General features: G+C 39.0%; 2 long non-coding RNA genes across 4 annotated transcripts; one reads left to right on the top strand and one right to left on the bottom strand.

The window, feature by feature from the left end:
- Positions 1-12,643: 12,643 nt before the first annotated feature.
- Positions 12,644-30,363, top strand: LOC113607398 (uncharacterized). The gene is made up of 4 exons (XR_003427929.1): positions 12,644-12,753; positions 27,988-28,183; positions 28,791-28,986; positions 29,602-30,363. It is a non-coding gene; the product is annotated as an uncharacterized LOC113607398 (long non-coding RNA).
- Positions 15,669-38,129, bottom strand: LOC113607385 (uncharacterized). 3 transcript variants are annotated; one of them, XR_003427925.1, is made up of 4 exons: positions 37,818-38,129; positions 28,751-28,971; positions 17,664-17,889; positions 15,669-16,191 (listed from the first exon to the last, which is right to left on the bottom strand). It is a non-coding gene; the product is annotated as an uncharacterized LOC113607385 (long non-coding RNA). The 3 variants fall into 3 exon arrangements; XR_003427928.1 differs by lacking the exon at positions 28,751-28,971 and having other exon boundaries at positions 37,818-38,122; XR_003427924.1 differs by lacking the exons at positions 28,751-28,971; positions 37,818-38,129 and having other exon boundaries at positions 17,664-19,038.
- Between the last annotated feature and the right edge of the window lie 33,960 nt (positions 38,130-72,089).

Below are 72,089 nucleotides of genomic sequence, written 5' to 3'. Positions count from 1 at the left end.
CTCTTAGCATTTTGAAAATCCCAGGAAAGGTAGAACTGCACCAGAAAGAAGCTGAAGGAAAAAAAAAAAAATCCCTACGAGCAAAGGCCAGCTCAGCTCAAACCCTAGATAGCTTCCCCCCTCCTAAGTGCATGTTATAGAAAATAAACAATATTTTCATTTAACAACAGATGGTTCAACACTCATTGCTATGCCAGGACCTAGCACTGCATAAGTGGCTTCTCCTTCTTGGAAACAGCATCTTCTCTTCCCAATTGGACTCTAAGCCCCCAGAAAGGGCTTACAAAATTCTGTGTCTTTATGTTGCCAGTACCCAGCTTAATAGCCTTGAGGAATAAGGGCTAACATGATATTGTGGGTGGTGAAAAATAACCCAGGGACAGAAGGAAGGGGGCAAGGAAGAGACTGTCAAGCTGCTAGCTTCTTTCATTTATGTTTATTATAACAACAGGCAGATTTAGTACCTACTATAAAATTAAGATATTAATAAAAACTATCATTTGCTCATTTTATACACTTATTTATTATCTCTCATGGTTCTGTGGGTTGACTGGGCTCAGCTGGGTACTCTTTGCTTCAGGTCTTTCATGCAATTACAGTGAGAAAGCAGCTGGGGCTGAAGTCGTCAGAGGGTTCAACAGGACTGGACTTCCAAGATGGCTAATTCACTTGGCGGGCAGTTGATGTTATCTGTTGTCTGGGAACTCATTGCTGGGAGCAATTCCATGTTATCAAGCTGAGCACTACAGGTGACCTGGCCTCCACATGCTTCTTGAATACAACTGGGTTCTGAGAGAGTGTCCCAGGAAGGAGCATTCCAAGAGACCCAGGTATAGAAGCAGCAAGATTCTTATGATCTAGCCTTGGAAGTCATAGAGTGTCACTCCAGCTCAGAGACTACACAAGAGTTTGAATAAAGGAGGCATGGCTCCTGGGTGGGGGTATCTTTGGAGAAGGAAAACATTTATATAAATATGTATATAAATATCTCACAGCGTGCTTTACATATATTATTTCATTCACAAAAGCCCTGATGGGTAGATACAAGCATCCCTCATCTTACAGATGAAGAACTGGAAGCTCAGAGAAGCTAAGTGACTTGTCTGGACTTAACCCAGCAATAATCTTCCTTTTTAATGGATTTCAGAGCGTGATCAGTGTGTGATCTGCTACTATTAAGTCTCACTCAGCTCTCTCCTGGTTCCTAGGTGCGAGGTTTTGTTCTCAGGGACGCTGTTGGGAATATGAATGAGAAAGGAGATAAACCCTCTTCCTCAGATGATTTTATAATCTCGTGGAGCTAGAAATCATTGAGGTAAGAGGAGCTGTTGCTGAACAAAGAAGTCTCAATTTTGACAGATCCTGCTCTATCCAAACTGCTGCAATTAAATATTGGGAATACCCGAGGGAAATTGCCCTGAAAACCCTCCTTGCTCCTTTTTATGTTCTTTAGAGAGACTAAAAGAAAAGGTGAGAACAAGGAAGACAGGGGAAAGGGGCAAAGACTGGAATGCCCAGCCGGTTGAGGAGCCTTCAAGAGACCATGGAAAGGAAGGGTCCACTGCCAGCTAAATTCCCTCACAATAATGAAGGAACTTTGCGTGTTAAATGTGTCTACATTTAAACGCTATTGGTTCCTCTCCAAGACGCCATGCAGACAGGGTGTATACTTGTGTTTTTTGTGTTAAAGAGTGGGTTTAAAAGGCCTTTCTCCCTTTCCCACTGTAGTAGGTAAATAGCCATATAACCCTCAACCGTTTTTATCACATTGTTGATCACTTTCTCTACCTACAGGGCAATAATTTTCCACTCTGCAACCCAATCAATATGCTATCTACCACTGTTCACTCCCCACTCTACCCTTCTCTTCACATTCACAGATATCAGAAATTTTTTATATTACAACTTTTTTTAAAGTTTCAGACAATTTAAGTCCGTGGTAACTTCCAAAGCTATTTAGTTTCAGCTGAAGAAAGAAAAAAAAAAGTGTATATGCTCTAGCTCTCAACTGTTAAAAGCCCAAGAGTTTAGTTTTAAGAACTTGAGTCACAGCACACCTTATTTGTCCCCTTGTGTCTCGCTACTGCAGCCCTAGGTGTTTTGTATAATGCATGAGTGAACCCCGCTTAGAAATAGAAATGCATTTTCAGTAAGCATTTATTATGTTGTTCTGCGCATACAGCTTTAAATTTGCCTGCTGCAGCTTGAAGCATTACACAAACTGTTGGTCCGCTGACTGCCTCTCTGGCAGCCTCACACACAGAAAATAGATTGCTAAGGGTTTTTCCCCTCCTCCCCCTCTCCTCTCTCTCTCTCTTCCTCTTTCTCTCTTTTTTTAAACCAGTCGTGAACATTTTTTAATCTTGTGGCATTTTTAATCAACACGTATTTCCTTCCAGGACCTATGATCCTCTATTGATTCCCATTAAAATGCTTTTCTTTTCTGTGCCCCCTCTGCTGATCGAATTTCAGATCAGCCACAGGATATGCAACTAACCTTCCGGCACTACTGAACCCAACCAAGCGAGGGTGATCAAAAGGCTTGATGCATTCATTAAACATTCCCTTCGCCCGGGCTGGAGCTCTAATGGAAGCTATCTCTTTGCCTTGCAATTTTTTCTCCTTTTTGTCTCTCCCCCCACCTCCAAAAAATGTTTTTTGCCTTTGATCGCAGGGGAGGGGGGGAGAACATGAGAACAAAAGAGACCTATCTTTTTCCCCGGGGCTGACGTCAGTTCGATTTTACTGACAACTATTCGAGCGTGTGTAGCAGTTGGAAGCGGCCCCTTGCCCGCCCCTGCCCCCCACACCTTCCACTTTGGGGAGAAAACAAGACTTTCAGCGGCTCCGGAGACGCGCCCTGAAAATGGCCCGCTCGGGCCCAGCGCTCGATGCCCTCCCGCCCGCTCGGCAAAGGGCATTCGAGGCTTATTTGTGTGGCACGATCTTTACTGGGGCGGAAAACACGCGGCGGGGGAGGAGCGGGAACGGGCGCGGGCCGGGCGGGGAGAGCAGGAATGTTCCCTCCCAGCCGCGGCAGGAGGATTCGTGCGGGGAACTGCGTCCCCGCCGGCGCGGCCACGCGGGCTCAGGTTATCGGGCGGCTCCCGGCGGCTGCGTGTGGGGGGGCGGCCCGAGGGCCCCGGGCGTGCGGAGCCAGGGCGCAGGGACCCGCCACCCCCGCGTGCGCGCGTGCGCGGCGCTGCCCCCACGCCCGGGCCGCCGCGGCCTCGGCGGCGCCAGCTCCCCGCTCGGCTAGCGCGGCGGTGGCGGCGGCCGCGGCGGCGGGCGGCCGGCAAGACCCGGGCCGGAGCCGGCGCGGACGGGATCGGGCGGCGCGGCCGCCGCTGAGGTGGGGGCGGCGCGGGGTGGCAGGAAGAGCCGGAGAAGAGGCGCCGGCTCCCAGGCGCGCGGCGCGAGGAGTCTCTTCTCCGGGATAGCGCACGTGGCCTGCGGGCCGAGGTGCGGAGCGAGCGGGGTCCCGGAGAAATTCCCGGTCGGGTCTCGGAGCAAACACACCCAGCGAGGGCGCAGCCCGTCCTTACAGTTGCCAGGAGCCAAAGATCTATAACCGACCCAAACCATTTCTGGAAAAATCATATTTTCCAGGCTTTCGTGGAAGAGCCATTACTTCTAATTCTAAATCCGGAGGGGAATGTGGAGAAAAAAAGATGTGAAAAGTACACTGATTCCGGGGAGTATGGGTAATGGGCTTGGACCTGCGCCCGGTGACCACCTACACTGGCCCCTTCGCCTGAGCACACCTGTGACACTGGTTCATTAAGGTCACGCACCTCAGGCTCTTACTATCAACAAATTTGGCCGGACCAAAGGCGAATTTGAAAATGGGTCCCTTTCCTCAGGATCTTGACTTTTATTAAGGCAGAACATGCAGCAAATAAAAGTCCACCAGTGCCGGCAGGGCCCTGTTATTCCCGTGGCGCCTCGCACCTACCCCCACTTTTGCATTCACCGCAAGGGGCTGAGACGATGTGTTTACCCATCCACCTCCCCAGGGGCGGAAGACTCCTAGAGTGGATGCCAAGGCTAGTTCTGTGTATCAGCCCCAGCACTCCAGAGCATACCACCGCCGCTGAGTAAATGTTTTCCTGAATAAGTGCATAGTGGAGGTAACGGTAAAGCGCTACGACGCACAGAGGAAAGAACAACTAATTTTGACTCAGGACAGGGGCCAGAGAAGGCTTCCTGAAAGAGAGGCGTTTGAGCTGGACTCTGAAGACCAACCACAGATGACAGTAGAGACCATTCCAGGACGAGAGAGCTCCACCAGCACAGGAGGGCCGTGCAGTGGGTGGGGATGTGGTGGATCTGAACGGGGGAACTTGGAGGCATAGAAAAGGGAGCACCACGGCTAGAGCTGGAAAGTGTGGAATGCCTCACTGTAGAGGGAACAGCGGGCACAGACATTTTATTTAAGGGATCTAGACTAGGGACATGCAAATGTAAAATAAAATAAGAGTATGGATATACAGGAAGGAGGGAGGGAGGGAGAGAGGGAGAAAAAGAAGGAAGGAGGGGGGAGGGTGGGAGGAAGATAGGGAAAGCAGTTTATGTGGGCATTTCAGAAAAATTATATGAAAACAAAAAGAAATGCCAAGGAAAACCCCTGGCTTGAGACTCTAGGGGGAAAAAAATTTTTTTTTTAAATAGCATTTGAGGGGAGTCCCTATGGAAGAGGGAGAGAAAGGTTTTGATTAATGATCTTTGACCATTACAGTGTTTCTCATCGGTGAAGGCATGAATTGGTTAAGAAAAAAAGGAAAAGCTATTAGACATCACTATTCAGAAAGAAATGGAACTGAAAACAAGATAAATGTTGTTTATCATTTGTATTGTAAATCATTAGGGAATTTTAACTAAATTGTGGTACAGTCAATAGAATATTATGCAGCCATTAAAAATGAAGTATATTTATTGGAAAGATGTTCGCAATACATTGTTATGTGAAGAAGCAAATTATAAGTCAGCACCTCTGGAAGGGCATATCTAAAATGTTAGCAGGGTTCCTTCTAATGATTGATTATTAGTCATTTTTCACTTTCTTCAAAACTGTAAGCATTGTCTGAATCTTAACAATGAGCAATTATTACCTTTTTAATTAGAAAATAAACACATGATTAACTAAAGTTTTAATCTTTTAAAAATGTATATGGCTTTTTTCTTGTGAAACTAAAGTGACATCCATGGTATTGGGAATCCTCATGGATGTCTTTGGAGTCAGGCTGACCTGAATGCTGCACAAGGCGCCTTTTTTTCCCTGTGCCATCTGACTCAAGCTATTTCAAGACTTTTTTGGGCCTTGAACTATGAAGTGAAGCTAATATCTCCCTAATAGTGTTGTGGTGAGGACTGAAAATAATATCTGTAATGCCTGGCCCCCAGGAGGTGCTCAGTGAGTGGAAGCGTTCATGAAAGGGTAAAGGGCACAGGCTTAAGAAAATATTTTTCTTCTCAGGTGCTCCCTCTGCCCACAAATATTCCTCCTTTCCCTCCCAGATGGTAAGACTGTACTTCCTCGTCTATTTGCAGTTAGGAGTGGCCATGTGACAGACTCTGGCCAACAAAGTGAACAGAAGGAACATGTGTCACCAGTGAGCACTTTGCCATGTTCTCTTCTTCTATCTGCCATGATAACCAGCAACTCCCACGGAGGGGCTTCTCTGTCTGCCCCGATTCCAGAGTGAGGAGAAGCAGAGCCTCCCGCCCCTCCGTAGACTTGGAGCATGAGTGAGGATAAACCTTTGTTGTTGTCAGCCACTAAGATTTGGGGGCTGTTTGTCACAAAGCCTAGTTTAACTCATGCTGACTGACACAGCCACTGACTTGTTTTGTGATCTTGGGAAAGTTAGTTAACCTCTCCAGGTTTCCATTTCTTCCTCTGTAAAATGTGGATGTTAATATTCCCACATCATAGGTTGATGGAGAGAACGAGTTAATGTGTAAAGCACTTGGCCCCTGTACCTGGCACCTGGGAAGTACACATGAAATGACAGGGGCTCTTGTAATCTCACCAGGAGGGCTTATCATCCCCATCTATGAAATGGGAGCAGGCGTCTATGCCGAGGGGATCAGTTGACGCTTGCATGTTGTCTTTCTACCATTGGATATGCTCTTACTGAAGCCATTCAAATAAAGATACGCATAAATAAGAGATAGAGCCGATGTAGGTAAGAAAACTCACTCAAATATTATTGATAATCTCCTTTCCACCCTTGGAAGAAATGCCAAATGGTAAGTCCTAGTAGAGTCAGCAGCCACATGGCCACTAAGTCATGTCTCTCCCATGATAGCCAAGAGAGTCCTCTGGGGGTTAAGAACATCGAAAGTTTCCAGTGACTCTGGGTCACAGATAGAGTCACTCATTTGAATGTGATTTAGAGAAATGACTATAAAGATAGTGACGAGCCCCCCACTCCCACCCCCCACCCCCAGTTTCTTATCGTCTCAGAGTCTTAAAAACACAATGGTCTCCAATGCAAGAGAGAAAAAGAGAAAGTTGTGTGTCTGGATTGTTCTGATGCCCTGCGTGCTTCCCAGCTTAGACCAGGGAGTGAGGAGAGCATGTGGCCATAAAAAATACTTGCTTTTCAGAGCATAGAAAAGCTTTGTTTCCATTGCTACACAATCAGGAAGCCTCACGATTCTGACAGAAAATGAACAGTCCTCTGAGGGTTTTTGGGCACGAGGCCAGACACCTCAGAGGATCCAGAAGGAATGTGAAGAGTGGCTCTTCTCCCTGGGGGAGCTCAGCAGGGGGTCTTGTAGCACCTTCCCAGTTTGGAAAGGGATGTAAGCCCAGTGAAATTCTCAGGCAACATACAATGGAGCTTTTATTACCTGGATTTCAGTTACTCAAGGCTAACGTTGAATGAGGCACTCAGAAAACCTCTTCACTTGCTCTAAGAAAGAGTAGTGTGCCACAGTAGAGTAATGAGTAATGAAGAGTCCTGTCTTTCCGTTTGCAGAGTGCTTTATATTAAACCAAGTGGTTCCCCATACATTTACTCATTCCATCCTTACAATGAAAGGATCAGCCCAACAATAGGGAAATGTTGCCCCTATTGTACCTCTACTTGACCAGCTTGAAAAGCACGGTGTCTTTCTGGACTTTAAGTATTCCACCAACATAGAAGGCATGGCAGGAGTGGAGCCAAGGCAGGGAGTTAGTTCTGGGACTGGGCGGCCTACCTGAAAAGATCATCGAGCAGATGGCACAGGTTTAACTATAATACAGGCCTGTGATTTCTGTGTCCATCACAACCAGCAAACAGCCGCCTCTCCATTTCCAAAGCCGTTACACTGATCCACTCATTATTGACCACACCCTTGGATTGCTTCCTACCTCCTAGTTCTGCAGACATCCTCCCATCCTCCGTATTGATGCCCAACTAATCTTCCTAAGCATCACTTTCATCATGTCACTCGCTCACGCAAAAGTCTCCAGTGCCTAAGTACAAGCTCCTAGAGCCATAAGTGCAGGTCCTCTGTAGGCCCACCCTACTGAGTCGTTAGTTTAGTCAGAAGTCCATTCCCAAGTTGCTTCCACTCTGGCTAGTATGCCTTCCTTCTCCTTGCCACAAACCAAAATCCTACACACAAGGCCAGCAGATGTCATAACCTCCATGAAAATGTCATCAGCACCTCCAGCTGACAAAAGTTTTTCCACATCCCTGAATTTCAGTAAGCTTTCTACAGTTCAGCACAGTCATCTTCAAAGTAGGTACCCTTACTCCTCTGGGGCTGAGTAAGGCTTTCCAAAGGAGCATGTGGACAAGAATATTTTGAAGGAAAGCAACATACAGATCTTGAATTCAGTATCCGCTCTTTATTAAATATCCCTGCCCCCCTTTTGCAATGGCCCTCCCCTCACTTTACAAAAGAAAGGTGCCCCTCTCACTCTTCCCAATCTTTCTAGGGTTCATTGCTCTGGAGTTTAACACAGCCCACCCCCTGCCCTGGCACCAAATAAAGGAAAAAATGAAAATGTTGGTGTTAGAGTAAGTGTGGGGGAGGTGAATGGCTCTAGGAACTGTGTACCAGTTTGTTAGCATTGCTGTAACTACCACAAACCGGTGGCATGAACCGCAGAAATGTATTGTCTCGCAGTTCTGGACACTAGAAGTCCAAAATCTAGGTGTGGGCAGGGTTCCTTCCTTCTGAGGGTTGTGAGGGAAGGTTCTGTTCCAGGTCTCTCTACTTGGCTGGTGGATGGCCGGCTTCTCCCAGTGCCTTTATATCCTCCTGCCTCTGTGAGTGTCTGTCTCTCTGTCCAAATTTCCCCTTTTTATAAGGACACCAGTCATAGTGGATTAGGGTCCACTCTAATGACCTCTTCTTAACTAATTATATCTGCAACAACATTATTTCCAAACACGACCACATTTGGAGGTACCAGTGGTTAGGATTTCATATGAACTTTGGTGGGCACACAACTCGACCCATAAGAGACTGGATAACAAATCCCTTGCATGTCAGTCAGTTTTGCTTTCAAAACTGAGGGAAAAAATGGTGAAGTCGTCAGGTCATTAGAACTATCATTTGATAATGGATTACCATGTGATTGGGGGCAGATAAGTCAGGAGTTTCAAAAATTGAAGGACACTTTTATAACAAAACTCCATTCCCATGTCTTTATTTTTAAGAACATGGGCTTCCCTGGTGGCTCAGTGGTTGAGAGTCCACCTGCCGATGCAGGGGACACGGGTTCGTGCCCCGGTCCGGGAAGATCCCACATGCCGCGGAGCGGCTGGGCCCGTGAGTCATGGCCGCTGAGCCTGCGCGTCCGGAACCTGTGCTCCTCAACGGGACAGGCCACAGCAGTGAGAGGCCCGCGTACTGCAAAAAAAAAAAAAAAAAAAAAACAAGGATTCTTCATCTCTAAAAAATGAAAAATAGAATGGTTGCTAAACACTTTGTTATTCTAACAATAAGTAAAATTTATCCATACTACATAGAATGTTTGAAAAAAGGACAGCATCACCTATCTTATTAAGAAGTGCAAACTTCCAGTAAAACTCTACTTTTCATGTTAGCATTTATCAGAATGTTCTATTCATTTAGGTTGTTTTGATCAATTGTGTAATACTAGTAATTGTAATGATAACTCAATCCAGAAATCACGTAGACCCTATGGTTACAGGAATTTTAAAGTGCATAAATTTTAACTTTTATACAAATGTTTGATAGATAAAAGTATGATAGGATACTCAGTAAAAGATGTTCAATCATAAACATATTAGCATAAAATTTTGAAGGGGAAGTAGAATGGAAATAAAATTTCAAACATAGAAGGCATGGCAGAAGTGGAGGCAAGGCAGGGAGTTATATTTAATTTTTGCTTGCTAAAGACGAGCTTACTTGTGTATTTCTTAAATGGATGATGGTGGATAACAAACTATTACAGGATTTAGATTCCATTTGGATACATTTAAAACAATGATGTAACCATTTTATTCTAAAATGTCAATATTTATGGTATGCTACAAATTATATTCTTTGCACCTGTTTAAATTTATGATAAAATTATAAATATCAATTTTTAAATATGTAAAGAAGAGCATAGTTTTCTAAACTATTTTAGGGTCCTTGAGCAAAACCTTTAAAGATTAACTCTTATACAGTGCCAAATTTTGTATCGTTCTTTAGGTGTCTTAGGGGATATTCAGAATGTGGTCTGCTGTAGCTCACTGTTAATCCAGGGAAATTAACTGAGTTTGAGTCTTAACCTAGTGTTGCCACCATTTCCACCCACAGATGGAATGGTGGGATTGGATGCATGCTGACAATCTTGGATTCCTTTCTGAGAGACAGCATGATGGCATGCAAAGTGCATGGTCTTCAACCACAATGAGATACCACTTTACACCCATTAGGATGGCTATTATCAGAGAGAAAGAAAGAGAGGGAGGGAGGGAGGGAGGAAAAGGAAAGGGAAAGAAAGGAAAGAAAAAAACGAAAGGAAAGTGTTGACGAGGATGTGGAGAAATTAGAAGTCTTGCGCAGTGCTGTTGGGAGTGTAAAATGGTGCAATCGCTGTGGAAAACAGTATGGCAATTCCTCAGAAAATTAAAAATAGGACTACCGTATGATCTAGCAATTCCACCTCTGGGTATATACCCAAAAGATTTGAAAGCAGGGATTCAAACAGATATTTGTATACAAATGTTCCTAGCATTCTTCACAATAGCCAGGAAGTGGAAGCAACACATATGCCTATCAACAGAAGAACAGATAGACAAAATGTAGTAGATACATAGAAAGGAGTGCTTTCAGACCGAAAGAAAAATAAGGAAATTCTGACACATTACAACATGGATGAACTTTGAAGTCATTATGCTATGTAAAATAAGCCAGCCACAAAATGACAAATACTGTGTGATTCCACTTATATGAAGTACTTAGAACAGTCAAATTCACAGAGACAGAAAGTATAAGGATGGTTTCCAGGGGCTGGAGAGTGAGAAAAATGGGGAGTAATTGTTTAATATTAGTATTTTTATAGTATGTTATTGTTTAATGGGTACAGAGGTTCAGTTTTGCAAGATGGAAAGAGTTCTAGAGTTGGATGGTGGTGATGGTTATGTAATATTAATGTACTTAATGCCACTGAACTGTACACTTAAAAATGGCTGAAATGATCAGTTTTATGTCATGTATATTTTACCACATTTTTTAAAATTATGTTCTTTAGACTCAGAGTTCAAATCCAGCATCTTCTAGGTGTGTGACCTTGAACAAGTTTCTTAAACTCCCTGAGTCTCAGAAAGGATATAAAAATGCCTAAGTTGGAGGATTGTTACGAGAATTAAAACATAAACAGATCTGTAGTGACCCTGAGGTGTGCCACCGAGATCCCCTCTTCAGGACTGAGGTGTCATTGCCCCAGATGCTGGGGTGGTGACTGCTGTGGCCCACAGATGCAAACGTCTTCAAGCATCACCCCCAAAGGGAGCTGCCTCACCCAAAGTTTGTAACCCTTCTCGGGAGACAGCAACTGATGCCCGCTTACAAGGTCTAGCCCTTCACCTCAATCTGGGAACACTCTGGAGGGTCATCCCAACCCCACAGCTTCCAGCAGGATCCAGTGAGGTTTCTGCTGAGTGAACACACGTTCTGCCTCTACCCAGTCCTGCTTCTGTCACCTTCTTACAGTCGTGGGACAGTAAGTCTCCTGCCTGCAGAGCTCCATCTCAGAGTCTGTTTCCAGGTAGCACTCCTCTGCCCAAAATTTCCTGAGAGCTTCCCATGTCCTCAGAATGAAACCTGAAATATGTATCATTTGCCTGTCTCTCCTGCTGCTTCTCCCTCAGCCCATCCCAGCCACGCTGGGCCTCAAGTGTACATGCCACGCTCATCTCTCCCAGGCGCCTGTACACTTGCTGTCTCTCTGCCTGGGACACCTGTCCTCCTGGCTGGCATAGCTCAGTCCACCCCTCCAGGTGATATCCTCAGAGAGGCCTGCCCTACAATATCCCCTGCATACACCTGAATCCCTCTCTGTTCCTTACCCTGATTTGCTGTTCTTCATAGCATTTACCGTAATGTGAAATGATATTATATACTCACTTGCTTATAAGCACTAGAAAGTAGGTTCCCCAAAGGCAGAGCCCTCCTCCTCCTTCAGGCCTGAGGTGTTCCCAGCAACCAGAATGCCTGGCACATAACAGGCACTTTGTGGAAAGCATTCATGGATTAGAGATAATGCACACTGAACGTATCACTCGGCATAGCGCAAGTCAGGGGCTCAATAGATGGTGCCTATTATTTTATTATATTTCTTGTCTGTCCAACTCAGACAGTGAATGTCAGATAGGGTCCTTCTTTTGTATACCTTTTTATAGTGCTAGGCACAAAAATCACTCAATAAATAAATTCTTTTTAACGGGACTTGACTTGTTCTAAAGCCAATAGTGAGGGGAAACTGAGATGATTTTTGTCCAAGCTGGCTGGCTGGCTGGCTCTACTTCATTTGAATGGCCAGGATTCTAGCATGTCATGTCAGGTCTTTATTAAAATTAATTATAATCAGACTCCATCGGTCTCTTCCAAGGGAGAGAAGAAAGCAGCTTCCCACAAAAGTCGTCCTGGCCACTCTCGGAGGCAGAGGGTTACTATGAGGCCCTATGTGACATCTCTTCACTCTAATCACCAAATGTCGTAAATATCCAATAATCTTCTAGAAACTACCAAAAAACGAGGTAATAGATATGATCTCTGCCCCCAAATCACTTAAAATCTAAACTTGTCAGAGCAGAAGAGAGAGGCCCTGTTATTTTTCCCAGGTTCCCTATCCAGTCTCAGCAATGTCCCCTCCCCCCTGCTCTCCGCTTACCTCAAGGTCTGACAGGAACGTACTGCCTGGCATTCCTACCTGTTTGACATCCCATGTTCTCGGCCGCATAATGAGAGTGCATTTTATGGATTATATGACACACAGTGTCTCCTGCTTTACCATATTCAGGGAGCAGCAAATACATATGTACAGTTTAAGTGCCCTGTTTCCTTACTATACAGTTATCATATATCTCTGTACAGTGAAACCAGCCTTCAGAATGCTGTGTAGAAGGTGGTGATAATTCTTGGCTCTTCTCCTTTTTGCAGATGCAAAAAAATCTAAGAAAGGGAAGCCATTCCTCACCACCAGGAGTGCATGTAAAGGAGGGCTGCCTGCCAGCCACGGTATTCGGGAAATTCAATTCACTTGTAATTGAATCCCCAGCGCAACACTCCAAGGTAGGTGGTGTTATCCTCCATTTACAGATGAAGAAAGAGGCTAGACAGATTAAGTAATGTATATTAGGTCACCCAGATGTTAAGTAATAAACCAGGATTTGAACTAAGCTTTCTCTGATTCCAAAGTCTCTTCTAAGACTATGCTATGCACCCTTGGGCTGTTTACTTACTTCTTTGGGCCCAAGCTTGGTTATCCTCCTTAATAGCTCCCACTCTACCCTGGATACTATTTTTAAAAAACTATAAAAAGTTGCCCAACCGAATTAAAAATATTACAAAGCTACAACAATTATAAAGTTAAAACAGAATAGTAAGCAGAGAAACAGTAGAGTTCAGAAATAAACTTAGGTATATGATAAAGGAAACATTTCAAGTCATTTCAAATGGAAGAAAAATGGATTATTCTACAAATGGTATTGGGAAACCTGGTTAGCAAAACAATTAGTAGGTGCCCGATAAGTGACTGTAATTTGTACATGGTGCAACTATGATATAACATGTTGTCCAGCTCCCGCATGACTGCTGAGACAAGAGATTAGGGATAACTTTTTGAGTTCTGGACTTTTTAAGTCTCTGGTCTATACAGTACTCTGATCTTCTGAATGCCTCACACAATCTCCCACGACACTTTCAATTTACAGAGTGTTTTCACTACCCTATTAGTGCAGGGCAGGTGCTATTATTCCCACTTTCTATATAAAAGCACTGAGGCTCGGAGAGGTTAAGTTCACAGCTGGCATGGCATGTGAAACTTAAACACCCGCTTACTGATTCTTTGTGTTACTGTCTTACTATCAGACTCAATACACAAGCTCTCCATCACATTCACACCCACACAATTTAAACAATGAAAAACAATGTCACTATATTAATGCAATAACTATGTTAATTTCTCTGGATTCCTGATCAGTCTTTGTCCATAATACACATATTTAACATAAGTGCAATCATAGTTTAATTACAAGTTAGTGGCCCATTTTTCCACTTCACATTGTATCCTAATTCGCCAATACTGTTCACAGTTTTGCAGCAAATGACTGTGTACATCTTGACTGTCTCTTACACGCTCCTCTTCTTTAAACCCATCTGTGTAAATCTCCATTTCTTTTTTTAAATTTATTTATTTTTATTTATTTTTGTCTTCGTTGGGTCTTTGTTGCTGCGCGACAGCTTTCTCTAGTTGTGGTGAGCAGGGGCTACTGTTCGTTGAGGTGCGCAGGCTTCTCATTGCTGTGACTTCTCTTGTTGCGGAGCACGGGCTCTAGGCGCACAGGCTCAGTAGTTGTGGTTCCCGGGCTCTAGCGCGCAGGCTCAGTAGTTGTGGCGCACGGGCTTAGGCGCTCCGCAGCATGTGGGATCTTCCCGGACCAGGGCTTGAACCTGAGTCCCCTGCATTGGCAGGCGGATTCTTAACCACTGCGCCACCAGGGAAGCCCTAAATCTCCATTTCTAACCCAATTGCTCTTAAATGAATTTCTTTCACAGGAGTGAATGCATGCAGTTGTGTTCGTCAAACAGGCAGCCATTTATCTCCCTTCCCTCAAGGAGAAGTCCTGTGTCTTTTCCCAGTCCATGGGTAACTCTATATGTACAGTGTGTTTGGTTTCCTCTGCTTTCAGAGTTTCTCTCCAGGAACTCTTCTTCTGAAGATTCTTGCCTGGGTGTAAGCAGCGGAAGGGGATGTCAGTTGCCTTCTCGGATTAAGGATTCCCTCCCCACTCCTTTTTTAACCTGTGGCTTCCCAATTTAGCTTCCTCAGGACAGTCATCACTAAAACCATGATTCACCCCCATGGTTTCCTCCCTGGCCAGGGAGAAATTTCAAACTGAACATTTTCATCACCATTATGTATACAGTGTGATTCATGGAGAACAGACTCTGCTTAGAGAATTAAATAAGTCATTGTTTTCAATCATCCACAGTGGTTGTTTAAAGAGAGATACATCTTCCATACTTACTGTTCTATTCTCCCTATTTCAGGAGATGAAAGTGACCTCATGGAAACACACCCTGACCTGACTGGTCTCTGTTTGAAAACAAGTATATAAAGAGAGACATGGAAAAAGAAATATATTTTTTGGTCAGTGCCTGTCCTAAATATTCCATAAGGTCAAGTTCAGTCTACTTAAAATAAGGAGTTATGAGGTCTTAACAAGGCACTACTCAAATAGGCTGTCAACAAACACCTATGGAATGTCTGTGCATGAGTCTGTTAGATCTCAGAAGGACATACACAGTCTCTGCCCTCAAGAGGTTGATTCTCTACACCCAGTTGTCTGGCAGACACACACACTGACAAAATCTGCCAAAAAAGGGTGATAATAAGAGGGTTGTAATATTTCTGATAATAAGAGGGTTGTAATATTTCTGCAAAAGGTTGATTTAGATCAGGGTTATAACTATGAAGTGCTTTTACTTAATTAAAATGTAGATTATTAAGCTACAGAATAATAACCATAATAATAACTGGGAAAGATGCTATTATGATTTGGTTTTGCTTTCAGACAGCTAATTGCAAAACATTTGTGCAAGAGGAAGAGTAAGATTTTTTTTTTTCCCTGAGAACGTATGCTATCTATCAACAAAGGCAACTATTTTCTGTTTCACCATTAAGGAGTCTTTCCTGGGGAAAGAAGCTCTAATTGCGTTCTGGGAGCAAAGAAAGAAAATTTATGATTTAGTACATCCCAGATTGATTGTAACTTTTCATGACTCAGCAAAGATGGGTTAGGAATGTCCAAACATATTTGAATGTTACGCCTTTGTGAGGCATGGGCATTGCCAGTAGTTGAAGGTTATGGTAGCTGTGATTCAACAGGGGAACAGCAACCTCTATCTGAGAAAAATATAATACTATAGTAACAAGCCAAATTGCTGGCATTGTCAGTAGCTGTGATTTCACTTTATTGATTGTCTCCTGTGAAACATGAGGCTCTTTATTTGAATCATTTGTATAGGTGTCATATCAGGTTAATTGCAAAGCAATTGGATTTAATAATAATATAACTGTGTATCCATGTCCATCGATTCCTAGAATCGTGAGATGTGAATTGCACTTGACTGTGAGGTCGTGCGATCCTATGCGATGGGATGAGCCAGTCCCAGGCTGATCATGTAAATTTAAGCTGCCCAGAGTGAGCTTTAACTTATATGCCTGTTTGGATTGTTACTGAAATATTTTATAGGTCTGGAACATGATTGGTTATAAATTGGATGCCCTTGAATTGTTTTAAAAAGCATAGCTTTATGTTGAGTTAACAGCATGACGTTAAGATTGGTACCAGTGTAAATACAGAGGATGAAGGCTTTCTGTTGGCCACGCTTTCTTGCAAATTTGCACAGTTGCTTAAATTATTTCACTCTTAGTTGGGCTGCTTTGTCTTTGTTAGTCCATTGAGTAAGGAATGTAAGGTGGTTCTCAACATGGACAGAAGTTCCCTGAAAAGCAAGGACACATACCAGATAAATATATCAATGACCAAGTCCATCATTCCATAACAGCTAAAGAAACAACATCATTATATATTTGCATAATTTATATTTATGTTTAAAATTCGTGGATATTTTCCACTTTTTCAGTCAAAGGACATTCGTTTCCAAGAGGGTTGGAACGGGAAAAAACAAGTTTTGTGGGAAAATATCACATCCATATGGTGAAGAAAAACTAAAGAAAACATTCAAGACAAATCTAAGGAAAATTTAAGAGGTCTCAGAGACAGAAGGAAAAGAAGGAAGAGAAGAAAGAGGAGAATGAGGAAAGGAAGAGTTATAAAACGAGAAGATGGAGTAGCACAGTAAATACGGGCTGGCACGATAACAGCACTCAATAAAGGCTTTTGAATCAGTGACTCATTTAACCAAATTTTTAAAAAGTTGTGAAGAAAGTTAGTAATGAATCAAAATATATTGCCTAGATTGCTGTCTTTGATGAATCTAAAAAGGAGCAATGGACATTTTTGTTTAGGCCAAACGTTGCTACGTGAATTTATACTAAAATATTGTCTTTACCAGTTATATTTATATCGTCTATCATTTTAACTAGCACAATTGCCATAACATTTTCTCCATATCATTTGGCTTCACGGTCATTTTGGAGAGATCACTGGGAGAATCACTGACTTCTACAATTCATCCAAACCCAGAATGTAAAATCATTCCCCTAAACCTAAATGCTTCTCATCTCCCTCTGCTTTGGTTAAGCTGACTTTCTCACCAACTTAAAGACAATTTTTTTTTGGGGGGGGTTACCAAATCCAAAATAAAACTAAATACACTTAATAAGCATATTTATCTAGTAAGATATAAGCTATGTTTATTAGTGCCCCACAGGTTGATCTTTCTATGAGCACAAACCCTACAAGGTGGTTTTTAACCATTTTTTAGAAACATGTTTGAATGTGTTAATGGCTGAGATGCAGGCCCTGTCTAAATGCTAATGAATTATGTGACCATGTGTTCAGAGCTGCTCTGGCCCACAGTTGACAGCTGAGTCAACTGAAGGGAGCAGCAGTGACAGGAGACAAGAAAAGAAGCTACTTTTATCTTTTACAGATCTTTATTTGGTATGAATATAGTGATAATATTTCAGACTTAGGAGGACTATAGGAACCTGGACAATTTTAAAGGGAGGTGTAAGTGAGATTACACTATCAAGAAGAAAACTTCATATTTATGAATAAAGTTAAGTGCATAGTGTTTTCTAGTGTAATGAGGATAACAGGAATCAGTATCCTTCTGTTATGCCCCACAGTTCCATCTCTTTGGCCCTGTGATTTCACCATGTAGTCGCCAGACACTGGATTTTCTTAATTAAAGCGAGACTCTTTGTTAAGTGAAAACAGTAAAATGAAGAGATTCAAGTAAGAATCAACAAAAGAAAAATGACACTAAAACGATGAACCTTGCCTTACTATTCATATTTTTATGTAGCTCCTCATAAACACTCCTATTGTATAAAAAGTACAGCAATTTTCAACGATTAGGATGAATTTTGGACCCAAGACCGAAGAAAAGTTAAAAACGATAAAATGTTCTTCTCATTGTAAGGAGATGCTTCCTCTGAATGGATTCGTGTTTTTATATTTCATGTATTTCATAGGCACCTTTCTCTTTGTTCATAAACATTTTATTCATAGCCTGGAAAGACAAAAAACAAAAAGCAACAAAACCCTGACAATCCAATTTGCTTTTAGTTTACCTACTCTTGAGTCCCACCCTCCATTTTTCTACCTTATTTCTAGTGCCTTGTCATTATAATAGTGAAGGAAAACAAAAAGCCTACAGTGTTTGAGCAAAACCTCACCAAACTGCTTTGCCCTCCAAAACCTGTGTCCTGTGCCCCAGGGGCAGACACCAGCTGGAAAATGGGGCTGGGGAGGTGGCGCCGGGGAGAGGAGAATGGCAAAATGTGACCTGGCAGCACAGTGCTGGGAAATGGTGCTCAGGGCCTCTCTTAGGCTAGAGTTTCTATCTTATAAAAGATTTGAAATTTTTATACTGTCACAGAACAAATAAAACCAAAACTATTGTTTCACAATCTATGCAGCCAATTGCACGTACTGATTGCATGTTTCTTGTTTTATCACATTTCCAACAGTTGCAAATGTTTCTTCCCCTGGGACTGTCAGGATGTCATATTGGTTTACTAGGCGGGTGGGGGATAGGGGAGGACCTTAGAGCATGGAGAGATAGCTGTCAATTGGATGATGGAAGATGACACATACTTGCTGTTCCACCCACCCCCATTCCGTGCTCTGATCAGGCACTGATTCACTTGACTCATCGCTTAGGCATCCCCTATTTCATTTCCATGCACTTGTTCATGCCCACACTGACCATATTTCAAACCCCAAAGTGGGGCACCAGCTCTAGCAATTATGACCATACTTGCAGGACCATGGTCAGGTTTGAAATAAAAACTGTCTCAGAAGATCTAGACCATGAGACGGTCATATCCACTGCATTTCTTCCAGTTCATCCATCTATAAAAATCTACCCCATTTATTAGGGACTCATTTAAGTGCTCCTCATTCAAAAAAACTTTTTTTTTTAACTATTCTAATGTAATGTGACTCCTTCTGAATTAATAGTTTGTAAAATGTTGCCTTATATTTATTACAATGCTGATTTACATCTATAGAATATATTATAACATTATAACCTCATCCATACTTTTTTAAAACATGTAATATAAGCCATGCATCTGTTATTCTGATAAAAATGTAAAAGAGGGGAGTTTTTTTTTTAAAGTATGCTACATGTGGGCTTCCCTGGTGGCACAGTGGTTAAGAATCCACCTGCCAATGCAGGGTACACGGGCTCGAGCCCTGGTCCGGGAAGATTTCACACACCACGGAGCAACTAAGCCCATGCACCACAACTACTGAGCCTGTGCTCTAGAGCCCACAAGCCACAACTACTGAGCCCGTGTGCCACAACTACTGAAGACCACGTACCTAGAGCCTGTGCTCCGCAGCAAGAGAAGTTACCACAATGAGAAGCCCGCACACTGCAAGGAAGAGTAGCCCCTGCTCACCACAACTAGAGAAAGCTCTCGCACAGCAACAAAGACCCAACGCAGCCAAAAATAAATAAATAATTTTTAAAAATAAAGTATGCTACATGTATGTTATATATATAATATCATTAGAAAAGGCAATTAACACATAGCTTTCATGTTATGTATAAATGTTAACCATTTTTTAAGCACTATTCAAGCATGGCATGCTATATAGTGTTGGAATTTTTTGTTTTCTAAGGCTGTTCCTGTTTATAAACTACTTTGCCTACTCCCTTGGCCCTCCAAAAGAAACACATTTATAATCAATTTATTTAAGCAATTATAGATGAAGGCATAGATTGGGGAGGACCTACCTAAAGATCCTCTGTGACAATCTTAGAAATCTCAAGCCAAGATAGGAACATTAGTACTACACCTATTGCCTGTGCCACTCTAGAGGCACAGTTATATTAGCTTATAATTGATGCCTTGTATTTTATTTTCTTGCCTCCTTGTTTACTAACTCTATGTTTTCTAATAGAACTATGCAACTTTGGAGTTTGGGGATCAAATATCTGCCTGTCTTCCATTACCGCTGCTATCTAGATTGTCTGTTGACATTTTCTACATCTGGTCATCTGGTGTTTACTTGAACGAATACAATGAACATACCATTTCTAATACTGATACTCACTTTATCAGAAAGGTTATTCTTACAGTGAACTGAAATCTGATTCGTTGCCTCTCACTTCCTTTTTTTATTGAAGTATAGTTGATTTACAATGTTGTGTTAGTTTCAGATGTACAGCAAAGTGATTCAGAGTCTTTTCCATTATAAGTTATTATAAAATATTGACTATAGCTCCCTATGCTATATAGTGGGTCCTTGTTGTTTATCTCTTTTATATATAGTAGTGTGTATATGTTAATCCCAAACTCCTAATTTATCTCTCCCCCAAACCTGCCCCACTATCCCCTTTGGTAACCATAAGTTTGTTTTCTATGTCTGTGACTCTATATCTGTTTTGTAAATGTGTCTCTTTTGGAGAAGGTTCAAATAATGAAAGAATAATGTGGTTAAAGTACAGGCAATGAGGGGTAGGGAAGTAAGAGGTAAAGTTGGAGAGTTCAAACACCACCAGAAGCCTTGGAGGCCTGATAAGTTTTCTCCTCAAAATAATAGGAAGTCACTGAAGAGTGTGGTAAATTGCATTCTTGATCACCAAATATTCTGGCTTCACTTCCTCCAGTGTTTCTCCCTGTGAGAAGATCATGCATCCCTCCATACTGAACTCAGAAGAGACTCTGTGACCTGCTTTGGCCAATGAAGTAGGGGCAGCAATGACATGCGTCCCTTCCAGGCAGAAGCTTTAAGAGCCAGCATGCAGATCACACTTTCTCTTTGGTCATGGTCATTGCTACCATGGCCGGCAATGTTCCACATAGAGGCTGCTCCATCATCTTGAATCCCAAAGTGGAATTTCCATGGAGCAAAGCCACAGACATGCTATGAATGAGCAGTAAGCTGCTGTTGTTGAAAACTAAAGAGATTTCTGGGGTTGTTTGTTACTACAGGTATTACCTAACTTATTCTGACACATACAAAGGATTTGATGAGTCCTGAAGGAACATGACCAAATTTGTGTTTGGAAAAGATGAGCAACTACTATTCAGAAAGTAGATTACTGAAAAGAAACCAAAGTAGGTTCTGGAAAACAAATTAGGCAGTTATTACATTAATCCAAGTAATTGCACAATGGTGAACACAGAGATACAAAGATGTAGATATAGCCAAAAGCTATTTAGGAGGTAAAATTTTCAGGGTTTTGGGATAGATTTGGATCCTTGGTGGAAGAGGGGAATGGAGAAATGGGGGTTTTAGGGAGGATGCCTAAGTTTCTGGCTATAGGCTTCAGATGAACACTGGTGACTTAAGATGAAATGGGTAAAACTAAAAGAGGACAATACTTGAGAGAAAAGATCACGAAGTTTAGAACATGCTGAATCTGAAGCGCCTTTGAGACAGCCAAAGATGTTGAGTGGGCAGTTGGCTATAGGTCTGGGACCCAAAGGAAAGGTCAGGTTAGAGAGAGAAATTTAGGAATCACTGGTATATAGATGGTAACCATGGGTAGCAGTGAGTTTGCTAGGTAGAGAGTAAATAGTAAAAACCATAAGTGCAAGAGAACAAAAGAGAAAAAGATTTTAGGACTAAATGTTGAGAAGCTCCAAAACTTAACATCTGGGTGACAAACTTACGCTTATTAAGAAGGATTAACCAGGGAGGAGGGAAGAGAATCAGGAGGATATGGTGCCTCAGAAGCCAAAAGGAAAGAGTGTTTTTCAAAAAGGAGAGAGTGATTCAGTGTCAAGGCTGCTCAGAACTCAAGAAAGATGAGACCAAGAAATCTCCACCGGGTTGAGCAGCATGAAGGTCACCAGGGGCCTTTGCCACAGCCAGTTGTTACCAAAATGGTGAGATGCCACACAGTGTCCCTGCTGGCTGTCGCACAAGGACATGAGTGAGGCCAGCATCCCTACAGGAGGATCAGTCTCTATGTATCAGTCCTGCTGACAGGGTCTCACGAACATTCACTAACACGCCCCCTGTGCTACCCAGTAGTGTGTCCTGCCCCCTTTCTCCACCCTCTGCAGAGGTTAAGAAAAAAAGTATAGCTCCAAACCATGATAAAACCATTATTTAACATCATTTTGTGGGTATTTTGGAAAACAGGATTAACTACACATGCCATGATATTCAGTTACAAAATTAAACATCCTCTTAAAAAGTTTATTCACATTAATTTAAGTAATTTAAAAAATACCAAAACCCACATGCAGTGTTAAAACAAAAAACTTTCTGCTGATTAAAAAATACATATGTTCTTTTGAATTAGAGTAGTTTTTCTTTTTTGGCAGGGGGAGGGTGTAGGAGGTAGGGATAAAGAAATAATCCTCCCTTCTTATTTTCTTTTATTTAAATTTATTTTTTATTGAAGTATAGTTCATTTACAGTGTTGTGTTAGTTTCAGGTATGCAGCAAAGCGATTCAGTTATACATATATATCTATTCTTTGTCAGATTCTTTTCCATTATAGGTTATTACAAGGTATTACATACAGTTCCCTATGCTAATCAGTAGGACCTTGTTGATTATCTATTTTATATATATATAGTAGTGTGTATCTGTTAATCCCAAACTCCTAATTTATCCTTCCCCCCAACCCTCTTCCCCTTTGGTAACCATTTCTTATTTTTCTTAATTTCTGGTCCAGATTGCTCCTACAAATATTGTGACTACATACTTCTAGCTTATTCATTTATACAATAATCTTATTTTTTTTGTCTTTTGAACTGTCCCTCAAGCCCGGCCTTTTCTTTTCTCTCCCATTTCTGCCACTTCTTGCTTCTGTCTTTGCCCCCCTCCCAATTCATTTTGCATAAGTGCCTACCTGTCAGAATCCTATTCTTAAAATCCCATTTTAATCATTTCTCTGCCATCAGAGAAATGTAAAGTCTCTGAAACTTTACATCACATGAAATGTAAAGTTCTCCACTTAGAACACAATCTGTCCTCATCTGACTACCCCACCCCCACCCCAGGTACAAATTCTGCTCCGCTAAGGCTCATCAGAACCAGGCCTCACACTCCTATTTGCCTTTTCTCTGTACTTTGGGACCGACCTCCCCTTTGGCTGAAATGCCCTCTGCTCGTCCCTTCACATAACCAGATCTGACCCATCTTTCGAGGCCCTGTAGGAAAAATCGGCAGGTAGAAATTGCTTACCTTCTACAAGAAATTTGGTAGTAAAAAAATGAATTTTATGGAGATTTTACTATGCTCTTTACATGAATTATGTCATGGAGTACTCAGAATAGTCCCTTGAGATAGACAACATTTTGCATATGATGAAAGTAGGGATTAAGTTCATCCGTGGAAAAGCACTTAGCACAGTGTCTCCCCATGATAAGGATTCGGTAAATGCTGACTGTCATTATGCTTACTAGAGAGATTTAGTAATTCTTCCAGGTCACACAGCAGTAAGTGAAAGAGCTAGAACTCAAACTCCGGCTTCACAGCCCACTCTTACTTTGACAAGAGCAGCAATACCCTGCACTGCTGCTACCTTGCCAACCTTTCAACTGTTAGAGTCAACAGTGATTTCTGCTGCCTGAATTCCCTAGCAGTTGGAGTATCTGTACTAGGCTGGTTTGCACTTGATGGCTGTCTTACTTGGACTTTTACTTTTTCTTCAGTATATGTCTTATCTCAAGACATAAAGGTGTGTCTTATGTTTACTAGAGTAAAGACTAGTGGTGTGCGGACACATGTCTACCAATCAGCTCTCAAGGAGGGGAAGGGGCTGATTCATACTATTTGCTGATTTCAGTGGTATAAATACTGCTACAATGGTCAACTTAAAGATGCCAAAGTGAAGTTAACCAAGTCATAAAATTCTTGCAAGTTTAACAGTTGGCTCCTGCAAATTGGTGAAAGCTGGCTACGGCAAACCACTGGGACAAAGGATTAGATACTGTACTGTATTCTCTTGTTTTGCTTAGTGCCAAGCTTGGTGCTGAGCAAATAGGATGCATGACCGCATATTTGGAGCTTCTGGTTCAAGGCTGAAAATTGCATATAAACATTTACTCGGCCCACTTCCCAAAATCCCATTGAAATGATGATACACAAAAACTAATACTTCCATAATAGTGCTTAAACAAGAAAAGGTGCCAATAGTCAATTAGAAAATTTGACAAATTTATGAAAGACAAGAAAGCAGATGGATTCCTATTGATGGATAAGCCAAAGGAAACCACAAATTGAAACCAGCACCAGTGAGGCTGCTATGGAGGAACCATTCTTCCCAGGAGGACTCTAAGCTCAGCAGGTACGGATAGCTTAAGTAGACAGTGGAGCAAATAATCAGGGCAATTCATTTAAAGGCTAAGGAATACCTGAGTCAGTCTGCCCACTGCCTCTTGTACATATTGTGAGCATTTTGTCCCCAGCTACAGGTCTCAGAATTGCTTTTAAAACCAAGTACAATGTTTCTCTGGGAAGGACCCACCCCCCTCCCTGCCCCACCACTCCACAATGTGGATATTTGAGGCTGAAGAAATAAGAGCAGAGCCTCTGAGATCTCTGACCTTCAGAAAGACTCAGAGGGAAAAACTGGGTATAATAAATAAAAATGTGTTTTAATGGCCAAGCTGTAGAGGAAGGGGAAGGAAATCTCCAAGTGGCACAGATGAAGAGAAACATCAAAGGCAAGGCGCTAAGTACAAGCTGTACGGCCCGCCTCCCTTGCAGCTGGGGGTGACCATGTGATACAGATCCAGCCAACAAGATGTAAGCAGAAGTGGGCTAGGGATTTCAGGGAAAGTTTGGTTTTCCTGATCTGGGAACCATTCCTTCCTCCTTGTTGCTTTCTTCTCCCTTCTCCTACCTGAACTGTGGTCATGAGGCCAGGAGTGGAATAGCCAGCTTGCCACCATAAAACAAGCAGAAGGATAAAAGCTACTCTTTAAGGATGGAGGGGCAGGAAGATACAAGGAGCTTGAGGAAAAGGACATGGATGACAGTATTGCTTCCCTGCTCTGCCTATTTCCAACCTTCTTATTATGTTAGAAAAATAAAGCCCTTCCGATTTAGGCCACTATAGTAAAGTTTGGTTGCATCCCTAAATGGTGTCTTGTATGTCTGGGATTTTGGATGGGAGAAAAACACCTTTGAGACATGGAAACCCCAGGCCTGAGCTATGTGTGTGCATGGGAGCTGAATTTATACTACTTGCTTGACTCAGGAATCCCAAATTGAGAAATTAAATTTAAAAATCAAGCCAGGACATCTGAAACCTCTAGAGCCCTAGCAGTAAAAATGTACATTCAGGGCTCCCCTGGTGGCGCAGTGGTTGAGAGTCCGCCTGCCGATGCAGGGGACACGGGTTCGCGCCCCGGTCCAGGAGGATCCCACATGCCGCGGAGTGGCTGGGCCCGTGAGCCATGGCTGCTGAGCCTGCACGTCCGGAGCCTGTGTTCCGCAACAGGAGAGGCCACAGCAGTGAGAGGCCCGCGTACCAAAAAAAAAAAAAAAAAATGTACATTCACTCCATGGGAACACTTTCACATCTCCTGGGAAGGAAAAAAAATTAGATATAAGTTCATAGTCAAAAATTACAAGGTCTGTGAAAGAATAAACTACCATGGGTGAGTCAACAAATATAGCAAAGGGAAGAATCAGCATTCAGAGAACTGCATCTAAAAGAACACTCTGAAAGAGACTATGAAATGCCTACAACATGACCAAAGATGTAAACAAAGGCACAGGAACCATAATGAGAAAAAGAAGACAACATGAAAACAGAATAAACAACTCTGAAAAAGAACCAAATTGAGTCTCTATAAATGAAAAACATAGTCACTACAATTAAAAACTCAATGAAAAGGGTAATGAATATTTGAGACAAAAATGAAGAAAGAATCCATAAACCAGAAGATAGATTTGAGGAAATTTCTCAGAATGTGGGACAGAAAAACTATGAAATTGTGGCTAAGAGCCATGAGAAGTTTCAATATATATCAAGTAGACATTCCAGACAGAACAAAGAATAGAGAAAGGGGGGAAGAGATAATATTTAAGAAAATAACACCTGAGAATTTTCTGGAAATAAACTAAAACATAAATGAGTCTTCAGATTTCAGAAGCATGCAAACATCCCAGCAGTATAATTTTTAAAATTCACCATTTGATATACAATACTATGGTGAAACTTCAGAATGTCAATGATGAGGAGAAAAATCTTAAAAGCAACCAAAGCAGATATCCTAAAAACAAAAAGCAAAAAAAAGTCCAATTAGACCTTCATCAAAGTTGTCATCAGTCATCATAGATGTCTATGGGAAATAAATGGCATCTTTATGCTGCTAAGAGAAATAATCCTCATCCTAGAATTCTATACCCAGGTAAATTTTTATTTCATACTGAGAGTGAAACAGACATTTCAAACCAACAAATATTGGGAGTTTACCACTCAATGACTCTTCCTAAAAGATCTACTGTGGGGTTTACTTCAGTAAGCTAAACAGCTGAATCCAGAAGGAAGAAGTGGAGAGCAAAACATAAGGATGAATAAAGAATTTGGTAAACACATTGTCAAAATTAAGTAATGATTTACTGTAAATAATAAAACTGAGGGCTAATGTGAGAGGACTTTAAAAATAAGGTAATACTAAGATACCAGTCAACAATTACACAAGACATTGTAAAGGAAGATCTGAGTTAAATGGTCATAAAGCCCTGTATGCGTTTGAAGAAGAACAGACATATTGATTAACTTTATATTCGGTTAAGAATTTCTAAGAATAAACAGTAAAGAAATAGAAATACAACTTTTAAACCGAAGAGGACAAAGAAGGAAATTAAAAGAAAAAGAGAACTTGAGATATTGACAGTCCAATAAAAGGCAAGAAATGAAGGGGATGGGGAAAAAACCAGAAATACAAAATCTAAATGAATTCTAAATAGAAAATCTAAAAACATAATGCTGAGTGATACATACATTATATGAATATAAATGTATATTTCAAAACGTGAATCAATATAAAATATTGCTAACGGACAGATACATGAAGAAAAAATATAAAAACAAGGCTAGGAAAGACAGTCACCAATTTCAGAATAGTGGCTACCTTTGGAGGGGAAGGGAGGAAACTGGGACTGAAAACAGGTACAAAGGCTTAAATGTATGTTCACATTTTTTCCCTATACTGTAAAGGAAGGAAGGAAGGAGGGAGGGAGGGAGTGGGGAGGAGAAATGATGAGCCATTCAATCCAAGGGTAATTCTACACAAATAAGCAACACATGAAAACTGACCCCTTAACAAATTAAAAAGTAGAGAGAACAGATATAGCATGAATAAATAGGAAATAAAACCTATGGAGGTTGATTGGATAACAGCTTGTCTTCGGTTACTGGTATTGGCATTAGTGTTCTATCTGCAAAGGTTTCTGGGAGAGAAAATGAATTTAATTTGCAGAAGAAAAGATTGATATTAGAGTGAAGGAAGGATTATGTGACTCTAAGACTGTTTCAACCTTTAATAGATGTTACTATATCCATTTTAGAAGAGTCTTGTTTCCTTAAAATATGTACAAGTAAGAATGATTTGACTTATAAAAATCTCTTTCTGAAGGCAAAATGTTACACTAGATAACTGTTCTCCAACGTGTTGATGTGCAAACATCTGGGTAGAAGAACTGCAAATGGTAAAAGACCTCCTTGGGATGCTTCCAATTCATAAAGTCTCAAACTAAGGAAGTTCCTGCACGCACTGCTGTTTGCCACAGTTCTGAAGAGGAGAAGAGAGGGACAGGGAAAGGGAAGGGGAAGGGGAGGAGGAGGTGGGGAGATCAGAGGTAAAACTGCATAAACGACTCACCTACTTTTACCTACTTGTTCCCTGTTTCTCACTCAGGCAAAGGGTTAGATGCAAAGAGAACTGGAATAAACTCCAAATGTGATCACTTTCTACATTTCCTCTTCCTACAATTTTCCAGACAGCTGGCCTCCCTTACCTCAGCCAGGGTAGAGAGAAAGTGGGGTCTAATTACATCTCTTCCAATTCAAGCTGGCCATGGGGACAGTATCAGTGGGAACATTTGTTCATGGGTTTTATTGTTAAGTTTACGGCAGCTAAAAATACAGGCCCTGCCCTTTTGTCTTTTCTCACAGTGATGGCAGAGACTTTCACGCAGACACCAAGACCACCAGACATGACATCCTGGGTCAGTCCTGCAGACCCTTCACTGCTTCTTGGAGGGTCCCATGAATACTTTGAGGACTACCAGGTGATATAATCTCTGCCACCCCAGCCAGAAGGATGACTCTGAAATGTCATTTCCCCAACAATTCTCCTTTTTTCATTGAGGTATAATTCATATATTATGAAATGCACATATTTTAAATTAATTCTATTAATTTTGATAAAATTATGCTCCCATCCCAGTCAAGGTACAGCATAAAATCACTTTTAAAGGAAAATTATTTTCTGGATGAAGCCAATAGCAATGAAACACAATAGCTTCTATTTCCAAATCTTACATTTGCAATTTTAGAAATAGTACCCAAGACTTGAAGATAATGAGATACAGTGTAGTAAATAGTACATTTTACCCCATCTATAAGAATAGTTCGATTTTCCATAGTCATTTAGATAAGAAACAGAAAATGCTATAAATCACTGTAAAGTGATTTGTACTTTAAAGTACAAATCTTAACATTCGTATGCTGAAAAATGATTAATCATACTTTATATTCTTTTCATATTTTATTATACTGCCACATGAATAAGCTGATATACCTTATCTTATTTCCTATCGGGAACAATCTGGATTAACAGTCTAGGCTGAATTCCATGCTAGAAACGAGGATACAGAGCTACAAATGGTTCTCTTTAAGTCAAAGGAAAATAAGAACAAGTACAGGAACACCTTACTCTGGAGTTTCTTTATTTGGGTTTAAACCTCTCTTCACAGGCTTTTTTCAAGTCTTTGAAGCATTATTAAATGATCCTACTATTGATTTTCCGTGCCTCAGTCCTGGTGAAAATGGAGTGACTTGGACCACTAATGACTGAAGTCCACTCATCGTCTGAAGGACAATCACAAAGGCTGGAGCTCATTCCTGCAAGCATCCTCATAACTTAGATTTCAACGCCTGGAAATAGGACAGGTGGGAAATAGGACACAGAGTTCAACTCATCTCTCTTACTTAAATATAGCACTGCTGCTATTTCTGTTACTTATCTTGGGAAATTTTATAAGTATTGGTATATTTTGCTATTCAGCATGAAGCTGTGTGCCTCATTTCTACCTTTGAGATCCAAATTTCCAAGTAATCACTTTTAGGAAAGCATTCCTCTATTTCCAGCTTCATTCTCCATGGGCCATTTATTTGTGATGCTGAGCCACTGAGTAACTTGAACTTACAGTAAGAATTTGTGATGCCAGTTTCCATCGTAAAAAGAAAAGCTTTTCAGACAAACCAATTTTTTTAAAAATGCGTAAAAGAAATGAACAGGCATTTTCACATAAGAGAGGGGAAAATGAATGGTCTCATAAGTTCAACCTCATAAATAATCAGGAAAATGCAAATTAAAACCACAGTGAGACACCATTTCAACACCCCTTCAGAGCAGCAAAACTCTGTAGTCTGACAATACCAAGTGTTGATGAGGATGTAAAACTACATCCTAAGCACATTATACTTATATTATGTGGATGTTATATGACTGTATGTCATGTGACTGTATGTTAGATGATATTAAATAAGTGTTACTTTTCTTAGGTATGGTAATCCTGAAGTATTTGGGAGTGAAATGTCAAGATGTCTACAACTGTAAAATGGTTCAGCATAAAGGATGAGCAGAGAGAAAGCAAGTAGGGGGCAGGCTCTGGGGGCAGAGTCTGTAGGTCTGAATTGTGTCTTGCCCACTTATTGATTGTAGTTTGGGTAATTAATCTCTCTCTACCTCAGCTTAATTATCTGTGAAATGGAAGTAATGGTGGTATATATTCAATAGAGATGTTGTGAGCATTAAATGAGGTAATTCACGTAAAATACTTACAGTGGTCACTGCTTTGTCATAAGCCTTCAATAAATGTTATTACCTCTGTTGGCTCCATTTTGTAGTTGATGTAAGTTGAGACTCAGAAAGGTGATATAACTTGTTCAGTCACATAACTGGCTATTGGTGGTTGGAGCTAAAAGAGCTGGAGCTGTCAGGAAGCTCTCCTACTAGTAAACAGCAACACACACACAGCAGCCCTGTTTACAAGAGCAAATATTTGAGACAATCCAAGTGCCCATCTACTGTAGAATGGATTGCTAAATTATGTTACATTTCCCTACTAGAACCCTATACAGCCAGGGAAAGGAATAAGACAAATTAACATGAAGAGTATCAAAAAATTGAAATAAGTTAAAAGCTTTTATTTTATCCTTAAAGATTTTAGCTGCTCTAGCAACAAAAGGACTGATTAACTCACTAAAACTACCATGAAGGGCTTCCCTGGTGGTGCAGTGGTTGAGAGTTCGCCTGCCGATGCAGGGGACACGGGTTCGTGCCCTGGTCCTGGAAGATCCCACATGCCGCGGAGCAGCTAGGCCCGTGAGCCATGGCCACTGAGCCTGTGCGTCCAGAGCCTGTGCTCCACAACGGGAGAGGCCACAACAGTGAGAGGCCCACGTACCGCAAAAAAAAAAAAAAAAAAAAACCTACCATGAAGAAAATAAATCAAAAAATGCTTTTGTTTAGAAACACTTTGTACTTCATCACAGCATTTTCTGTAAGAGCAAGAAATTGTTATCTAAATGTTTAACAGGTGAGTAGTTATATAAACCAAAGAATTACTCCTAAAATGAACTAATTAGCAGCCATTAAAGTTGTGTCTTTAAATGAATATTTAGTGATATGGTGGAATGCTCACTATATAATGTTGAATTAAAAAATATAGAATTGCAAAGGGCAGACAGCAAGAAGAACTACAATCCTGCAGCCTGTGAAACAAAAAACACAATCACAGAAAGACAGACAAGATGAAAAGGCAGAGGGCTATGTACCAGATGAAGGAACAAGATAAAACACCAGAAAAACAACTAAATAAAGTGGAGATAGAAAACCTTCCAGAAAAAGAATTCAGAAGAATGACAGTGAAGATGATCCAGGACCTCAGAAAAAGAATGGAAGCAAAGATCGAGAAGATGCAAGAAATGTTTAACAAAGACTTAGAAGAATTAAAGAACAAACACCTAGAAGAAATAAATAACAAACAGAGGTGAACAATACAATAACTGAAATGAAAAATACACTAGAAGGAATCAATAGCAGAATAATTGAGGCAGAAAAACGGATAAGTGACCTGGAAGACAGAATGGTGGAATTCACTGCCGTGGAACAGAATAAAGAAAAAAGAATGACAATAAATGAAGACAGCATAAGAGACCTCTGGGACAACATTAAATGCAACAACATTCACATTATAGGGGTCCCAGAAGGAGAAGAGAGAGAGAAAGGACCCGAGAAAATAATTGAAGAAATTATAGTCGAAAACTTCCCTAACATGGGAAACAAAATAGCCACCCAAGTCCAGGAAGCACAGAGAGTCCCAGGCAGGATAAACCCAAGGAGAAACATGCCGAGACACATAGTAATCAAATTGACAAAAATTAAAGGCAAAGAAAAATTAATGAAAGCAACAAGGGAAAAACAACAAATAACATACAAGGGAACTCCCATAACGTTAACAGCTGATTTCTCAGCAGAAACTCTACCAGCCAGAAGGGAGTGGCACGATATATTTAAAGTGATGAAAGGGAAGAACCTACAGCCAAGATTACTCTACCTGGCAAGAATCTCATTCAGATTCGATGGAGAAATCAAAAGCTTTACAGACAAGCAAAAGCTAAGAGAATTCAGCACCACCAAACCAGCTCTACAACAAATGCTAAAGTAACTTCTCTAAGTGGGAAACACAAGAGAAGAAAAGGACCTACAAAAACAAACCCAAAACAATTAAGAAAATGGTAATAGGAACATACATATCGATAATTACCTTAAATGTGAATGGATTAAATGCTCCAACCAAAAGACGCAGGTTCGCTGAATGGATACAAAAACAAGACCCATCTATATGCTGTCTACAAGAGACCCACTTCAGACCTAGAGACACATACAGACTGAAAGTGAGGGGATGGAAAAAGATATTACATGCAAATGGAAATCAAAAGAAAGCTGGAGTAGCAATACTCATATCAGATAAAATAGACTTTAAAATAAAGAATGTTACAAGAGACAAGGAAGGACATTACATAATGCTCAAGGGATCAATCCAAGAAGAAGATATAACAATTATAAATACTATATGCACCCAACATAGGAGCACCTCAATACATAAGGCAACTGCTAACAGCTATCAAAGAGGAAATCAACAGTAACACAATAATAGTGGGGGACTTTAACACCTCACTTACACCAATGGACAGATCATCCAAACAGAAAATTAATAAGGAAACACAAGCTTTAAATGACACAACAGACCAGATAGATTTAATTGATATTTATAGGACATCCCATCCAAAAACAGCAGATTACACTTTCTTCTCAACTGCACATGAAACATTCTCCAGGATAGATCACATCTTGGGTCACAAATCAAGCCTCAGTAAATTTAAGAAAACTGAAATCATATCAGGCATCTTTTCTTTTCTGACCACAACGCTATGGGATTAGAAATCAATTAAAGGGAAAAAAACGTAAAAAACACAAACACATGGAGGCTAAACAATACGTTACTAAATAACCAAGAGATCACTGAAGAAATCAAAGAGGAACTCAAAAAACACCTAGAGACAAATGACAATGAAAACAGGATGATCCCAAACCTATGGGATACAGCAAAAGCAGTTCTAAGAGGGAATTTTATAGCAATACAAGCCTACCTCAAGAAAAAAAAAAAAAAATCTCAAATAAACAATCTAACGTACACCTAAAGGAACTGGAGAAAGAAGAACAAACAAACCCAAAGTTAGGAGAATCAAAGAAATCATAAAGATCAGAGCAGAAATAAATGAAATAGAAACAAAGAAAACAATAGCAATGATCAATAAAACTAATTGCTGGGTCTTTGAGAAGATAAACAAAATTGATAAACCAGACTCATCAAGAAAAAGAGGGAGAGGACTCAAATCAATAAAATTAGAAATGAAAAAGGAGATGTTACAACAGACAACGCAGAAATACAAAGCATCATAAGAGACTACTACAAGCAACTCTATGCCAATAAAATGGACAAACTGGAAGAAATGGACAAACTCTTAGACAGGTATAACCTTCCAAGACTGAACGAGGAAGAAATAGAAAATATAAACAGATCAATCAAAAGTAATGAAATTGAAACTGTGATTTAAAATCTTCCAGCAAACAAAAGTCCAGGACCAGATGGCTTCACAGGTGAATTCTGTCAAACATTTAGAGAAGTACTAACACCCATCCTTCTCAAACTCTTCCAAAATATTGCAGAGGAAGGAACACTCGCAAACTCATTCTATGAGGCCACCATCACCCTGATACAAACCAGACAAAGATACTACAAAAAAAGGAAATTACAGACCAATATCACTGCTGAATATAGATGCAAAAATCCTCAGCCAAATAATAGCAAACAGAATCCAATAACACATTAAAAGGATCGTACACCGTGATCAAGTGGGATTTATCTCAGGGATGCAAGGATTCTTCAATATACGCAAATCAATCAATGTGATACACCATATTCACAAATTGAGGAATAAAAACCATATGATCATCTCAATAGATGCAGAAAAAGCTTTTGACAAAATTCAACACCCACTTATGATAAATACTCTCCAGAAAGTGGGCATAGAGGAAACCTACCTCAACATAATAAAGGCCATATACGACAAACCCAGAGCAACATCATTCTCAATGGTGAAAAACTGAAAGCATTTCCTCTAAGATCAGGAACAAGACAAGGATGTCCACTCTCACCACTGTTGTTCAACATAGTTTTGGAAGTCCTAGCCATGGCAATCAGAGTAGAAAAAGAAATAAAAGGAATATGAATTGGAGAAGAAGTAAAACTGTCACTGTTTGCAGATGACATGATACTATACATAGAGAATCCTAAAGATGCCACCAGAAGAACTACTAGAGCTAATCAATGAATTCGGTAAAGTTGCAGGATACAAAATTAATGCACAGAAATCTCTTGCATTCCTATACACTAATGATGAAAAATCTGAAAGAGAAATTAAGGAAACACTCCCATTTACCACTGCAACAAAAAGAATAAAATACCTAGGAATAAACCTAAGTAGGGAGACAAAAGACCTGTATGCAGAAGACTATAAGACACTGATGAAAGAAATTAAAGATAATACAAACAGATGGAGAGATATACCATGTTCCTGGATTAGAAGAATCAATATTGTGAAAATGACTATACTACCCAAAGCAATCTACAGATTCAATGCAATCCCTATCAAATTACCAATGGCATTTTTTATGGAACTAGAACAAAAAAAACCTTAAAACTTGTATGGAGACAAAAAAGACCACAAATAGTCAAAGCAGTCTTGAGGGAAAAAAACGGAGCTGGAGGTATCAGACTCCCTGACTTCAGACTATACTACAAGCTACAGTAATCAAGACAATGTGGTACTGGCACAAAAATAGAAATACAGAAAAATGGAACAGGATAGAAAGCCCAGAGATAAACTCATGCACCTATGGTCAACTAATCTATGACAAAAGAGGCAAGGATATACAATGGAGAAAAGACAACCTCTTCAATAAGTGGTGCTGGGAAAACTGGACAGCTACATGTAAAAGAATGAAATCAGAACACTCCCTAACACCATACACAAAAAGAAACTCAAAATGGATTAGAGACCTAAACGTAAGGCCAGACACTATAAAACTCTTAGAGGAAAACATAGGAAGAACACTCTTTGACATAAATCACAGCAAGATCTTTTTTGACACTTCCTAGAGTAATGAAAATAAAAACAAAAATAAACAAATGGGACCTGATGAAACTTAAAACCTTTTGCAAAGCAAAGGAAACTACAAACAAGACGAAAAGACAACCCTCAGAATGGGATAAAATATTTGCAAATGAATCAACAGACAAAGGATTAATCTCCAAAATATATAAACAGCTCATGCACCTCAATATTAAAAAAACAAACAACCCAAGCAAGAAATGGGCAGAAGACCTAAATAGACATTTCTCCAAAGAAGACATACAAATGGCCAAGAAGCACATGAAAAGCTGCTCAACATCTCTAATTATTACAGAAATGCAAATCAAAGCTACAATGAGGTATCACCTCACACCAGTTAGAATGGGCATCATCAGAAAATCTACAAACAACAAATGCTGGAGACTGTGTGGAGAAAAGGGAACCCTCTTGCACTGTTGGTGGGAATGTAAATTGATACAGCCACTATGGAGAACTGTATGGAGGTTCCTTAAAAAACTAAAAATAGAATTACCATATGACCCAGCAGTCCCACTACTGGGCATATACCCAGAGAAAACCATAATTCAAAAAGACACATGCGGGGTTTCCCTGATGACACAGTGGTTGAGAGTCCACCTGCCGATGCAGGGGACCTGGGTTCGTGCCCCGGTCCGGGAGGATCCCGCATGCCACGAAGCGGCTGGGCCCGTGAGCCATGGTTGCTGAGCCTGCACGTCCAGAGCCTGTGGTCCGCAGCAGGAGAGGCCACAGCAGTGAGAGGCCCACGTACCACAAAAAAAAAAAAAAAAAAAGACACATGCGCCCCAATGTTCATTGCAGCACTATTTACAATAGCCAGGTCATGGAAGCATGCTAAATGCCCATCGACAGACGAATGGATAAAGAAGATGTAGTACATATATACAATGGAATATTACTCAGCCATAGAAAGGAACGAAATTGGGTCATTTGTAGAGACGTGGATGGATCTAGAGACTGTCATACAGAGTGAAGTAAGTCAGAAAGAGAAAAACAAATATCGTATATTAACGCATATATGTGGAACCTAGAAAAATGGTAAAGATAACCAGTTTGCAGGGCACAAATTGAGGCACAGATGTAGAGGACAAACATATGGACACCAAGGGGGAAAGTGGAGGGGTTGGGGGGATAGGGGTGGTGTGATGAGCTGGGAGATTGGGATTGACATATATACACTAATATGTATAAAGTGGATAACTAATAACCTGCTGTATAAAAATAAAATGAAATAAAATTCATAAAAAGAAAGTTACATTTCACGTGGGTCTTAAAAATATATATATATGTAGAATCCCAAACATTAAATATAAATATACAATTGACCCTTGAACAACTCTGGGGTTAGGAAGACGACCTGACCATCAACCCCCTGCAGTGAAAAATCCATATAACTTTATAGTTGGCCCTCTGTATCCTCAGTTCCACATCCATGGATTCAACCAACTACAGATTGCCTAGCGCTGTAGTATTTATTGAAAAAAATCTGCATATAAGTGGACACATGCAGTTCAAACTCATATTATTCAAGGGTCAAATATATATACGTATATATTTGTATGTATATGTATATAATAGTGTATATGTATACCATATATTTATATATATTCACATATGACATATAAAAATACATGTATCTCACAGAAGAATAAACCTGGAGGTTTATGCACCAAAACAAAGTTTTTTAAGTTAAAAGTGGGTTTCTTTGGATGGAGAGATGGGAATGGTTTTTCCTTTTTGTTCTCATCTGTAATCTTGATTTTCTTTTATTTCTACAGTGACAATATAAAAGTGGTGAGTCAAGAGAGTAATTAGGCAGCATCTAATAAAGTCATGGACTTTGTCCCTAGAATCCTGAAACATTTCCCCTCCCGGGTGAAATTCTTCACATGTGCACAAGGAGACATATATAAGAAGGTCCATAGCAACATTGTTTACGACAGAGAAAAAGTAGAAACAACGGACATCAATCAGCAGAAGCACAGGTATCTAGACGTGGATATCTAGGCAGCAGTTAAAAGGAAGGAAGCAGAGGTACTGTACTCAAGCTGGGTATATCACAAAAATACAATGTGGAGTGCTTATCTGCAAATTGCAGAAATGTAGGTGCAGTATGATACCGTTTATATAAAGATTAAGAACATGCAAAATCACACTATATAATGTCTTATTTATGTGTATATACATTATGTGGCAAAAAAGATTTTTAATGCATGGTTATGATAAATAGTTTATATGAGGAATGTAAGGGTACTGAGATTAAGAAGGGGGACACGTGGTATGAGGGGGCTTCAATTACACCTGAAATGCTTTATCTCTTGGGCTGAGTAGTAGAATGCAGATGTTTGTTATATAATTCTCTTTGGGTTTGTTGTATGCCTGAAATGTATAATGAAGTAAAAATTTAAAGTCGAGTGTATCTCTAGAAATGAAATTAATTTCATTTCTGGAAGGTGCAATCATGGACTTTTGCACTAATTTCTTAAAATATTTTTACATCTTTATTTTTGGCAAAACCGACATTTCCAAACCAGAATATTTATTTTCCTGCTAAAATAGAAATGGCTTTTAATGAGCATATTTGATTATAATCATTACCCAATTTTGTTCAAAACGCAAACTATCTTCACTGGGGTAAAAATTAAAACATACGACTCCCTCCCTTAAAAATACGTATTTAAAAGAGGGGGTTTAGAGACAGGCGTTGAATCTGAAAAAAGTAGCAGTCCTTCGATTCTTTCTGCATATTCTAAAGTTAGGGGGAACTCTATGCTCAGAGTAGCCCCTCGGTGTCTAAGCCGGGCTTCCAGCCTTGGCATGGCCGGTGATCCCAATCCTGGCCAATTTTGTCAGGAGGCAGAATTACACATTTGCACATGGTTACACAGTTTCGTCAGCGAAACAGATTTAAACTAGCTTTAAGAGAAGGAAAAGAAAACATTCGGTGCATTCCACGTTTTCCCTTAAGTATACTGTACCTTCCAGTCATGCTGCATTTTGCATTCCTCAGAGCCCCAAAAAGCTATTTAAACTTTGCACATAAATCACTCCATCCCTTGTGAAATATAGCTGTCTCCTGCAAGAGAACTCCGGGGCGACCGGTCCCAAGTGGCTACACCCGGTGGGGGGGGGGGGGGGGAGGAGCCCAGCTCAAAGAGAATCAAAGGCAGGTGACTTGAAGGGACGCGCTGCCTGCCTGGAAGGCTGGAGAGCCTCGGGGAAGTTCTCATTTTTTCTGTTCCGCATCCACCACAGTCTTTGGATTAAAAGCTCATGTGTTTAAAGCTGGTAAATTCTACCTCCTGACGACACGCTCTCAGCAGTTCCAGCAGGTGGGAAATGGAGGGTTACAAGGGCGGAAAGGATCATCAAAAGAGAGGACGGAAGAAGCAGAGCCAAGCTGGAAAAGGTGACGACCACCAAAAATTAACAGTGATATAAATGGGGGGAGGAGGGAGTATGCTCCCAGCAAAGAGGCTTTCCTTGTACCAAAGAATCCACCGCGCGGTGCCTCTAACTCACAGATGCGACTTGATTGACAACAGTTCTGTTTACACACCACACGGCCTCGGGAAGTCGTCGTCCAGCGTTCGCAAGCCGGTGCCTGCGTTCTGTTCTAGATGCTTCCTCTGGAAAGGAGCGGCCTGCGCGGGGCGAGGCGGAGCGCTGGGAAGGCGGGGCTCTCCCCACCCGGTCCCCACTCGCTGGGGAGGAGGAAAACCGGTTCCCGCGCCAGCCTACCCAGGATCTGGCAGAGGAGGGCCGGGCGGTGCTCGGGACGAGTCTATGAAAACACCGAGCATCTGCCTGGCACGTCCCAGGGCCTCCCTCCCAGCGCACCGACTCATTCTGCACTGCTGACGAGGGCCTCTGAGAACAGAGGCAATCTCCGACCCAAACCCTGCCCAAAGCCCGGCTCCGGCGGGCGGACACACACACACACACACACGTGCGCGCACACTCACACCCACGCACTCACCTGCGCAAGCGCACTCACACACGCACCCACTGCGCAGGTAGGTATTGCCAATAGGGGCCCCTTCTTTCTATGAAAGGTGCTTCGTAGCCGAATTCAGCGGGAAGGAATCATCCCAAGGCAGCCCTTGCTCCAGGACCTCCCTAAAGAAGTGCGAGAAGTCGCCTCTAGAAAACCCTGGAAGCTTCGACTTCCCAGGGCGAGGGAGAAAAGTCCACTTCACCTTTAGCTGGCCAAAAACCGTTCCTTCCTTTTTGGGCCTGGCTTCTCCTGTAACTAAAAGGGCTACATCTAACGTGAACTATCACTCATTTGCCTTGTTTTCTTGTGGAATAGTGGGATCTTAGGTTCAGAGTTAAATTCATCCCCTGTCGTGGTGCCTAGCACCACGCTAGGCACCTGCACGGAAGTCAACTCACCTTGTCCTTATGCAAGGGTATGGGGCTGCTATTAATATCTGTCTAGTAACATAAGGAAAAAGGGTTTAGTAGGTCGTGCGATTTGTATAAAGTCATACAGACTAGTTCAGACTTGCAGGCCTAGCTTTTTAAACTCCCAAGTTTCAATACTACGTAACTTAGAAGTGACTTCATCCTTGACCTATTATTTTTCTCTACAACCATCTCTCACGAGCTATCTTTATTTCCTCCTTTCCTCCTTTTCTCATCCTTGTCTTTCTTCTCCCGTCCCCACCATGGTCACTTTTTTCTAGACTCTGGATGGCTGGCGAGGAGGAGGATTAAAGGGCTGTAAGCAGAGGAAATCCTATCCATCAGAAGAGGATGGAGGCAGAGCCGGGGACTTCTGCTCCTGCTGCCAAGTTAATATGGTACGAGAACCAGCTGGGTCGGGTCTGGACACGCTTTTCTGTTCTGCAGCTCACAGAATTTTTTTTGTGACTTCAACTTCAGTGATCTTTGGTGCCCCTGAAGGCAAGTAGCACACCTGAATCATAAAGCTTCAGATGAGTTGAGTTCAAAGTTTTATTTTCTCCTTTTAAAGCCCTCAATAAATTAGGGCAAAGGTAGTTTGGAATCCACCCTCCTGCCTTGGCGTTCCTCTGGGATTATTAAGGTTGGCTAAGCAATACGCTCTTGAGAAACCAGGTGTAACGAGACCTGGGCGGAGGGATCTGGGGGTTGTTTGTGGAACTTTCTCCTCTTCTGTGGCATATGCCAGAGTCTTTCCGGAGCGATCCTGCGAGCTGGCCGCCATCGCTACGTGGTGCAGTCGTGGCGGACACAAGAGAGAGGAAAGGGGTCACTGAATTCTGGGCTGCAGGCTCAGTACATCTCTTCACGCCCTCCACCCCCTTACCTTCTCCCCCATCATCTTTAGAAGCCTAGTTTGCTAATATTCAAAGAGAAGTAATGCTTCAGAACTCTGCCACCAACTTGACTCGAGTTCTGAGGGTTAAAATGATATAATACAGTCAAAATGAACATTCTGTACAAATCTAAGTGATCCTAAAGGAAGCAATTAATTCTCACTGTTCTGTTTCCCTTATCTTTATGTGGAATCATATTTTGTCCTCGCTGTCTAATGTTTTTACATTTCCAGCAACATAGTTGATTCTAAGGCTCTTTTAAAAATTATAGTGTCGGGATAGTCAGCAATTCCTGTTTCTTCTCTGAGCATGTGTACCTGCAAATCTCCTCCTGCTGCAGCGACTAACGTGCTTTTTGAATCCAAGCCTGCAGAGATGCCATTTGCTATAATTTTCCAGGTTGTGCTGTTTCCTCAGGGAAAACTCAGAGAGCCTGCGACATGTATGTATGTATGTTGAGACAGGACGGAAACTTAGAGCAGCAGAAGGAATGTGGCATAAGGTGGCTCCATTCCAAGCCCCTAGGATGCCCCCTCAATCACGCCAAAACCCTGTTCTGGAAGATCTGCCCCGCTCAAATCCGGTTCCCAACAAAAACAACTGACAAAAGTAGGTGGGAGTGGGAACTGTGGGAGGATCAGCCCCCCATGGAATGAGCTTGCTGATCTTACAAACGCCTTCCTTTCGAATAGAGTGGAACTTAGAAAAACAGAGGCTCTCTTGCAGGAAGAAAACAAAAAGAGAAAATGAACTCCTTATCAAAGATAAAGGAAATCTTTTTCACTCTGCTTTGTACTGTGATCTAAACCTACTGGAAGTCAGACCCAAAAGAGCTACAACCCCAAATTGGCAAGAATATCATGCTGTCAGCTCCATGGGGTTTGAAAAAAGCTGAGAAGTGATTCCATTCCTCAGGGTCCTCCAGGACATTCTCCAGTGATCTTCACGGTGATACCAGCTGCTTCTCTACCTCTGGTTATTTACTAGAGGGTGTTCTGCATGGAGAAGAAGGACCCCTTTCTACTTTATTCCAATGTAGTGGTCATTTTTATAGCCCTTTATCTCCGTGGTCCCCAAAGTATTTTACAGAGGAATCTAAATCTATTATTATGGGGAAAATACAGACTTTTGAGGAACTGAAATGAGAAAACCCTTTGGCTAGAGTAACTTTTCCTTTATTTCATACAGGCTCTCAGTAACATAGAACCTAACTATGCACTAAATAGATTCAAAGTCATAGAGAAAATGACCCAAAGATTATTTTTTTGTTTTTACTCTTTTGTTACGTTCTTTGAATCAATTTAGAAAGTTAACGATTTTCAAAGTGGGGTAGTCTTTTACTTACACATTTACAAATCAACATTGACACATGTCCTTAAATAAAATTAAAAACCAACTACTAATCACTTAAATCATGGTGCAAAAAAGAGCTTGTTATAACCAGCAGACCAAAGGACCATTTATAGAGTAAAAGGTAGATGAATTAGACCGAAGGGGAAGTATGGAGGATTAACCTAAGTTACTGATTGTTCCTTTTCTCAAAATTCTTTTTGGCAAAGATTAAATTATACCAGGGCTTCCCTGGTGGTGCAGTGGTTGAGAGTCCACCTGCAAAAAAAAAATAAATAAATAAGTTAAATTATACCAAATATCAATCAGTTTTTTTTTTGTTTTTTGTTTTTTGTTTTTATGGCGGTACGCGGGCCTCTCACTGTTGTGGCCTCTCCCATTGCGGAGCACAGGCTCCGGACGCGCAAGCTCAGCGGCCATGGCTCACGGGCCCAGCCGCTCCGCGGCATGTGGGATCTTCCTGGACCGGGGCACGAACCCGTGTCCCTGCATTGGCAGGTGGGCTCTCAACCACTGCGCCACCAGGGAAGCCCATCAATCAGTTTTTTGATGGTAAGACTATCAAACTTGTTTCATTAAACACTTTGCCTTCTCTTACAACTGTCTAAACAGGCTTTGCCCATTTAGCTCCCTATCAATCCAGAGTTATGATTATGCTGTAACTTAGGAGATCCCTCATATCAAATATTAATATTTGTATAGTTATTAAAGTACTTGATGACTTGTACAGGGACTCTCAAATTAAATATAACATGTCATTTATAGTCTTTCCTTAGGAAATTATTTTCTAACCTTTGTCTCTGCTGGAAAAACTTGTAGGATGATTTATACTTTAAGTAGTATATATAATAATGAAACACTTTTAAAAAGTACAGCATTTAAGCAAAATCTTTTACATTATGTAATGCAGTGGTTTTTCAGACTGCATTTACCCAAGGACTCTTTGAAAAAGAAAATATATATATATGTATATATTAAATAGAAGCCAAATAAATAAAACAGACAAAAACAGAGTGTTGGGGGGCAGGCAGTGGAGAAACAGGTTTTAATAATTTTAACCTTTTCAAGGGCCATAGAAGCACCTTTGAGGAACACTGGAGCTCTAGGGAAGTGCAAATGCCAGTGCAATATAAGTAGACTTATAAAAAAGAAAAAAATAAAGGGCACTGTTGGAGATGACATACCTCTTCCTTGCAGCTGTATGTATGTTTGTCTGTGTCTGTATATGTGTTTGTGAAATCTCACTCAATTAATATCTGGCTCCTGTATTTATCATTCTTGCTCTCAGGCTGCAACTTTTGTGACATTTTATGATAGTGCAATTGGATTCTGTGTCTATGATTTTCAAATTCTTACTTTTTTTTTTTTTATCCTAGCAGTACAGAAAAGGTCAGAGGATCTGTTAGGGCAAAATATATATGACCTCCATGAAATTATTTAGATAAATATTTCTATTTTATAGAATAACAGTAACATCTCAAGAAATGATTGTCAAATTATGATTAGGACTTTAGAGACTATTCCACCCCAAGATTCTAATTTTTTTTTTTTTTCAGTTGAGAGGACTGAGTTCCTCGAAGTTGAGAGACCTCACCATGGTTACAAGGGTAAATTCCAGATCCAGACACGATCTTCTTGCCCTTGAGTCACATGGTTTTTTAACTACTCTGTGAGCTGCATTATATAAATTAATATGGAACTTTTACAATTTGAAAATATCAGGATTAACTGTTGACTGAAATCAGTTGAATATTTCTACATTTGTTTAGACTAATCCAGTCTGGTTCACATTCAGTCACAGTCAAGAAACACAGCTTGTGTTAGATCGAAGATCGTGGAAATATCCTTAAGCAACACACGTCTCCTGCAAAAGGATTTCAGGAGGTCGTACAGGGAGACAAAGCATACTAACATACACAAAGCATTCATGCCTTCCTTGGAAAGCAGAGGTTGCATAAGCATGTTACGGAGACAGATTAGCAAATCTGAGGCTGAGGGTGGAAGGCTGAAACTTTGGTTTGGAAGAGTCTGGTCCTTTTCCGCCATTGAGAGCTCCTTTCACACCTAACTCCTTGAGCAGGAAGTGGGGAAAGATTGATCCAGAAGCTGACCTTCTCATAAACCCAGAGCATGAAATTTGGGGCTAGATGAGAAAGTCTGTGATTTTTTGTCCTGCCTTGTGTACGTACTATCAAAATAAGTGAGGTTCGTGTGGTTTTTAACTAGTCTAGGGGTATTTGTGCATATGCCACCTACATTTTCAAATTACATAATTGGACACTTTATTTAGAAGTCACATTTCTTTAAACATGCCATTCTCTGCTTCAGGCTAAGTTGGAATTGTTTAAGTTCCTTTTGAGCTTTCAAGAGAAATAGTAGAGACAGATTTGCTATGAACCAAATAAATACGCTAGGTTCCATTCTTGTTTTTTGGCAGCTTTGTTTCTGCCAGTGAATATTAGCTGCTGTAACGTTAGCTATTGTGTGCCTAATTGTATATACAATTATATTACATGCATTTCAGTATTTATAAATGCAAATGCTTTAGAGTGAACAACTACCATAGGCTTCAGTGGGGCAGCCGGACAAGGGGTCAGGTCTGTAGGTGAGGTTGTTCAGCCAGGTCTATCGAAGGCGATCCATAATGAGTCTCCAGCTGGGGGCTTACTTGTTGTTTAGAATAGTTTGGTAAATGGAAGATTCTTGTCTTTTCAAAAGCATCTGGGGTACTTGAGGCAATGATAATGTGTGTTATCTAGTTTATTCAGATTACATTATCCAGGTCGGCCTTGATTTTTAAATCATATGCTCTATTCAGTATTTAAAGTTTCCTCAGAGCAAAGCTAAAAGGAAAAAGAAAAGTGCTTGTTGTCTATGATTCAATACTTACGCACCCTCTCTCACAGGATTAGTGTGAAAAGCAAATAAATTTGAAAACTGCTAGGGACGTTGCAAACTGTGAAGAATTATTCACATCTGTTGATATAGATGCATATTTGAAGTACATGTCAGCACTGAAGTAAAGATAAAAAGTTCAGATGACCACTTCGACCCACTCCCATAAAAACATATGACACTTACTGGGTTTTCCTTTAACAGCTTTACTGAAGTATAATTTACATACCGTAGAACCCACTCACTGTAAGTATACAGCTTACTGAATTTTAGTCAATGGATGCAGTTGTGCAGCCATCACTAGAACCCAGTTTTAGAACATTTCCATGACCCCAAAACGTTCCCTCCTGCCCATTAGCAGTTAATCCCTTTTCTAACTCCCAGCCCCAAGAAATCATTGGTGTGCTTACTGTCTCTGTAAATTTGCCTTTTCTGGATATTTTATATAAATGGAGTCATACAAATATAGTCTTTTCCAACTGGCTTCTTTCATTTAGCATATGTTTTTGAGATTCATCCATGTTGTAATATGTATCAGTACTTGGCTCCTTTTAATTGCTGAGTAGAATTCCATTGTATGGGTATACCACATTTTATTTATCCATTCATCAGCTGACAGACATTTGGGTTGTTTCAAGTTTGGGGCTATTATGGAAAATACCACTATGAACATTCACATATATACCTTTGGACATATGTTTTCATTTCTCCTGAGTGGATTTATACGAGTGAATTGTTGTATTTCCTGGTAAGTTTGTACTTAACTTGTTAGGAAAATGCCAGTCTGTTATCCAAAGTGGCTATATCATTTTATTTTTCCATCAGCAATGTATGGGGGTTTCAGGTTCTCCACATCCTTGTCAGCACTTTATATTGTCTTCTTTTTTATTATAATCATCCTAGTGGGTGTGTAGTGATATCTCATTGCAGTTTGGATTTGCATTTCCCTAATTACTAATGATGTTGATCATCTTTCTGTGTGCTTATTAGACATTAGTACATCTTCCTTGTTGAAATGTCTATTCAAATCTTTTGCCCATTTTTAAAAACTAGGTTGATTGGCTTACTATTGAGTTGGATACCACTTGTTTTGTTACCATTAATTACCACTTCATCTTACACTCACCTGTGGCTCTTGTATTCTGCTGTCTTCCACTGTTACTAAACTTCTATACTGCTATTTAACTTTTCGTGTGAATGCATTTCTTTTCTCCAAACTTGTTTATTTTTCAATTTTTCAATTTTTTTTTTTTTTTTTTTTTTTTCAGCCCGCGGGCCTCTCACTGCGTGGCCTCTCCCGTTGCAGAGCACAGGCTCCGGACGCGCAGGCTCAGCGGCCATGGCTCACGGGCCCAGCCGCTCCGCGGCATGTGGGATCCTCCCGGACCGGGGCACAAACCCGTGTCCCCCGCATCGGCAGGTGGACTCTCAACCACAGTGCCACCAGGGAAGCCCTTTCAATTTTTAAATTGAGGTGTAATTGACATGTAACATCATTTTAGTTTCAGATGTACAACATAATGATTCGATATTTGTATCTATTGCAAAATGGTCACCACAGTAAGTCTAGTTAACACCTGTTGCCATACATAGTTAGAAAAATCTTTTTTCTTGTGATGAGAACTTTTAAGATTTACTCTTTTAGCAACTTTCAAATATGCACTACAGTATTATTAACTATAGCCACCATACTGTACATTACATCCCCAGGACTTACTTATAAGTGAAAGTTTGTAGTTTTTGACCTCCTTCATTTTACCACTTCCCACCCCCAGCCTCTGGCCACCACCAACCTGTTGTTCATATGAATGAGCTTTTTTTTTTTTAGATTCCACATATAAGTGAGATCATATGGTATTTGTCTTTCTCTGACTTATTTCACTTAGCATAATGCCCTCAAGGTCCATCCGTGTTGTCACAAATGGCAAGATTTCCTTTATATGGCTGAATAATATTCTTTGGTATGTATACATACACACTTTATCTATTCATCCATCAATGGACAGTTTCTCCAAACTTGATTTTTAAACTCTCTCAAGAAGATGAGCACTTTCACCTTCTGTACTTTTTTTCCCCACAAACCAGGCCTAGCAAAATACTCTGAAAATAATATATCCTTAATAAGTATTTCTAATATATATGATAAAAAGCTCATCATCTTTGTAGAAATAGCATCAGCATACCTGGTATCATAATTTACTAGTAAGTCGAATTGAATTTTATTTCTTTATTACTTGTTTTGCACATCAGAGGTTTCAGTTTTAAAACCATTTTTGAAAGGAAGGAGTGCTTCAGAGTATAAACTTAGACAAACAAATTTAATTATCAGAGAAAAATTAAAAGGGATTCTGAGGAAACATTAAAATTTTATGGTAATTAATATGTTTAAATAAAATAAACCCAAAATTTTAGGTATTTTTTTCTGCAAATGTCCCTAAGTACCTTAACAAGAGTAGCAAAAACATAATTAATCACAAATAGTCAATGCTCTCAAGTGTACCCACAAGTAAGTAGAAAGCCACCAAATACCTCAACTATTGCCAGTACTGTGGACCCAAAATAAAAGATTTCAAGTTATAAATATAAATTTACTTATGTGTAAGCCTGAATGTAAAACAAAAACAACTTCCCCTATAACTGGTAAATAACAGGGGAAAAAAAAAAAACTTTTGAGCCTTGCCTGGAAGGATGCCAAAGATATACACTTGAGAATATTTTAAGGTAATTAGCATTTTTGTCTCTGTGTCAGTAAAAATAGGCTTTTGCCTGCTACTAATTTTCTTTGGGTTAGTGAGACCATTGTATGAATGAAGGGCTGTTAAAGGCCATTTATATTGTGCAAACAGAGGCACAAATTAGAGAGGGCATGTTAATAAGGAAAGGGGGCTTATGAGTGCTCAATTATGAGCCCAGAACCTGTTTCTATTTTAGGGGGATAGAAAACACATCAATCTTGCTTTTAGAATATTTTCAATTAAAATGAACAGCACATGGCACACTAAGAAGCAGAAAAGGCTGCGGCCATGTGGATTTTGAATAATTCTTACGTACCATCTTAGTATCAAAACTGAATACATATAATGGGCTGAAATATAATTTGAGATCCCAGAAGACGGAAGTCCTTGAGCTGCATAAGAAATTCTAAAGGAAAAGAAGTATAAAACTGGACCATCTGTTTCACTTTTTAGCATGCAACCTTTACAGTAGAATAGTTGGAGGAAGATGCTGTTTAAAACCTGAATAGGGATGAAATATCGTGCGTACACTCGCAACATATCATTAACCTCTCTCCTAAGTATAATCAATAGCGTCTGCAAGCCTAGTTCTGCACATTAAAAGCAAAGTACAGTGTTAGCTGCACAGAGGTTCACTTCTCCCCACACCAAGACTATAGTGAGTAGGTTACTCTCCGTCCCTACTCAGCGCCTCCTGCCTAATTGGGGTGTGCAGAGGGAGACATCCCCTCTGCACAGTCAAGTGTTTGGGGAACCTAATTACAGTTTGCGTATGCAACTATATGCATAAGGGGCGTATCAGTTTTGCCCCTGTTTTAGCCACTACTTCCGATTGCCTAATAACATGTTTTTTTATATGTATTTATGAAAACATTTCAAGATGCCCCCAAAGCTACCTTTTCCCCTATATAGAATACCTATTTTGGAATTACAGTTAACAGGTCACCAGGGTTCACATAGTGGTCATGGAGTGGAAAACACTAAATAACACAGCAAAGGGTGACAAGAATGAACGCCTTTGGTCTCAAAGTAGAGAAACCATTACCCCCCAAGGCTATTCAGTAAGTCCAATGCTGAACCTCTGCAAACCATGATTTTATTGGATTTTTGGCCTTTCTTTTTCAGGTGGCTCTAGTCCTGTCTCTTGAAACCTTTGTTAACTATTAAGGCTAAAGTGCCATTTAAAGAAAAAGAAAGGCAAAGAAATGAGCTAAACGAAGCCATGGTGAGTTGTTTGTCAATGTATCCTTTCTTGAGCTCATTGGGGGAGCAGACTTCACGGTGGCGGGATCATAGGCTTTATTTTGAATTTGTCTGTTATAACCTTAAAGCTTTCTTCAAGGGAGATACGTAGGGTTCATGCCTGATACACAATGTCTGTTGCTATGGAAAGGTTTGTACTTAATCATATTACAGTGTTCTGTTAGGAGCAGGGAAACTGGGATATCAGTTCATCTCTTTTTAAAAACCTTATGTTTTATGGGATAAAACAAAACAAAACAAAAACGTGCACAGCACGTACTTCCGACATTAGAGAACACTTTTAAAGGCTTTCTTTACATTGTGTGTATCAAGAAGTTATTCTGCATCCTAAGATCCAGAGTAGCCTCTTGCTACGGAAGTTAGTAATAAATAATGTTATACATGGCAATTGCTCACAGTATATTATCTAATCTCCTCTGATGTTTCCATCTCTAAATTCATTTCCTTGTGGCATTTCTCATTTCTACCTGAATATCTGCTGTTGGGTCCACAAGACAGCTCTCCTTTTGGCAGGTTATCTAGTGCTCCGTTCTTGGTGAACAGTTTCAACATGGTAAGATTGTACCATGAACACTCACTGTCCATGAGTCTCCTGTTCAAAATGGAAAGGTGGAGGCTGCTCTAGTATTAAAATCTTGGCTTTTCTAGAAAAAAAGCAACATTGCTTAAGCAATACAAAAATGTTCAGCTTTCACATTTTTCTTTGTATCAAAGATTGCAAAGTATTGTTTCATGTTTTAAAAGTAATATATTGTATGATGCTAACTCCTACACTTGTAGGAAAACATGTTGGTTCAGAGTATGGATTCTAGAGCCAGACTGCTAGGGTGGGCATCCAGGTACGCCATTTGTAGCCTGTGTGATCTTGGGCAGGCTTCTGAACCTCTCTTTGCCTGTTTCCACATCTGTGTCACTGGGTTAATAATAGTATCTATTTCATGGGGTTGAAGATAGTTCTGGTAAAGCACTTAAAATAGTGCCTGGCATGTAGTAAGTATGAAGTAAGTGTTCGTTTATTATATTGGTGAATGTCTTCATCATCCTACAATTTTTAATCTCACCTTTTTCCATGAATATGCAACCACTTCCCTTAACTCAGAAGAATTTTAAATGGTAGAATCTGGAGCAGTGTGCCAGGATGTTTGAAAAATATGTGGGATTGGGGGACTTTCCTGTGTCCCAAAAATAATACTAAGAATATAATTGACAGCTTCCCCATACCCGTAAGGACAACTTTGCCTTTCAGTCTACAATGACTATGATTCCCTCTTTGCCCATTGTCCTGGTGAAAGCTCCTTTTTGGTTCTAGATAATAAAAATTTAAAAACAGTTTCTCTAGAGGTATATGGGTTACATATATCCTTAAAATTTGTTCACATCACGGCTTTATTAACAATCTTTATATGTTATTAAATGTGGAAAGGGGTTTAAAATAACTTTGATAATTTAACCCAACGTATGCAAGGCTTTACCACTATTCCAAGTAGAATAAATGTAGACATATAGAAAAAGACAAAGAGCTCATTTTGTGCATATTCAAACTGATGCCTGAGGTTTCAGCCCAGACCTGGAATTCATTGTCAGTACTTGGCATTTATCCACAACCAGCGGAACCACTGTTAGTAGGCCTGTTTTCTTTACTCAGAACATAATTTGGTACTGTCAAGTCAATCTAGCTACAAATGAATGGAATTTTTTATCTTTAAAGTTTTTTTTTTTCACATTTCATTTATATACTATCTCTAGTGAGGTCAAATCCCCCTGTAAATATTATCTAATTTATTCTCATAACATGTCTAAGAGATCAGGTTCATTTGTCTTTATTGTTAGCATCTGGTTTTAAGAGATTCACATTTACTTTGTTGGGAATCACCAGGAATAAATCTTATGTAGACGCTAATGAAAAATATAATAGGAGATAAATACAGGTATGTCTGCAAACGAAGATATTTTCCCACCTTTGATATCTGTTGACTAAAAGGATAAAAAGTGGATCAACTTACGATGATTAAATAGTAATAAAAAGCAGCATTTAATCTAAATCTCTCCTTCCCATGATTACAGCATGCTAAATATTACTCAATACTAGAGAGTCTGCTGATGAGCTCTGTAAATGTTTTCCAATAAAATTAAATAGATTAGATTTGGAAAGCAAATGTTAATGTTTCTAAGCCTTTAAAAGTCTTCTTTTAAAACTTTCCTGAAAAATACAAGTTAAGACTATGTCACAGTGTCATCAGTCCGAGCAGGGTGAACATCATTGTTTCCACAAGGACAGACTAGGCAGAGGCAACCATCATGTTCAAGAAGTTCTTGTCATCTATGATCCTTTATTGTTAATTCTCTTCATGTATTTTGCCTGCTGCTTTGTTTTGCTTGTCAAAATTTGTTACTGAGACAAGACTAAGATCATCCTACTCTGACAGCCGCAGATTGAGTCAGCGTGACGCACCATGAGGTAAGTCTAATTGCTGTTAATATTGGAAGGATGAATAATCCTATTAAAAAGAAGAACAGTTATAAAAAAATAAATAAGTGGAGGCAAGTCTAGATTACATGAAAGAAGGACAGCTTGATGAGGGGAAACCCATTAACCTGAAAGGAAACAGTTCTTTGCTTCCAATTTAGCAGTTGTGAACAAGACCACATTCATACTAAATCAAAATACAAACAATTTTTCTGATTCATTCATAGACTTAAATGCTAGGTTTCCTTATATGTGGAAAAAGAGACCCTACTGTGATTCTGAATTGTTAATAGAATATCAAAATGCTACATTAGGTAGGTTTATGGGAAAACCTTCACCTTGTTCCTTAGTTACTAATGAGTTAGAAGAGGTAACTCTTAGGTGGGGAGCACAGTACTCTAAACCATTGCTTCCCAGACACGAATGTGCATTTGCATCATCTGGGATCTTGATAAAGTGCAGATTCTGATTCAGCAGCTCCGTGTCCAAGATGCTACATTGGAGAAGCTCCCAGGAGATTCCCATGGAGCGGAATCAGGACCACTCTTGCAGAAGTCAGGCTCCAGAAAACTATTTTAAAAAGAAGTACAGTTTAACTTGCTTTGTCATCATTTCAGGAAATTGAAGGCATTGAGATGACAAGCCCCAAACCACTTGCTTTGTAAATGGAAATGGAGAGAAAGGGCCAATGCAAAGCATCAAGGACTCTTTTAAGGACAATCTGAATTACTGGTAAAGTTGAAGCTATAATGGAACGGTCTGGAAAGGCAGAACGTCTCCTGGTTCCTACTGGAGCATCATTTGTTGCCTCCTTCAATGCCTCCTTTCCCATGATCATAGTCATTAGACGGCTACAGGAAATGCAGAAGTATTCCCGCTAAAGTATAGACTTCACTGCTTGAATTCATGATGCCTTACTAAGAGAGAGCATTATGCATTTCTTCCTTTCATCCTCCTGCAAACCAAGGTGTTAAGAGAACACCACGAGGGTCTCACATCATGCACATTTCACCCCTGCAGTCTGTGCCGAGGATATGCAGTTTACTGCTGGTTACGTTCTGGTAAGATCATCTGACACCCCCCAGCTCGAAGTCTAGTGTTGTAGGCTCTTGAATGCATTAATCTTAATCAAACCTCAAATAGCTGAATAAGAGGAAGAGCACAGAATTATTTTGAATAACTAAGAGTGCATTTGAGTCAGGAGAGCTTTAAATGGGGAAAATGAGTTTCAGAAACTTGACTGCCTGTTGAATACACTTAATTTTGGGTGATCACAAACTTTCATTTATTACTTATCTAGTAAGTATGTAGGGACAGCACAAATCTAAAAAACAGATGGTAGGAAAGCAGATTACAGCTATCTGAACAGTGTGTGCATGTATTAGTCTGCTCAGGCTGTTATAAAAATATACCATAAACAACAGACATTTAGTCTAAGATCAAGGTGCTACCAACTCAGATCCTAGTGTGCAGACAGCTACTAATCCCATCATGAGTACCCCACCCTCATGACTTCATCTAATCTCAATTATCTCCGGAAGCCCTCATCTCCAAATACCGTCACAATAGAATAGAGCTTCAACATATAAGTTTGGTCCACAGCAGTGCATTAAAGGCCAATGAAGATAGTCACTTGGCAATTATAATACAAGCACAAAGATGAAGACTTTTATTCTTGCTTTTCACCTTATAATTATATATATATTCTTTACAATTGTCTTGAAAACCTTAAGTTTATATGTATATCATACTGATATCAAGTCTGGAAATAAGGTTCCTGATGATAGTTTCATCACAATATTGAAGCTTATTTGTTCTAAAATTAATTTATTCTCCTACCCGCATAGAACCTTTTAAAAATATAGTTGTGACAAATTTAATGACTACTAACTCACATAATCCTACCCTACAAGGACAAATTTGATACAACTCTATGAGGGCAAATATACTTCTAGCATGTTAGAAAAAATATCTTACACTTTCTAGTATATGCAATTAGAAAGTGAGCGTGGTGGACAAATGGGACATGGAAAGACTCCCTTCCTAGTACAGATTCATGGAAGTGATGGATAGAATGAAGCAACAAAACTCCCCGGACGTCAGAAATAAACAAGAAACAAAAGCCAAAGCAATAAGTACAAGCTGATGCTACAGGGACCTATGGGGATTTAGTCCTGGATAAAGACTCGTAGAGATGAGGATGGGACAGGAAATAAGGCCTTAGATTTACTGGGTTGGAAGGCTGAAGCCAGTGCCCTGCAGAAAGTCCAGAGCCTCAGAAAGAGAGCTAGCAAAACATACCACTTGGCCTGTAGAAGGAGCAAGGAAGTTTGCTGTTATTGATCCCTAGAGTGAGCACAGGTCAAGGAAGGGACATCTTTTGAAAGAAACTAACACCAGCCTGGGTCACATATTGAGAGGTCTGAATTTATACTATTTGCTTAGAATCCTAGCCCTAAGTCCATTATCTTGGAATGGACTCTCTAAGCCAGTAAATTAACATAAAAATAGGGCCAGAACCTTGAACACCTAGGAATCTGATAGAAGCAAGTGCAAAAGCACCCTGTGAGGTTACATTCACAACCTAGGGTTCACAAACTGTCTTAGTCTGTTCAGGCTGCCGTAACAAAATACCACAGACTGGGTGGTTTAAATAACAGAATATATATATATTTTTTCTCACAGTTCTGGAGGCTGGAAGTCCAAGATCAAGGTGTTGGCAGGTTTGGTTTTTCCTGAGGCCTTTCACCTTGGCTTGCAGATAGCTGCCTTCTTGCTGCATCTTCACATGGCCTTTACTCCGTGTATGACATCCTTGGTGTCTCTTCCAATTCCTATAAGGAAACTAGTCATATTGGATTAGGAACCCATCCTTATGACCTTATTTAATGTTAATTAGCTCTTTAAAGGTCCTATGTCCAAATATAGTCCCACTGGGGGTTAGGGCTATGATGTATGCATTTAGGGGTGGGTACAGAATTCATTTCATAACAGAAGCCTCTCTGAAAAACAACTGAACCCACTGGAGATGAATTCACAACAACAACAAAACGTTATAAAGTACACAAGGAATACTACTCTAAAGGAGAGCCATCAGAGGCAAAAATCAAGAGAAGAAGCACCAAAACAACTATAGATGGCAGAACGAAATCAAAGACACTCTAAAATAAATAAAAGAGCAAAGAAATTTTAAAAAAAGAATTGAAAACATCATGAAACAATAGGACACCGTGAAAATAAAGAATAGGCAAATTTGAAATGAAACAAATAGAATGTCTAGAAATGGAAATTATAGTCATTAAAATCTCACCAGATAAGTTAAACAGCATGTTAGACACATCCAAAGAGAAAATTAACCAAACTGGAAGATATAGTTGAGGAAACCACTTAGAATGAAGTACAGAGAGAAAGAGATGAATGGTTCAGAGATGTGGAAGATAAAATGAGAAGGTCCAATGAAAATGTCTCATGAGACATAGGGAGAGAGTAAGAAATGGGAGACAGGTAACATTCAGAAAGAAAGACAATAAAATTTTCTATAATGGAATGCAAGGGTATAAAAATGGAAGTACACTGATTCCCAAGGAGGAAAAACAAAAGCAAGTATATATCTAGTTGGAGAAAAATCCAACAATTCTAAAGTTTCCCATGAAGGAAATCTCAATAAATAACAAAAAATTGGTTTCATATAGAACATATTCTCTGATCATAATGCAGTAAAATTAGAAATTAGTAGCAAAATAATAGCTGCTAGGAAAATGAAAATGACCATAGTATCAATAAAAAGGGTCTGGATAACACAAACTATATTAAAACATGAATCTTTTAAACGATTTCAGTACCTCAATACATAGAAGAAAACAAGTTTTTAAGGTATTTGGTATATACTTGTGCCTGATTATTTACAATTCTGGTTTCATGAGCAAGTAATTTTCCTTTGCCTCATGGCTATTCCTGAGACTATTTTGTTAGCCTCTGTTTGACCCTGATATTAGAGGACTATATTTTGTTGGAACTTTACAAAGTACTTTCACATACATCCTATCAGCATCTAATCTCTCCTTCTTGGTCATACAAGTCAGAGATGTATTTGCAACATCCTTAACTAGCATGCAAATCACTTACCAATATGCAAATGAACAAATACTACTGCAGTCAGAAATTTCTTGCCAAGTGATTTTACTTCCTTTCACAGCACATAGAGACCTCATGACGTATGCCCAGTGAGTAGAGCTTTACAGAGGAAAATTACTGACATTAAGGACTGAGGAGCTTGAAGACAGTACTCTCCCACCAATAGTAAATATTAGATACAAGTTATAATAGGTTTGTTATTTAATTGATCTAATTCAAAATAGCCTTAAAATATTTTATAATGGAGCAGAGACAGTGTAAATAGAAAAACTTATTTTTCATTTAAAACCTGACTATGAAAATTAAATAGATCATTTTTGGAAAAAAAATTTTTGACTGACTTTTAAAACATGACCGCTTTGACTTTAGGCCCTTAAGACCTAAAATTCTGTTGAAGATTATGTTCATGTAATTTCTTTAATAAATCACCCATAGAGGCCTGCTTTGGGAGGTTCTTGTCTCTGAATGTGTTGCTAGTGAATTTTGATTGCTATTCCAGAGGGGCAGGGCACTGAGTCTTGAGCAATGTTGCATAGGCCCAGTAGCATTCAGAACCCCAGACACAACCAAATGGCAAAGCATTTGACGTAAAACTCTCTCGGTGCTTATTTATTTATTTTTGGTATATGTTACTAAGACGTCCTTTTCAGCTATGTTGTGCTGACCGTTCACTTTGACATGAACTCTTTCTATTCACTGGCTTCCACATGAAATCCTATCAGTCCAATAGTCTAAAAGATTTACTGAAGATTTGTGGTGGCGTAGTGAGGAGTTACATCCCACACTGTGCTCACCTTCACCCCACAACCCCATGACCACGTCCTACCCCATCCCTGACCCTGGGTCCCCAACCATCAGAAGTCCCGTTTCCTCACACACTCTCCAGCACAGCCTCCACTGGAGCCTTGCTCTTTCCTCCAGGATTTTCTCAATGTAAACTCGTTTGCCACCTGCCCACCCCACCCCGCCACCGCTGCCTAGTAAGCAGGGTAATTCAGTCATCAAGCCCAAGTCCCCTAGCTTATCCAGAACCTAGTAAACTGACAGCTACAAGAATTTATCCTCAGAGAGAAATGAGGGATACAACCAACAAGAATTCCGTTACGTATAAACATAAATGCTTTATTAAACTAGCGGTACTGACATTTTTTCCCCCAAAACACGTTTGTCTTATGAATAAATTAAAATGCAATATAAAGTCATTTTTAAAGAAATGCAATCATCTAACAACAGGTTGGTTATATTTCCACATTATTACTAATATATCATAACTAAAATTTGAGTTTATTTTGGGGTAGACAGACACTTCTGGATTAAAACCACATGGACTCGGCTTTTACAAAGGCTTTTACAAAGTCTAGATAGCCCTTGACTCAGACTTCAAAGGCTTTTAATTCAGTTCTCATCCAAATTAATCTCAACAGGTGCTCAGTAAATATTGGTTTAATGAATGGAAGGGACTGTAAATACTACAACTTCCAGATTCCTTGGGTCAAAACTCTGCCTGTCTTCCGATATGTCTTCTCTTTTTTCCCTTACTGAATCAAAAACAAAAACAAAATACACTAGTCTCCCTTGCCCAAACCAAAAAAGAAACAAAAAAAGGAAAAATAAATATTAATAAATTAGAATAAAATAAATTAAATGTTATAAAAAATATTCTTAAGATAGTAAATAAAATAATTTTTAAATAACCCTTACTTCATCCATATTTAAAAGTAAACTAAAAATGCTTACCTACCAACATATTTTAATTATATCAGATTTTAATTTAGTCACTTCATTACAATGCCTGCAATTTTATAGGCTCTTTAGTACAAGGGATAATTCATTTCTTAACATTAGTCAATTAATTAAAAAATAAACCATTGAGCATCAAAAACAATCTGGAACCTGAAACAACGGTTTGCAAACATAGGTAAATAGTTACTTCCACATAAAATCCTAGAATCGTGAGTTCATAGAATTTTAGAGGTTAAACTGTAGAATAATATGATTCTCAGAGATTTAGAAATATTAAAGAATTTCATTTACCTAAACCTGCCTTTAGCATTTAGGTTACTTCATCTAGCATCGATGTTCTAATTTTCCAGCGATAACACTTTGAGGAGCATTAGTTAAATCAAGCAGGTTAAAACACTGCTACTGATAAACCATAAGCCCAGTGATCTGAGATTTAGACAGTGATCTTTCTATAAAATTGTGTATGGAATCTAACAGTGATTAACTTTTAGATCAATCCTATTTCCCTCAAAATATATAAAATTTCAGAAGATATGTGAGATAATTTGGGAAAGAGAGTATGGATAAAAAGAAGGAGTTTGAAATATGTTCCCCAAAGAGGGAATTGCAATAGAAATGATAAAGAAAAAATTTGGCAAAGTAATTAAGGAGAAAGTTCTGAGCCAGGCTTGAAATCCTCATGAATGTTCTATGCTTTATATTCTTAATTTATTTTATTCTAAAGATTTTATGAAAATGAAGATGGTCATCATTATTCTTTGGCTTTTCATTGTTCTTTCCTAATGTTTTCCTTCTTTCTGAAACATAAATCTATCTTTGAGGTAATGATTATGTATTAAAGTTACATCAAACAACTATCTTAAGATTAAATCAAATAGAAGAATGCATTTTCTTTGGAAAATTGATTAAATCAAGGCTCCCTAGTGAGACATATAAATAGAAATGATTTTAAATCAAATTCACTCTGGATAAGGCATCTACTGGTAAAATTAGGAATATCCTTTTAAAGCAGAATGTTTATTACACATTCTTGGAAAAACATTTTTAATACATATGACAATGTGTTAATTTCCTTAATATCCAAATATTCTTACATATTAATAAAAAGTAAACAAGTTAAGTTTAAAACAATAGATGAACAGTTTGTTTGCAGGGAAAAAACTGATTGATAAACATATACAAAGTTCAAGTTCAGTTATAGTTGAAAAAATGAAAATTTCTAAAATTGAAAAATGAATTTTCTTTTTTCATATTGCCGGGGATGAAAATATTCGTTGTGAGTGTGGGAAACTGCAGTCTCAGATCCATCAGTAGGAGTGTAAATTGATACAAACTTTTTAGAGAGCAATTTGGCAGGATGTGTTAAATTTTAACACATGAGTTTTACTTTTCAATTTAAATAACACATCCTTTGATCTTACAATTCCATTTAGAAATTTACCCTATAGTTTTTTACACAGATGTACAACAATAATCATTGTCATGTTATTTGTAAATAGCCAAAAAAACCCAAAAAAACAAAAAGCTGAAGATCCATCAATAAGGATCTAGTTCTCTTAAAAATGATGGCACATCTGTGCTTGCATGCAGATGTTTAAAGGAAGGAAATAGAGCTATATATGCTACTAGAAAGAAGTCCAAGATAAATTGTTTCATGTAGAAAGAAAAGGCAAGTTGGAGAACATATATTGTAATCCCATCTGTCTGAAGTAAATATATATATATATATTTTTAATAAATTTATTTATTATTCATTTTTGGCTGCGTTGGGTCTTCGCTGCTGCGCGCGGGCTCTCTCCAGTTGCGACGAGTGGCGGCCCCTCCTCGCTGCGGTGCATGGGCTTCTCATTGCAGTGGCTTCTCCTGTTGTGGAGCACGGGCTCTAGGCGCACCGGCCTCAGCAGTTGCATCACTGAGGCTCAGGAGTTGTGGCACACGGGCTTAGCTGTTCCGTGGCATGTGGGATCTTCCCAGACCAGGGCCCGAACCCGTGTCCCCTACATTGGCAGGCAGACTCCCAGCCACTGTGCCACCAGGGAAGTCCCTGAAGTAAATATTTTATGTATATGCTCTGGAAAAAACACTGGGAAGTAGGAGTGTGAAAAGTACTTTTTCTTTGTACGTTATTCTGTACTGTACCATGTCTTTTACTTTGTTTCTTTTTTGTTTTCTTGTTGTTCTATTTATTTGTTTGCTTGTTTGTTGCCATGAGCATGTATGATTTTTATAAAAACATATAACTAATGGTGAAAGTCATTTTTACCTATATTAAATATTTTGTTTAATGTCCCTAAATCGGCTGGGAGCCACAATATCTGGACTTTTTCCAAGAACAGGAACAAGATTAAGAATGTTATCAGCCCCTTTTCCTCTTGTCTCCCTCATAGCATCCCTGATGGAGAGACTCTTCTTTAATTGTTGACTACAGAGAAAAAGGTGCCTCTGAGGCCAGAAGATGCTTAGGACATGTGCACACCAGGTCGAAGGGGAAAGTGGGCTTTAAAAATAAGAGTTAAATGTGCTTTTGTAAAGAACCTATATTTATGTGTGGCCCTTCTTCACCTCCTCTCATACTGTATCACTTAGCAGCTATTAATTACAAGTAAAGGAAAGTGGAGAGGAATTAAAGGCACGAAATGAAGCAAATATTTTGAAGCTCTCTTTGGTAGGAGATATTCCAATTCCAAATAACTCTTCCAATTCTAAATAGCAGCACCAACAAGAACCAGGATTGCTTCACATCATGTAGACATCAGTTATGTGTGGAGAAAAAAATAAAATATTCGTGCTACAGGAGAGTGACTTTTGCAGACTGAAAAGCAACTGTGATACACTTACAAATGCTTATTTCAGTGAGATTTTCTGCCATTGGACTCAATGCACTGGGGGAAAAAAAAATGGAAGGAGAGAAATAGGCTGTCCTAATAGCTGTTTTATTTATTTCTCTTATTTTCTCAAATTTTCTTGCAAACTCCTTTGCAGGTAAAAGTTTATTTTAGTAGGCAGTACCTTGGTTGAAGCTGCTTTTCAAAGGAGGAGGATGGATGAATCTGTCCTCTTCCTAATTGCTTTGTGAAGCCTTCCCTTCTCCCTCATCTCACTGTATTTTCTCAAGAAATGAGGCACTTACATATCCCAAGGGGTTAAATGGAGATTTCTGCTGCAGAGGGTAAAGTAGGGAGTTTGCTGCATTAATCATTGAATAACATCAATCAAGCATCCGCTTGGGCAGTTAAATTTCTGTTGAACAAAGTACAGAAGTACCTGGGGAATGTCTTCCTCTTTGTAAATGGTATCATTAGACATCTGTCATGAAGGCCTTGTGAAAATAGATTTTGGGATGCAAACAAAGTCATTTCAATGCTGACACAATTATAGGCACATAATGAGTAATATTCTATAAAAATTATTGAATTAATAAATAAAATTATAAAATAAATTATTGCACCAATTTCCTAAACAAACTATTAGTTACTTTCTTACTCCAAATTTGTGTGCTCATTGCAGCAAGAAGTATCTTCCTTAAGCGCCATTTTGATTTTTAAGACTCATTTTCAGAAACTATAATAGGTCCAAATTTTTGCTCTCATAAAATCCATTTTGCTGACCCATGTTGAAATGTTTTTTAACAATTAGTTATCTTCTCCCTAATTTCCCTTTTTAAAAATTATTGTATATTTATATTATCTTTGCTAGCCTAGAACACACGTGAATCTGCCTCATAATTTGCTTTCTCCAGCCCAAATGCTACTTTTGCCATCTGCAATGCCTTTCACCCTCTCGTTTACCATTACAGATCAATTCTATTCTGCTCTTATTGCCATTTGTCATTGCAGCCAGATTTGCAGGGTATAAGTACAGAGCAGTGTATTTACAATAATAAAGTTATGGAGCATTTTATTTCTGTTTTATACAGCTTCGTGTCAACTCAATGCAGTCTTATTTATCTTTAGTGGAATATGAGCACATTGGAGGCAAAGTCCGCTTTTATGACTTTCTTACTCTTATCAAAATGTCTAACATATACGAGAGGCTTTATAGCCTGATGTGAAGCATCTGATAGCATCTCAGAAAAAGGTCATAGTGACTTCATTTGAAAATAAAAGGAAATATCATATTGATGAGTCAGTAGTAAAAAAAAAAAGTGTCAAATATTTGCAAATCGATCTAAAACTATAATGAAATTCCAAACAAAGTCCCAGCTGTGGTAGATCTATGGATTTTTTGTTTTGTTTTGTTGGAATACATTTTTTAAAGCATTCTAAAATTCATCATGAGAAATTTTTAAAAATTTATTAGGGAGAATATACCACATCAGTTATTTGCAAATATTTAAAAGCTAGAATGATTAAACCTATGGCACTGGTAGAGAAATAGATATATAGATCAATAGAACATAACTGAGGGATCAAAATGATCCATGTACATAAGGGGAATTTAGTTTTCCCTGGAGATAATATTGTGTATCAGGGGATAAAGAATGACTTATTCAACAACTGTTGAAATATTTGGTTATCCTCTTGGAAAAGTAAAAGCTTAGATCTCTATCATATAGCAAAATAAGTACCAGATGGATTAACAGTTTCAAAGTAAGTTTAATAAAAACAAACTAACACATAAAAGTATTAGTGGATATTGTAGGCAAATATTTCTATAATATGTAAGAAGAGAGAACTTTCTGAAAAATGATACCAAAGAGAAAATAAAAAGAGAAATCCTGATAAAGTTTTAAAATCCTGCATAAAAATACCATAAACAATGTGTAACAGCAATGAACTGTCTGAAAAAAAATTAATGCTATGTAAGACAAAGGGTTAAATACTCTATATATAAAGAGTCTTTTAAAATCAATATGAAAAAGAATGCCTTAATAGAAAAATGATCAAGGAACTTCAAAAAGCAACATATAAAAGAATAAACACTTCCTACTGTATAGCACAGGAAACTCAATATCAATATCCTGAGATAAACCATAATGGGAAAGAATATAAAAAAGAATTTTATATATATATATATATATACACATATATATGTATGTGTATATATATATATATATATATATACAACTGAATCACTATGCTGTATAGCAGAAATTAACACAACATTTTAAATCAACTATACTTCAATTAAAAAAACACAAATAGCAAACAAATTTTTAAAAATGTTTAACCATCCCAGTAATCAAAAAATGCAATCATATTCTTAGCCTATCTGATTGTCAAAGATTGGCAAGAATGATACCTGCTGTTGGAATGGGTATGGGATAATGGAGCACTTTTATTCACTGCTGGTGGAAGAGTAAAGTTGTACAATCTTATGGAGTGAAATCTGGCAATACATCTCAAAAGCCTTTAAAAGGATATATCACATGACTTATACATTCCATTAGAAGTGGGGAAATATATGCATAAAGGAATGCTTACTGCAGCCTATCATTGCAGCAAAATACTTGGGAAAACATGCGTTATTCAGGAAAATCCCAAATAATAATAGTTTAAAGAAGGTAGAAATTTGTTTTCCTGCCATGTAAATAAAGTCCTAAGATAAGCAATCTGCAAACAACAGTGACCCAGGTTCCTTCTATCTTGTGTCTACAATCTTTTCTCTATGAGGGTTCTACCTTGTGATCCAGGATAGTTATTTGATCTCCAAGCATCTCATCCATACACATCAGAAGTCATATATGAAGATACACAAGGAAGAAATGAGGGCAGAAAAGACACAGTTCTTCTCTTTAAGGATACTTCCTGGAAGTTGAACATGACACTTCCATTTGGTCACATGGCCACAACAAACTGGAAAGGAAACTGGGAAATAAGTTTTTATTCCAAACAACACCTTCCAGCTAAAAACTAGGAGTCTTGTTACTAAGGAAGAAGGGAAGAAGGGATATTAGGAGATAACCTGCAGTCTCTAACACATAACCAAAATGTTGACTCATAAATGGTTCAACAGCAAATAAAGTATGGTACATTGAGACAATGAATTATTTATCTACTTATCTCTTATTGATCTATCTAGTTGCCCTTTCATATATGTTTTCTATCTATGTTGAAGTACCTTTTAGTTTCTAAAATAATAGAATCTTTAAATTGTCTTGTTCGTTTTTTAACTTCTGACTGTATTGCATTGTGATATGTAATGTGCTCTGTATGAAATGAATACTTTGGTATTTGTGTGACTGGATTGTGGTCGCTCTCTGATAATTATCTGTTTTCTTTAATTATTGGGAGCAGGATTCTCTATATGTCCATTATACCAAGCTTATTGTGTTGTTCAAGACATTTTACAATTCCTAATTATTTGTGGGCTTTCTATATCAGTTTCTGAGAGATGTGTGTTAAAAATACCCAGCACTGGGCTTCCCTGGTGGCGCAGTGGTTGAGAGTCCGCCTGCCGATCCAGGGGACGCGGGTTCGTGTCCCGGTCCGGGAAGATCCCACATGCCGCGAAGCGGCTGGGCCCGTGAGCCATGGCCGCTGAGCCTGCGTGTCCGGAGCCTGTGCTCCGCAACGGGAGAGGCCACAACAGTGAGAGGCCCGCGTACCGCAAAAAAATAAAAAAAAAAAAAACACCATGACTGGGGAATTTAACAATTATTTTAGTATATATCACTATGTGTCTTTACATATTTTGAGGCTAGGGTTTGGGGTGCATGGAAGTTCAGGATTATTATATTTTCTTGGTAATTTTTTTTATCATTAAATAACAGTCCTTTTTAGCTAACATTATTGCCTTAAATTCTGTTTCATCTAATATTGCTTTTCTACTTTTATTTTCGTATTTACGTGGACTATTTTTCCCATAATTTTACTTCAGATTTTGAGGTTCATTGTCTTTTATGCTTGCAAAGGGCATACATGTAGTATTTGTATTTCAATTCAGATGATTTCTGCTTTGTAACAGGTGAATTTAATATTTACATTTATTAGGATTGCTGATAGTTGGATTTATTTATACATCTCATTTTGTGTTTTCTATTTACCATATCTTTCTTCACTATTTTGGGGTTTTTTCTTTCTATTGGACTGATTGAGTTTGTTCCCTTTTTCCCCCTCCAGTGTTTTGGAAGATATATATTCTATTTCTTTCAGAGGTTATTACCCTTGAATTTTGAATATGTTGCACTTGACTTAAGAAAGACTGAAGTTCATCAATAGCTCTGATCTCTCTTCTCTGTTATCGTTGTCTAGTTTATTAGTTTCACCTGTTTTTAAAGATCTTTCCAAATTAGCATTTATTATTAGGGCCATAGGGTATCCCACACATAGCACTTCTCTGGAATTCAGAACCAATATGGAGAAAGAAGGAAGGAGAGAGGCAGGAATAAGAGATGGAAAATCAAAATACAATATTAGCTTTATTTCAGATAAAGCTGATTAGAGAAAGTTATTTAAGATCTGTGACCAGATGGGCTTGCTGATACTGTACTTCATTCCTGAATTAGATGGACTGAGGCACCAATGGCACAGTGAAGCACCAGCAGGTTTCCCTAATAAGGCTGGTCATTCACCACCTGGACACAGGCAGCTTTCCTTCAGTGGGGCAGGCAGTTCTGAAGGAGAGAGAACAGCAGGGGCTGAGCCAAGCATCTTGCTTGGGTCTTCCTCCTAAACTCTCCAAGCCTCCTGCTTTTGGGGAGGAATGGTTAAGGGAGCAGAGAGAAGTTGAGAGTGTTCTTATACTACTCCTTATGAAGATTGGAGCAGAATTTCTTTGCTATGGATGTATGAGTGGGAAGTAATTGTTCTTGTCAATAGTGTTTTCTATAGTCCCTGCTTAAGGCTGATTTCCCATGAAGCTAATGGTTCCGCTTCAGGGCCCTTAACTTGATAGATGCTCCCGAGGCCCTGATCCCAGGAGATAGCAGCAGCTCCAAGAAAGTTGAAGAAATGAAGTCCTGCTAGCCTGGAGGTTATTCTACTTGCCCTGGTGGTGGTCTTGGAGCTGCAGGAGGGGGGCGGGCATTGGGCACCATTCCCGGTGACAACCTACACTCTGTGGACCCCATGCAGCATCAGCATCTTCCCCAAGGAGAAGAATCTGACTGAGACACTGTTCCACTCTCAGCCTGAGGGCCATGTGACTTGGCTTTGTGGTCACCTTGGCACATGCCACTGCTGAGAACTGCCCTGGCACAGTAGGGGGTGGGAGGGTTGCTGGGCGTGGTGAAACCCAGCCGACCTTGGTCAGCCTGCTGTGACAGTGGGATCAAAGGACTGGACTTATCTGACGACTCTCCGACCACTACTAATGAATGTGAAGCTAAAATAAACTTTTCTAAACTATGACTGATTTTTTTTTTTAAAGAACAAATTTTGACCAACTGTGCAGAAGACTGGTTTATCTTTCTACTTCTTTGTATAGGTGATATTTAAAGGTAATTATCACATTAAGAGGTGAGCAAGGAGTATGCAGCCAAAAAACAGAAACCAAATTTCACTTCCATAGAGGAAATGAAATTATAATAAAAATAATTAAAATTATTTTTTGAGGTTTTGCAACATTTAGCTAAAATTTAAATTTTTTTGTGTGATTTATATTTTTATTCCAAGGAAATACAAACCTTAGTACCTAATTTTCTATTAATACTTTTTTTTTTTTTTTTTTTTTTTTTTTTTTTTGCGGTACGCGGGCCTCTCACTGTTGCGGCCCCTCCCGTTGCGAAGCACAGGGTCCGGACGCGCAGGCCCAGCGGCCATGACTCACGGGCCTAGGCGCTCCGCGGCATGTGGGATCCTCCCAGACCGGGGCACACACCCGTGTCCCCTGCATCGGCAGGCGGACTCTCAACCACTGCGCCACTAGGGAAGCCCTCTATTAATACTTTGGTATTCTTTTCTTAAAAAGTGTTCCTTGAATTACGGAAACTTTAAGTCCCAGGAAACATGGATCCACCCCTGTTTTTTTTCAATTTTACAAAAATGTTTGCCAATTTTTTTTCTCCTTGTTTCCCACATCTTTTTTTCTGGGTAATTTTCCTTCTTAACTAAGTACATCTTTTAGTAGTTCTTCTAGTGAAGGTCTGTTATGGCCAAACTTTTTGATAAAGTCATTATTTAGCCCTCAGTCATGAATTAAACTTAGCTGGGTAAAGAATTCTATTCAAGATTTTTTTCCCCTTTCAGTACTTAGAGTTGTTATTTCATTTCTGGAGTTTGTCATTGTTGCAGAGAAATGTACTTTTTCCTCTGAGAAAGGACAATCTGTCTTTTCTTCTTGAGTTTTCTTTCTGTCTTTTGTGCTCTTCAGTGTCACTCTCATCCATCATCTAGGTTTGAATTTGTTTTTATTTAACTTACAAAGGCTGGGGAGTACTGATGTCCTTTTTCAGTCCTGGAAAGGTATGACTCTTTAGCATTCTATTTTTAAATTGTTTTTAACAAATACTGAGCAGATCCAAAACAATATCTTAAGATATGTGTAAAGTATAAAGAATCTGGGAAAAATTTAAAAGAATAAGAGTACAACACTTAGGTGCACACCATCCAATGTGCGAAATGAACAAAAAGAGCATCACCATTATTCTTCAGTTCCTCTGTGCTCCCTCCCCCTGCCACACCACCTTTTCCCTCTCCCTTCAGAGGCTATTATCCTAAACTTAGTATTTATCATTTCTTTCTTTTCTTTGTAGTTCCACAATGAAAATATATTGTGATGCATGTTTTTAAACATTACATCAAGGGACTGATGCTATATATGTTATTCAATTTGTTTTTTCCACTCAAAATTGTGTTCCTGAGATTCTACTATGTCGTTGAGTATAACTGTAGTTTATTCCTAGTCATTACTGTATATCTCCCATGTTCTATCCATTCTACTGTTAATGGATATTGGCTTGTTTCTAGTTCTTTACTAGTAGGCATAATGCTACTTTAAGCATTTCATAAATGCCTCCTGGAAAAGGATAGTTTCTCTAGAGTTTACACCTAGGAGAGGAATTGCTAGGTCATAAAGTATGGGCATTTTCATAAAGCAAAATTGCTTTCCAAAGTGATTGTACTAATTTACACTCCCATCAGTGCTATATAAGAGATTGCCTTGTTCCACATCCCTGCCAATGCATGATAGTTTCAGACTTTCATATTTGCCAATTTTGTGAATATGTAATGGTACTTCATGGTAGAATTAACTTGTATTTTCCTGACTGGTGATGAGACTGAGTGACACTTTATATGTTTATTGGCCATTTATGCTTTCTTTTCCAAAAAAGGCTTGTGTAATTCTTTAGACCCTTTAAAAGTTGCTTTGCCTTTTTCGTATTGATTTGTAATAACTCTTTACATATTCAGGGTACTAATACCTTGACAGTTATATATTTAGCAACTATTTCCTCCCAGTCTGTGGCTGGTCACTTCATTCTCATTATGGTATCTTTTGATAAACTGATATTATTATTTTTAGTGTAGCTAATTTGTCAATTTTTCCTCTGTGGTTTTCATTTTTATTACTTGCTTAAGAAAATTAGATCATAAAAGTATTCTCCTATATTGAATTCTAAAATTTTTATAGTTTTATATTTCACACGTAGCTCATTAATTCACCTGGAGCTGATTTTTTTATATGATGTGATAAAGGGATGTAAATCCTAATTATCTTATGTATCTTATCAGTGTTTGTTTTTATTTGTATATGTTATTATCTCTCATCTCATTTGTTATGCAGAAGATACATTGTGGGATGCAGGAAAATGTATTCTGAGAGAAATTCATAGCCTTAATACTTAAAGTTTAAAAATTAGGTATCTGGGCTTCCCTGGTGGCGCAGTGGTTGAGAGTCCGCCTGCCGATGCAGGGCACACGGGTTCGTGCCCCGGTCTGGGAAGATCCCACATGCCGCGGAGCGGGTGGGCCTGTGAGCCATGGCTGCTGAGCCTGCGCATCCGGAGCCTGTGCTCCGCAACGGGAGAGGCCACGACAGTGAGAGGCCCGCGTACCGCAAAAAAAAAAAAAAAAAAAATTAGGTATCTGTGTTTCCAAATTTGAAAGTCAAGAAAGTATAACAGAAAAAAACACAAAGGAAGTGGAATAAAAAACACTATAAAGAGCAGAAACAAATTAAATAACTATCATATAAACAATATCAATTAAACAGAAATCATATTAAGTAACAGAGAGGCGCAACAAAGCCAAAATATTGTTTTTTGAAAAGACTAACAAAATAAACTAAGGTGTGACTACTCAAGAAAAAAGAAAAGGCACAGATAAATGTCATTAGATTCTACAATGAGATATCACCTCACCTTATACCTGTCAGAATGGTTATCATCAAAAAGATCACAAATAACAAATATCGGTGAGGTTGTGAAGAAAAGGGAATCCTAATGCACTGTTGGTGGGAATGTGAATGTGTGTAGCCACTATGGAAAACAGTCTGGAGGTTCCTAAAAAAAGCTAAAAATAGAACTACTGTATGATCCAGCAATTCCACTCCTGGGTACATATCCAAAGAAAAAGAAAACACTAATTTGAAAAAATACATGCACCCCAGTATTCATAGCAGCATTATTTACAATAGTAAAGAGTTATGGAAGCAACCTAAGTGTCCATCAATAGATGAATGGGTAAAGAAGACACGATATATGTATACAATGGACTACTCAGTCATAAAAGAGAATAAAATTCTTCCATTTGCAACAATGTGGATGGACCTAGAGAGTATTATGCTTAGTGAAATAAGTCAGAGAAAGACAAATACTGTATGTTATCGCTTACATGTGAAATCTAAAAAATAAAATGAATGTAAACAGACTCACAGATATAGAGAACAAGCTAGTGGTTACCAGTGGAGAGAGGGATGGGAGGAGAGGCAAGTTAGGGGTATGACATCAAGAAGTACAAACTATTATGCAGAAAATAGATAAGCAACAAGGATATATCATACAGCACAGAGAAATATAGCCGTTATTTTGTAATTATTTTAAATGGAGTATAATCTATAAAAATATTGAATCTCTGTATTGTAAACCTGAAAATAATATATTATAAATGAACTGTATTTCATTAAAAATCATTAAATTGATAACATCATAAATTCAGATGTAACAAATTTAAAAGATAAGGAAATGCTTTTAATTAACTTTATGCTAATAAAATTGAAAATTTAGAAGAAAACATGCAAATTTCCAGGAAAAAAATGTATATTAATTTTGCATCTATCTTGCTAAACTCTCGGTAATTTTAATAATTTCTGTGTGGATAATTCTGGGTTTTTTACATAAAACAATCATACAACATGTAAATTGTAACAGTATTTTTCTTCTCCCACTGTCTCTTTGAATGTCTCTACAACTTTTTCTCTGGAATGCCTCTTAGAAGTATATTGAAACTTCTCATTCTATCTTCCATGTCTCATAACCTCTCTTTATATTTCCATCTTGTTATCTCTGTGTTGCATTATGGGTGATTTATTCAGATCTATTTTTCAGTTGACTATTTTACATGATTATTCATTGAGTTTTTAACTTGAATGAACTAATCTTTTATTTCCAGGAGTCCAATTTTGTTCTGTTTCAAATCTGCTTATTCTCTGCTCATATTGTTCCTTTGTTTCATTATTTCAATTCCTTCTTTTACTTGTTTAATCATTTTAAACATAGCAATGTTTATAGCCCCTTTCAGAGTGTTCAATTTTCTGTGGTTCTTTGGGTACTAATTTTGTTAATTATTGAGACTTTTGATTGATCCTCATTTCCTCATATGGTTTATAATTTTATATTGTGAGCTCATCTTAAGCAGTGATGGTTCTTCTGTGTGAGTCCTACATATCCCAAATTATGGATTTGCCCCCTGTAATGAGAATTTAAATTTGGTTCCTGGAGTTTTCGTGGACCAAATTTGTGGGGGTTTTCCCAACTTTTTCATTAATCAGCTGAGAATTTTCATGCTGTAAGACCAGAATAAAATTAGATCCTACACTCAGGCTTGGGGTTTCAATTTCTTAGATGTTTCTTTTTCATTCATACTCACACTTGAATAGTACAAGATTCCCTGCTCTTTTTCCTTGCTGGAGTTCTTTTTAGTGCCATTTTAATGGACTAAGCAACTTTGCAAGGGCCTGTCCTTAATTCAGACTTTTAATTCCAGATATTCATCTTAAGTGGACCCAAGGCCATGTCTCTTGTCTCCATGTGAGGTTTATACTCCAACTCCATTCTCTAGGTGCTGGTTCTATCAGTCCAACCTTACAGCTTGAGCTACTAGAGGATTTTCCTTTCTTCCTTCCTGGCCCAATTATCTACTTTTAGAAACACAATTTATTTGTTTATGAGTAATTTATTGTATTGATTATATTTACCCCAAATATCTATGTGTTTATTACAGGAGTGTGTCTGCATCAGTCCCTCAGGTTGCTGAACCAGAAGTAGAAAAAAAGGCTTGATTTACACCCAAATTTACATCATATTTAAATAAATAGTCTCTGTTGAATGGGATTACAGGTGATTTTGATCTTCTATTAAAGTCTTTTATTGTCTAGACTTTATACAATGACTATGCAATAGTTTTATTAGTCGAAAATATTATTAAATGATTTCAATTTTGAAAAGAAAGTTTAATGAAAGCTAGATTAGGGTATCATATTACTGTATAGTTCATAAATTATTTTGCTCTTTATGTGAAGCAGGGAGAGAAGTCACACAAAATTCTAAAATTATATTATGTTTGACTTCAGAATACATTACAAATGAAACATCACTATTTCAGGCTAAATGAGGAAAATGAATCTAAGTTAGTCTAAAGCCTGAATATTTTTAATGCTTTTTAAATTTATTCAAGTAAATGCAATAAATGGAACAAGAAATGGTGTTATTAGGAAAGGTTCTATGTTTTATAACAAACAAATATTAGTTGTTTTATGCTTTTAAGTAGAAAAATATTTCCCATTCCCATCTCTACTCCTCAATCCTTGTATTTACTAGTTTCCATTAAAGTCATGTATCCTTGAGGTTGTTGGACTGATAACTTTTTAAATGCCTATAGTTTCAATTTCCTAATGATATTTTTGTATGTTTGTTTCTGGGTATATCTGGGGATGTGGGATGTGTCCCAGGGTGTGAGGGCATGTACGTATGTTTGAGGGAGACTGTTGGGGGTGTCTGTGCCTGATGATTTTTAAGTTCCCTTACTCTTTCAATGAATACACTTACTTTTAACCTTGTCCCTATTCAAATGATCTCTAATTCTAAGTTATTGAGGCTCAAATAATGTTTTTCTCTAAATTATTTTCCAATATGTATGTACAGAAATTGTCTTAATTCAAGGGTTTTTAAAAACCTAAATCCTAAAGGAGTGGAAAATATAAAATATCCTCCACAAATGGCTTATCAACACATCACACAGTATAATATCTGAACATTGTGTTCACGGCCCCTGCTTCCTTCAGAAAGCCTTTACAAAGAATTTTATTAAAACAAATTCTGTATAGAACAAAAGATTGCCAGTATAACAAAATGTGTTAGACAGTTTCTCACAACAGACTTTCAATGGAATATAAACGTCTAGATGTTATAGCTTTCCTAAGACCTTAGAAAAATTTTAAAGTTTTCTTAGAGAAGGAAAGAAAAAAGAAGGAAGAGAGGAAGCAAGGAAGGAATGAAGGGGGGGAGGAAGAGAACGATAAAAACCTAATAAAGTTTTACCAAATATAATTATATTTGTTTATAAATGTAGCATCTCCCATTCCAAATTATTGGTGGTCCTGAGCTAGAAGAAGTAAGGAAAATGGTTCCTATGTTGCGGGTTAGGTGTGCATGGAAGGGCTAACTACGGGAGACTAGAACAGCTAGGCAATGTCTATTGTGACCCATCTGTCAAGTTGGATAGAAACTACAGAACCAAATTCAGCCCAGGAAACTGGGAGAGGTGCAGCAGTTCAGGCTTCCCCTAGGTCCGGAGAGCATGGCCACTGGCCATAGGACTTCCCTAACTAGCTAAACTAGCTGAAGACTCCTCCAGTTTAGCGTCAGACATACCTGTGTCCAATCCCAGATTCTCCCTTTACTGGTTTCATGAGTTTAAGCAAGTTATTTTACTTCACCTTTTTTTTCAGGATCATTATCCATGTACCTACGTCCTAGGATCTTCATGAAGATCAAAGGAGATGATGCCTGTGGAGCCCTTTGTACCATGCCCTGTCACACAGCAAGCACTCATTGTCACTGTTTGTACAGTTACTCTAGTACTTCTGGTAAGCAGTAGGTGTCAGGGAGTGTTCAGTAAGGAGGAAGCTGATATTTCGCAATCCAGGCAGTCAGACAGCATCAGATACAGTTGTCGACGGACACCAAGCCCACAGCCATGAGCCAAGAGTGAAGGGATCAGACTTCAGTGCCAAGGGAGGATGGAAGGATAAAACTGCCAT

Source organism: Aethalodelphis obliquidens, unplaced genomic scaffold (assembly GCF_003676395.1).
Source record: "Aethalodelphis obliquidens isolate GAN/ISIS:26980383/991018 unplaced genomic scaffold, ASM367639v1 scaffold3, whole genome shotgun sequence".
Classification (NCBI taxonomy): Eukaryota; Metazoa; Chordata; class Mammalia; order Artiodactyla; family Delphinidae; genus Aethalodelphis; species Aethalodelphis obliquidens.
This window is presented reverse-complemented; position numbering and strand designations above follow the sequence as displayed.